Below are 67,957 nucleotides of genomic sequence, written 5' to 3' on the forward strand. Positions count from 1 at the left end.
GGTAAGTTTTCAAACTCAAGTAAACTATGTTCTTTTCCTTGCCTCCCATTCAGGACTGGGTTTTAGGGAAGTTGCCATGGTTTAGTTCTGTCTCCTGAGAAGCTTGAAGCTCTGGGAACATATTTGTCTTAGTGATGAGAGGATCTGAATATGTCAGGGCTTCCAGCTTTCACTGGCCTATGCTTGAGGCAGCACAGTCTCAGGAAAAATTCTTATCGAAAGGGTGGGGGGTATATTTGAGGGGGCAGAGGTATAGTGTCCTCTACATATGGGTTTCTTTTTCTTTTAATGGATTAAATAAGCAGCTGATCCTCAATTTTTTAAATTTAGTTTAAATGGTTATTTATTTATTTCGAGAGAGACAGAGAGAGGAGAGATAGAGAAAGAGAGACTGGGTGAGTGAGAGAGCGAGAGAGAGACAGAATCCGAAGCAGGTTGTCAGCCCAGAACCCAATGTGGGCCTTGTCCCATGAACCGTGAGATCATGGCATGAGCTGAAATGAAGAGTCTGACACATAACTGACTGAGTCACCCAGGTGCCCCTATACAGGTGAATTTTTTGTTTGTTTAAATTTTTTAAAAATGTTTTATCTATTTTTGAGACAGTGTGACAGAGAGCGAGCAGGGGAGGGGCAGAGAGAGAGGGAGACACAGAATCTGAACCAGGCTCCAGGCTCTGAGCTGACAGCACAGCACCTGACGTGGGGCTCAAACTCATGAACTGTGAAAACATGACCTGAGCCAAAGTCGATGCTTAACCGACTGAGCCACCCAGGCACCCCCAGGCGGATTTCTTATTTACAAGGTTTACGTTCAGGAAAAGGATCAGGTTGTATACTGACCATATGCAGTCTCTATGGATTGATACACTCGATACCACGATTCTATGATACACTGTTCCGACGTCATGATATTAAAGTTGGCTATCCAGACCCCATGTAAAACCTGCTTACAGCTAAGAATTATATTCTCTTTCTGCTGTTGGGGTAAGAGGTATATATGGAGTGGAGGAATGAGAAACAAACTCTCTAGTGAAATCCTAGACAAGTACTCTTTATCCCTAATAGGATCCTTTGCTCAACCTTACACTGTGGGCTTAAATGATAAATATGAACATAAAAAATATATATAAATATAAATCTAACCATAAGTATCAATACAAATTCTGCTCTCTTTTTTAATCCCTTTTCAATTTACATCCATTTGAGAGTCAGGATACATACTGGGCATGGCAGTGCTTTTCTTCTTTCCAGGTTCATAGTTTCTGGCTTTATGCCGGCTTCACCCAAATAAATGGAGTCTGATGCGTTGCAGGGCAGTGGTGGGTGAGGTGTGGAGTGTTCAAGAGGGAGAGATGACCATGGAGCACAAAGGCTTGAGTTCTGGTACTGGATGCTTTTTGACTGCTCTCTGCTAAGCTGCTTCCCAGCCTAGTCTGCAGTGCACCAAATAGATCAATGTGAACTTGCTAATGAGATATGAATTCTAAAGAGCAAAGATTTTAAAGAGAAAAGGAAAGAAAACTATAATCAAGGGTTGCATGATTCAAAACACACACACGCACACACACATTTTAGCAGTGGAAGATAAGTAGCAAGAAAATTGTTTGGGAAAACCTGGAAGGCTGTGCTCAGGAGATGGACAGGGTACTCTGGACACAGGAAGTAAATGCGGAAGGTGGAAGTTTATCAGACGAAGGTCATTTAGCCACTAAGAAATACTAAAAATGTAGGGAATGAAATGGTCGGGACATATTCATGAGGGACAGCAAGTGTCAGGCATGGCTGGAACACACACGAGCAGAAGCCTTGGCAGCAAAGGTGGTAAGCAAGACTATGGCACAGGGTTTGAGGACTTCGAAAGTCATGGTGAGTATTTCAGCCTTTGCACTTGAAAACCGCAGTAACCCTTTAATCATAAGTTAAGATTCATCATATTTTTAGAATGCCCACTTTTCCTTTTGAATTGCAGCTAGGAGGTAAAAAGAGGGGAGGATGGAGAGAGAGGAGAAGAGGGAATTTCTGAAATTGCGTCCTTTATTTCTGTTTAGAAACATAGAGGGTCCACTTAACGAACTGTAGGATTGACCATTTGCAATACTGACGTTCATGAGATACCAGTCCGATTTTGTACTATGTATGAGCTAATAATGCTCACAGTGAAAACTCACGTAGTTATCTCCCTTGACATGTTATTTTTCTTCAACAAAATGGTGTGAGACATTTTATTTAGATTTTAATGAGTATTAGACACTGTGTGAAAGGAGTTTTTATGTCCCATGTTTTGAGAATCTAAACTGATCCTGTTTTAGATCAGTGAAAATACTCTGCATGATATTACGATGATGGATGTCTGTTACTAGTATGTACTGAAACCATAGAATGTACCACACCTAAGAGTCAACCTTGGGGTAAACTTTGGACTCTGGGTGATGAGGATGTGTCACGGTAGGCTCATCAGTTCTGGGAAATGTACCGTTCTGGCGGGCGATGTTGGTAATGGCAGGGGTGATATTTGGGTGGCGGCTAGGGACCATATGGGGAATCTCTGTACCTGTGCGTTGGTGTTGCTGTGAATGTGGCACTGCTCTAAAAAAATTAAGTCTTAGCAACAAGAACAAACTAAGAAGCAACAACGACCAAAAGATCTTATTAAAGCTGAGAGGAGGCGTGTGATTTTGCTGCCTCCTCCCCACCCCCCACAGAGACAGCTGAGAGGGAGCCCATCTGCTCCTTCTCTGAGAGGGGAGGGGACAGGTCTGGAGTCACCACTGAATCATACTCGGGATGCCTGCTGGGCCAGTCTTCGTTCTGTTGGGGTTACAGTGGATCCACCTGTATGTTCTCCATTGAGTTTCTAATGCAGGGGATTCAAAGATGGATGTCTTCAGGGCAACCCTGACATCTTGAAGGGAGCAGGCACCTCATTCCAGATAAGCCCAAATCCAACTGGGCTAAATTTAGAAAAACCAGATGATTAAATTTTGATAAACAGCTGAATGATTCTGTTCTTCTGTGCTGAATAAATCTTAATAAAATCAGCTCTCATATCTTGTATATCTCCAAATCTCATACTTGACTGCAAAAATATGTTCAGGTTTCATAATGTGGCTTCCATGGCCTTTGGCAGAGAGGAAACCTTACATTTCCAAGTTTTTCTACTATGACACTAGAATCAGTCTAAACCAAAGGTTTCATATTGATCTTCTCTATTTGTCCCATCATCCCCATTAAAACGTTGGTTGGTTTCTTTCATGTCAAATGCTCTCACCCCTCTGATTTTCATGTCTTTGGACCACAAATTCTTTACAACCAAGGGCCTATTTTATTTCTACTTTCATGTCATCATGGATCACATTTAGGGAGGCTGTTTGCACTTTGTATTTGGTTTTTAGTATTTATTAGCAATATTTGGAGATGCCATTCCCAGCTTCTGATCACCATGAGCAAATTAGCAGAAACCACAGTGCCGAGATGATTTCAGTCATTCGAAGAAGGAAATTGTCAGAGGCTCTGGCTGTAAAATTCTCTTTTGTCTGGCAAGAGAGTGGGACACAGGATGAAAAACAAGAGATGGCTAATGTCTGGGAAGGACAAGAGCTCTGAATAAGTGTCTTTGCCCTCTTTTTATTAGGATGAGAAGGATTACAAACATGGCGATGGACGTGCACATAGAGAGAAAGAATTTGTCAACATTAACTTGTGGTTGTGAGGGAAAGGGGGTCCTGAAGGTATTTGGGGTTGAGGGTTTGGGTTAATACAAAACAAATCTGAGTGCAGGGCAATCAGGAGGAAGGTTGTTTACAGTGTATATGAGGCAGAACCTCTGTTTATCTTAGCTAGCCTAGGGCATGAGGCAGGTAGGGGAAATAACCTCAGAGTTAACAAGGCACCTTTTCTTTTGTTAACCCTCTCTGCTCTAGGCTGCTTTGCCTGCAGTGCAGCAGTGCAGAGTCCAATTCACCAGTTTACCTAACTTGGCTCTATCCTCCTGCAAAAGCAGCTTTTCTGATGTAGTACTAAATTGGGAATGCTTTCAACCTGAACATCTAATCTTGTTTATTTCATATACCTATGTGTTGGGCACCTTTGCGCCTGTTCCTATTTTAGGCCTTTGCCAATCCCTCTCTATGCTGGGGGTTCTGCACTGGTGTCTATTTTGGGGTGCCTTTACACCTCCCTATTCCTTCTTGGCGCCTTTTTGCCTCCTTATACACGGGGTGCCTTTGCAACCCCCTATTCTTGGGGTGTCAATCTGGCTAACTCAAACTCGGGTGTGACTGTTTTATGACTGTAATTCTCTATGCCTTGTTAACTCATCGGTGTAAGCCCAGAGGATTCCTAAGCTTATCCCCCACAGGCAATTAGTGTGAAAACAGTTGTGCAGCTGTATTAGGGGTAAATGAACAGGTAGATTAATATCTTGATAATATTAATAATCGTAATACAATATTGATGCTAATAATCTTAATGAAAGGACGATTCCAAAAGCATGTACTGCCTATCTGCATCTCTTATGCATTGTACACACTTAATTATTTAGCTTTCATAGAAACTCTAAAAGGTAGATTATTTTACTCCTCCCATTTACAGGTGAAGAAAATGAAGCCTAGCGATATATCGGGACTTGTGAAATATGGCACCATACTGTGCAGCAGTTGGGGTATGAATCCAGGTGGTTCAGCTTCAGCTTCGATGCTCTGTCACTGTGCTAACCTACCTCTCTGCTCTGCTTTAGGATGTTTGCATCTCAGGGAACCTGGTTCAGAATCTGACTTTCTTCAGTTAAAGCTGTAGTTCATCCCTTAACATAACCTGGAGTTTTTCACTGATCCGTCTGTCTCTTAGGAATTTTTACACTTCTCTCTGCAGATGGTTTCTATTCTTCTAATACCAACCATATAGTCTCTTACATAATGAATGATTTCATCTACATGTATCTTAAAACTCAAAAATCATTAAGTAGTGAGTATTTTATGTTATGTTAAAGTATCTTTCCCCAGCTAGTAAAAAGTGGAGCTGGGATTTGAACCCAAGACATCTGACTGGAGCCACTGTGTTCTTGACCAAGAAATGTAGTTATTTTCTTGATGAATAGCCATCCCAGATAAAATATCAACATTGCAAAATATGAACTGAACAAACATAAAAAAATTCTCGTAACAGCAATACTTTCATTAAAAAATGTAGTAAACTAGTAAAAAAACGTAGCAAAAATGTAACATGAGGCTGGTGATAAAAATGTGTATGTATATAACAAAATGCAATTTTTTTCTACTAACCAAATGAGAGAATAAGATCATGTCATAAAATAACCTTTTTTGTTTGTTTGCCTCTTCTGCAAAATCATGAACCTTGAAATATTGACCATATGTGTATGGTCAGCTCTTCTGAAAAATCATGAACCTTGAAATAATGACCATATGTGTATATAGTAAAAAGATGTGGAGATAAACACAAATGTAAATATACTTAGAGAATGTTTCTTAAAAGACATATAAGAAAACCAATAGTTATTTCCGAAGAGTAGGATTATAGATACAATAATTGGGAGACAGCTTTTAAATTTTCTTTCATTCTTCTGTGTACTTGGAATAATTAATGATAATCGTGAATTATTTCATAAAAAATATAGTTAATAAATGTACACAAAATATTGAAAAATGTTTCTAATAATTGTCAACAGCAATGATAATCTCTAGCATTTGGGACAGCGGCATCATACTTGGGAAATTAAGTTGTTATCTGTGTGAGTCAAAATTGGAAGCGATATAAATATCTCAAAAGACAAATGATCAAAGAGATGCCACTTAAAAAGCTTTATACAATGTCACATAATTAAATTAACAGTTAAACTAATGATAAGTATAATAACTTGGGAAGAAGTGTCATAATAATCCCAAGTCAAAAATCAGGACACAAAATGATATTATATGATGATTTCAGTGAAAACTCAACATGTTATGAACAAATACTTGAAATAGAACAATCATAACATAGTATGTTGGAATTATGGGATACTTTTCAGATGAAATTTTTAGAAGCATGCTGGTGACTTCAGGGTAAAATGAACATCTCTGAGTAACATCTCTGATGCCTATTTAGATTATAGGCATCATTAGGAATTTTATAGCATGTTGAATTCATAGGCAGAGATGCTCAATATTCTGAGTTTAGTCCCACAGTATAGTCAAGAGGGTAAACAGTTTCCTCAATTATTCCAACCACAAAGTTATCCTGACATTTGTTTTATAATGACATCAGAGAAGCTGACATTGAACATGAGAGGTGTAAGTAAAAGATTGTCAAAACAGACGTTGTAAAGCATATTACATCCAAGATACAGATGGGATCAGAGATGAAGGGGTCAGGGACCTAAATGAGTGAACTGAACAGAGAATATTTTCTTCCAGAGGGATTCTCCAACGATATGAGTGCTTAATCATGGTGGAATAGAGTTTTTTAGATTTCAAAGCACATAGATAACACCTATATGTGTATCCGTGTGCATATACAATCTTTTAATTCTTAAGGAAACTCAGGATGAGCTAAGACAAATATCTGCACTCCCTTTTTCACATGAAAGCTAAATTATGTGACAGTTAAGTCACTTGCCCAAGGAGAGTTCAAGTTCTGCAGTTTTCAATCTTGGTACGAATCAGAGGACATTTAATTTTACCTCCCCAGATGCAAAGGCTTTGTTGATCCAAGGCAGTTAGCTTCTGAATCAACAGATAGATCTGGGAGAAGCTTGGGCATCTGCAGATTTACCAAGAGTCATAGGGGATTGAAGGCAGTCAGAGGTTCATAACATGGAGCAAAAGCAAGGCATTCAGAGTTCAGCCCACCGATCTTCCCAAGCTGTCACTTCTTTTCTTCTCTTTGCAGATTCAGCCCTTGTCCTCAACTGCACCTTACTTTCAGCCAGTAGTATTGCGATGAATAGCAGTGTGACTGAATTCATTCTTCTTGGGTTGACACAGGATCCAGTAAAGCAGAAGGCAGTATTTGGGGTCTTCTTGATTCTTTACCTTGCGACACTGTTGGGGAACTTTCTCATTGTAGTGACTATTAAAACAAGCAGGACCCTTGCGAGTCCCATGTACTTCTTCCTGTTCTATCTGTCTTTTGCTGACACCTGCTTCTCCACAACCACAGCCCCCAGATTGATTGTGGATGCCCTTGCTCAGAAGAAGACCATTTCCTACAATGAGTGCATGATTCAGGTCTTTACACTCCATTTCTTTGGGTGCATGGAAATCTTGGTGCTCATCCTCATGGCTTTTGATCGCTATGTAGCCATTTGTAAGCCCTTGCAATACACTACCATCATGAGTTGGCACTTCTGCAGCGTTTTGATGATACTAGCCTGGGTGGGATCATGCATCCACTCTTCCGCACAAATTTTCCTGGCTTTGAGATTGCCTTTCTGTGGCCCCAACGTGATTGACCACTATTTCTGTGACTTGCAGCCCTTGTTGAAACTTGCCTGCATGGACACTTATGTGACAAATTTGCTACTTGTTTCTAACAGTGGAACCATATGCACGGTGAGTTTCATAATCCTGCTTACCTCCTATATTGTCATCTTGTACTCTCTGCGTAACCACAGTGCTGAAGGAAGGCGAAAAGCCCTTTCCACCTGCACCTCCCACTTTATTGTGGTTGTCTTATTTTTTGGTCCATGCATATTCATATACACACGCCCCCCAGCTACATTTCCAATTGACAAAATGGTGGCTGTGTTTTATACAATTGGGACCCCCTTTCTTAACCCTCTGATGTATACACTGAGGAATATGGAAGTGAAAAAAGCCATGAAGAAATTATGGTGTAGCAAAGTATGACTTCTTTTGATACAGGATATTCAGGGATTCTAATGTATTTTTCCTTAACAGTTTGGTTTTCCTTCATGGACAGGCAAGGTGAATTTTTCTCATTGTGAGAAAAATCCATTGGGAAATTTTAATTTCACTATTATTTTATAATTTTAATTGAATTATTATGAATAAGTACGGATAAATACACATCCCTTTTTCACAGAGGATGACATTAGAATAGGATTACTTAAAATCCATAAACATTGTAAACAACCTGGAGTGGCTCTCAGTTGAAATCTTTTGACAGCTGGCCATATTCACATGATAATTTCTCTTCCTGTACAATTTGTCTTCAGAAAAAAATATACTGACTATTGGCAGAATGATTGTGTGTATGTGTGTGTGTGTGTGTGTGCGCACTAATTCTTACAGATTTCATTCTAGTCCTTAAGAACTTGGATGTAGAGCTAATCCCTATGGAACCAGAACTTAGAAATTAAGGTTGTGGTCTTGACAATCTGGGAGTTGGAGAAGATGTTCTGAGAAAATTCTGTGGTGGAATCCTTGCCTGAGCCTGACTCACTGGGACATGGATGGACCCTCAAACTCCACGAAGAGCTGGAAACCTCAGTGAAAACCTGGACTGTTACTGGAAAACACTGTCAATGTTCAGTGAATGGTGGGAGAAGGGGAGTTTTACACTTGGCAGTGATGGGCGGTATCAGCCAGTGAACTGGTTTTTGGCAGGGTCCTTCTCTTTCATCGTCACAGATCAGGGTCAGTGAGGGGGTTTGGCAGCAGGAATATGCAGAAGGTTAAGGGGTAGAAGCATGGCTAGAAAACAATGTACATTGTAGAGAAAGCAAAGGTGAAAGGAAAGTGGTAACTGTATCCAGGTGGCATAGAAGAAGCTTTGCCTTTTTATATTGGATGATCACTTTTTGGATATCTGAACGCAGGGAAACAAATGCAGTTCCTGGGTATCTGTATAAAATTGACCTAGATTAGCTTGACTTCCTTGGCTCTTACATTCATTTGCATATCTGGAAAACACTTTATTTATTTATTTATTTATTTATTTATTTATGATTTCCAATGGTGTCTGAAAATTCAAATTTTCTATTTCTCGGGAGAACCCAGGATTGAAGCTCCACATAGTGCTTTTCAATTCTGGTCTTCTGGTTTTGTAGGAGAATGTTTAAATACATATTTTGATTTTTGAAGTTAACCAATTGAGATGTGCAATAAACACCCTACCACCATAACCACCACCACGTCCACCATCACCACATCATAATCTCATAATTAAGTACCGTCATGTGATGCTGTTTCAGTATCTGAATGTATAGTTCTCATAAAATTTGCACCAAGAAGAATTACTTTAAGTGATACAGGCTAATGAGAAAAGAATCCAATGACCTACAAAAGTATGTGAGATACCAACTGAAGAGCAAATGTTATTGTGTCACATCAAAGATGGTGAAAGCTTTTTATTTGCCTTCCTTTGGGGGGCTTTTTGTAGGCTCTCTAATTTTAGCATCCTTGATGTGGAAAGATTTCTATTTCTTGTCATCACTGATGACCCCTTCTTAGCCCTTAGAAAGCCAGTGGTTAACTTCCAAATTCTGTACTCTTCCCAGTGAACTCTTTTGGGCTGGTCCCTAAAAGATCTCTTTATGGCTTCTGTGTGGTAGTTTCTGGGAAACGTCCAGGCATCTCTGCTCCCAAAATGTTCTATTAATGAAGAAACATTTCTAACATAGGCTGATGTCAAACAGTCACCCTCATCTGATACCAACCTGTCTCTCTTCCTTCCTTGACTTTACTTACCTCAGTCTGCTCAGTGCACCCATATGGAGGGTCCCATGCTAGGTTCTCAGAGTAGGGCTCCATCACATACGCACATGCACACACACACACACACACACACACACACACACCCCTGGGGTGAGGGACAGACATATCTCTACAGTGAATTTTCTAAAGCTGTTTTCACAAATTACTCAGCCACTTTATAACCCGACCACGCTTATATCCTTTATCTAGTTGTAGGATACTTCTGTTGATCATTTCCTTGGTTTGGAAGTAGGCATAAGATGATTTAGGCACAAGTTCACATCCATTGTGTCTATTCAACATTTGAGTTTTAACACCCTGCTACATAAGAAAGGTTACATTATAAACAATTTGTATGACCACTGGACCTGAAGAGAATTTATTTTCATTTGGAAAGTGATGGTAGACAGCACTGGAGGGGCGAAGATGGTGGAGCAGCCGGGTAGTTTTTCTTTTCTCTGTCTCTTCCCTGAAATACAGTTAGATCATCACCAAACCATCTTGCACAACTAGAAAACAGATTTGAGGATTAACACAACAATCTGCACCCTGAGGCACAGAACTCAGCAGGTCCATAGTGCAGAGAGGTGAACTGGGGGAGAGAGAAGCTGTGGGTAGTGGGGAGCTGTTTTTGCTTGTGGACAGAGGACAGAGACAGGGCGAGAGTACATGAAATGCACTCCCTCTAACAGCAGCTGATGAGGAAGAGAGGGAGTAGAAAACCCACAAGGACTGAACAAGAAAGAGAGAAACAAAACTTAGAAAGAAAGTTTACGTTTACAAACTGGGGTTTTATCAAGAAAGGATGCTGAATTTTGTCAAATGGTTTCTCCATATCTATTGACAGGTTCACGTGGTTCTTCTCCTTTCTCTTACTAATGTGATGTATCACATTGATGATTTGTGGAAATTGAGTCATCCTTGCATCCCAGGTATAAATCCCACTTGATCGTGGTGAATAGTTCTTTTAGTGTATTGTTGGATCAGATTGGGTAGGATCTTGTTGAGAGATTTGCATCCATGTTCATCAGGGAAATTGGCTGTAGTTCTCCTTTTTAGTGGGGTGTTTGTCTGGTTTGGAATCAAGGTAAATGCTGGCCTCATAGAATGAGTTTGGAACTTTTCCATCTATTTCTACTTTTTGGAACACCTTCAAAAGGATAGGCGTTAACTCTACTTTCAGTGTTTGGTAGAATTCCCCAGGAAAGCCATCCAGCCCTGGACTCTGGTTTTGGGGACATTTTTGATTACAGATTCAGTTTCTTTACTGGTTATGGGCTGTTCAAATCTTCTATTTCTTCCTATTTCAACTTTTGTAGTTTATATGTCTCTAGGAATTTGTCCATTTCTTCGAGATTGCCCAATTTATTGGCATATAACTGCTCATAATACTGTTTAATATTGTTTGTATTTCTGCAGTGTTGGTTGTGATCTCTCCTCTTTCTTTCTCGATTTGATTTATTCAGGTCCTTTCCTTTTTTTCTTGATCAAACTTGTTATAGGTTTACCAATTTTGTTAATACTTTCAAAGAACCAACTCCTGGTCTCATTGATCTCTTCTACTTTTTTTTTTCAATTTTGATACACTTGATTTCCACTCTAATGTTTATTATTTCCTGTCTAATGCTGATTTGGTGTTTTATTTGCTGTTCTTTTTCCGACTCTTTTAAGTATAATGCTAGGTTGTGTATCTGAGACCTTTCTTCCTTCTTTAAGAAGGTGTGCACGGCTACATACCTCCCTCTTATGACTGCTTTGGTTGTGCGCAGATTTTGTGCTATGGTGTTATCATTTTCTTTGGCCCATATACTTTTTATGTACCTCTTTAACTTCTTGGTTAACTTATTCATTCTTTGGTAGGATGCTCCTTAGTATCCAAGTATTTGTTGACTTTCCAAATATTTTCTTGTGGTTGATTTTGTGTTTCAGTGTTGTGCTCTGAAAATATACAAGGTATGATCTCAATCTTTTTGTACTTATTCAAGGCTGATCTGTGTCCCAGTATGCGATATTTTCTGGAGAATGTTCCACGTGCACTGGAGAAGAATATGTATTGTGCTGCTTTAGAATGGATTGTTCTGAATATATCTGTTAAGTACATCCAGTCCAGTATATCATTAAAAGCCTTTGTTTCTTTGTTGATGTTCCATTCAGATGATCTGTCCATTGCTGTAATTTGGGTGAAGTCCCCTATTATTATCGTATTATTGTCAATTATTTCCTTTATGTTTGTGATTCATTGATTTGTAAATTTGTTGTATCAAAACTTGGGGGCTTAAATGCTTACAATTGTTAAATCTCCTTAGTAGATAGACACCTTAATTATGATCTAATGCCATTCTTCATCTCTTGTTACACTCTTTATTTTAAAATCTAGATTTTCTGATATAAGACTGGCTACCCCAGCTTTCCTTTGGTAACCATTAGCATGATAGATGGTTCTCTATCTCCTTACTTTCAATCTGAATGTGTCTTAAGTCTAAAATGAGTCTCTTGTGAACAGCTTATAGATGGATCTTGTTTTTTTTTTTTTTATCTATTCTGTTACTCTATGTTTTTGATTGCAGCATTTAGTCCGTTGACATTTAGAGTGAGTACTGAACGATATGTACTTATTGCCATTGTGTTGTGTGGAGTTGGAGTTTCTGGTGGTATTGTCTGGTCCTTTGTAGTCTTTGTTTCTTTTGATCTTTTTTGTTTTGTTTTGTCTTTTCTCCTCTCAGAGAGTTCCCCTTAAAATTTCTTGCAGGGCTTGTTTAGTGTTCACCAACTCCATCAGTTTTGTTTGTCTGGGAAACTTTTTATCTCTCCTTCTGTTTCCAATGACAACCTTGCTGGGTAACAAATTCTTGGCTGCATATTTTTCTGATTCAACACGTTGAACATATTTTGCCACTCCTTTCTGGCCTGTCAAGTTTCTGCGGATAGGTCTGCTGCGAACCTGATCTGTCTTCCCTTGTAGGTTAAGGACTTTTTTTTTTTTTCCCTTACTGCTTTCATGATTCTTTCCTTGCGTGAGCATTTTGTGAACTTGACTATGATATGCCTTTTTGATGCCCGGTTTTTGTTGAATCTAATGGGAGTTTTCTGGGCTTCGTGGATTTTGAGGTCTACTTTTCCACTATTATTTGTTCCCATGACCCTTCTACCCCTTTTCCCTCTCTTTGTCTTCTGGGACCCATATGATTTGGATGTTATTCCTTTTTAATGAGTCACTGAGTTCTCTCATTCTTATATCGTGCTCTTTGCCTTAGTTTTCCTCTTTTTTCTGCTTCATTATTCTCTATAATTTTGTCCTCTGTATCATGAATTTTCTGCTCTGCTTCATCCATCCTTGCCACCATAGCACCATTCGAGATTGAATGTCAGTAATAGCATTTTTTTTTCAACTTTTTTTTTTTTTTATTATTTTTTATTTTTGGGACAGAGAGAGACAGAGCATGAACGGGGAGGGGCAGAGAGAGAGGGAGACACAGAATCGGAAACAGGCTCCAGGCTCCGAGCCATCAGCCCAGAGCCCGACGCGGGGCTCGAACTCACGGACCACGAGATCGTGACCTGGCTGAAGTCGGACGCTTAACCGACTGCGCCACCCAGGCGCCCCAGTAATAGCATTTTTAATTTCACCTTGACTGGAGCTTACTAATTTTATTGCCACAGAAAGGGAGTCTTTGTGTTTTTTGTTTTTTTATGTTACTTTGGGTATTATTCTTATTATTGTGATTCTAAATTCGTGTTCTGTCATCTTGCTTGTAACTGTGTTGATTAAGTCCCTGGTTGTCATTTCTTCCTTTTCTTTCTTTTGAGGTGAATTCCTTCATTTCATCATTTTGAAGGAAGAAAAAGAATTAACAAAATAAAGTAAATAAATAAAAATTAAAAAATTAAAATCAACACAAAAAAATCAAATGAAGGATGCTGGTCATAGGTGTGTTTTGGTCTGGTTGTGGAATGAAGTTTGATTGAATAGAGAAAAAAAGGAAAGAAAAGAAGTGAAAAAAGGCAAACAGTTGAAAATTTAAAATAATGAATACAATAACATAGAATAAAAAGAATTGATGAAAGTGAAATCTATTTAAAAGTTCACAAAAATGGAAAAATACAGTAGTAAAAACTGAAGAAAAATCTTTTCATAAAAATGGGAACAAGTATCAATTTTTTCTCTTTATGTCTTCATGAACAAGAAAAGGAAATAAAATTACATATAGAAAACAAAAGGATGGGTGCTGGATTGGTTGTGAGTTGGTGGATGAATAAATGGGCAAAGGACATTGAGGGAGACACTTATTGTGATGAGCACTGGGTGTGAGATGTACGGGATGAATCACTGGGTTCTCCTCCTGAAATTATTAGTGAACTATATGCTCAATACCTTGGATGTAAATTAACAAATATAATTTTATGTACAATGCAGTAATAGTATTAAAATGAATGAAATATTACCATTTACAAAAACATGGATGGACTTAGAGTGTCCATAAGCTAAATAAATCAGTCAGAGGACATCAAATTGCACATGATTTCATTCATATGTGGAATTTAAGAAATAAGGCAAATGAACAAAGAAAGGAAAAAGAAAAAAAAAAACACCCAGACTCTAAAATACAGAGCAGAAAATGCTGGTTGCTGAAGGGAGGTGGGTGGCTGTGTGAAATAGTAAAGGAGATCAAGAGGAGTGAAGATACTCCACAGGTAGCCAGTCTGTGACACTTGTGATTAGCACTGAGTAATGTGTAGAATTGCTCAATAACAAAAGTGCATTTCATTGTTAAGTATAACTTGAATTGATTTAAAAATAAAAACTACTTGAAAACATCTTCATTTCCATATTTTTTCTCTTCTCTTTTTACCTACTGACTTACTGACTTCAAAATATTTAGAAATTGTAGAAATTTTAATGAGTAGTTTTCATTGTAATTTTATATTTTATGAGTATTATTAAGATTTATAATATTATATCTAAGAGTGACATTGTCTAGAATAAGAAACAGGGAGAAGTTTAGAAACCTACTTAAAGTGAGAGACACAAATAGCGAGGCATGAATTCAATTACATCACATGTGGTTCAACCTGTACATGGGTTCAGAGTTTTGTGTGGTTTTGGAAAAGATTTGCCTTAAATATCAGAGCATTTGGTAGCTTTCAAGAATCTATACCTGCTTGTTTTTTCGATAGGGCAGGGACAGGAGTGGAGCACTTGGTAACAGAAATGAAAGGTGTCCCCTAGGACATACTGGTAGGGGAGAAGGGCTCTGAGGACAGAATCTGCCCATTGACAGCCTTGTTCAGGAATCCTTGGCACTGTGGTTTGCTGTGGCCAAGGATTGACTGAGTTTATCCCTTTGGGTTGGGTGAGAAGGGGAGAGTCCTTGTCCCTCCAAAGGCTCAGCATTTGTGAACATTTATGAAATCTCTATAAATATCAGATGGAGGAGGAAGAAATGTTTAATTCGTGTGCTCTTCCAGGGAGTTGTTTTGGGGTTACAGAGTTGCTTTAAGAGACGTTTCTATAGCAGAATAGTGGGGATATTTCCTCTTTATTCTAGAAAATTATAAGAATAGAAGTGAGAAATTTTCTGCTGATATTACAGCTCTAACTCAGTCCTTTTAATAAAGACTGGCTGTCTGTGGAGTATCTCCTCTCCCCACAGACCCTGCACTGGAAAGCTGAGTAAATCTATTGGATATATGGTTCACATGTTGCACACTTACTGCACATGATTCATCTTCAAAGTAAATCCGAATTGCGAGAGCAAATCTAGGAGCTCTCTATTGGATCTCATCTCCTTTACGAGCAATAAGGTAAGTATTCAAACCCAAGTAAACTATGTTCTTTTCCTTGCCTCCCACGAAGGACTGGGTTTTAGGGCAGTTGCCATAATTTAATTCTGTCTCCTGAGACGCTTGAAACTCCAGGAACATATTTGTCTTAGTGATGAGAGGATCTGAATGTGTCAGGGCTCCCAGCTTTCACTGGCCTCTGCTTGAGGCAGGACATTCTCAGGACCAATGCTTATTGGAAAGGTGGGGGGTATATTTGAGGGGGCAGAGGTATAGTATCTTATACATATGGGTTTCTTTTTTTTAATTGATTAAATAAGCAGCTGACCCTCAATTTATTTATTTTATTTAAATGTTTTTTATTTATTTTGAGAGAGAGAGAGGAGAGAGAGAGAAAGAGAGAATGAGTAAGGGAGAGTCAGGGAGACAGAGAGAATCCCAAGCAGGCTGTCAGCGCAGAACCCTATGTGGGGCTTGATCCCACGAACCGTGAGATCATGACCTGAGCTGAAATGAAGAGTCTGACACATAACTGACTGACCCACCCAAGCACCCCTATTCGTGTGGATTTCTTATTTACAAGGCTTAAGTTCTGGAAAAGGAACAGGTTGTATACTGACCACATGCAGTCTGTATGCATTAATACTGTTGATACCTCGATCTGTGATATATTGATTGTTCTGCCAGTAATGATACTAAAGTTGGCTGTCCATACCTCCTGAAAAACCTGCTTACAGCTAAGAATTATATTCTCTTTCTGCTGTTGGGGTAAGGGGCATATATGGAGTGGAGGAATGAGAAGCAAACTCTCTATTGAAATCCGAGAGAAGTATTCTTTATCCCTAACAAGATTCTTTGCTCAACCTTACACTGTGGGTTTAAGTTATAAATATGAATATGAATATATATATAAATAAATATAAATATAAATATAAATATAAATATAAATATAAATATAAATAAATTCTGATCTTATTTTGATCCCTCTTCAAGTTTGCATCCATTTGAGAGTCAGGGTATACATACTAGGCATGGAAGTGCTTTTCTTCTTTACTGATTCATGGTTTCTGGCTTTACGCTGACTGCACCCAAATGAATGGAGTCTGCTGCTTTGCATGGCACTGGTGGGTAAGGTGTGGAGTGTTAGAGTGGGAGAGATTACCATGGAGCACAAAAATTTGAGTTCTGGTACTGGTTTCTTTTTGACTGCTCTCTGCTAAGCTACTTCCCAGCCTAGTCGGAAGTGCACAAATTAGAACAATGTGAATTTGCCTAATGAGATGTGAATTCCAATGAGAAAAGATTTTAAAGAGAAAAGGAAAGAAGACTATAATCATGGGTTGCATGATTCAAACACACACACACACACACACACACACACACACACACACATTTTAGCAGTGGAAGGCAAGTAGCAAGAAAGTTGTTTGGGAAAACCTGGAAGGCTGTGCTCAGGAGATGGACAGGGTACTCTGGACACAGGAAGCAATGGAAGGTGGAGGTTATCAGACGAAGGTCATTTAGCCACTGAGAAATACTGAAAGTGTAGGGAATGAGATGGTCGGGACATATTCATGAGGGACAGCAAGTGTCAGGCATGGTTGGAACACACACGAGCGGAAGCCCTGGGAGGAAAGGTGGTAAGCAAGACTATGGCACAGCGTTTGAGGACTTTGAAAGTCATGGTGAGTATTTCAGCCTTTGCAATTGAAAACCGCAGTAACCCTTTTATCATAAGTTATGATTCATCATATTTTTAGAACGCCCACTTTTCCTTTTCAAGTTGTAGTTAGGAGGTAAAAAGAGGGAGAGGATGGAGCGAGGAGAAGACAGAATTTCTGAAATTGTGTCCTTTCTTTCTGTATAGAAACATAGAGTGTCCACCTGAAGAATTGTAGGATTGACCATTTGTAAGACTGCTGTTTATGAGTAACTGATTTTGTACTATGTATGAGCTAATAATGCTCACAGTGAAAACTCACGTAGTTATCTCCCTCGACGTGTTATTTTCTCCAACAAGATGGCATGAGACATTTTAATTAGATTTTAATGAGTATTAGACACTGTGTGAAAGGAGTTTTTATGTCCCATGTTTTGAGAATCTAAACTGATCCTGTTTTTAGATCAGTGAAAATACTTTGTATGATATTACGATGATGGATGTATGTTACTAATATTTACCAAAACCATAGAATGTACCACACCCAAGAGTGAGCCTTGGGGTAAACTTTGGACTCTGGGTGATGAGGATGTGTCACGGTAGGCTCATCAGTTCTGGGAAATGTACCGTTCTGGTGGGCGATGTTGGTAATGGCAGGGGTGATATTTGGGTGGCTGCTAGGGACCATATGGGGAATCTCTGTACCTGCGTGTTGGTGTTGCTGTGAATGTGGCACTGCTCTAAAAAAATTAAGTCTTAGCAACGAGAACAAACTAAGAAGCAACAACGACCAAAAGATCTTATTAAAGCTGAGAGGAGGCGTGTGATTTTGCTGCCTCCTCCCCGCCCCCCACAGAGACAGCTGAGAGGGAGCCCATCTGCTCCTCCTCTGAGAGGGGAAGGGACACGTCTGGAGTCACCACTGAATCATACTCGGGATGCCTGCTGGGTCAATCTTCATTCTGTTGGGGCCACAGTGAATTCCCCTGTATGCTCTCCATTGAGTTTCTAAGTGCAGGATGTACAAAGACTGATATCTTCAGGGCAACCCTGACATCTTGAAGGGAGCAGGCACCTCAGTCCAGATAAACTCAAATCCAACTGGACTATGTTTAGAAAACTAGATGACTAAATTTTGATAAACAGCTGAATGAGTTTGTCCTTCTGCACTGAATATATCTTAATAAAATCAGCTGTCATATCTTGTATATCTCCAAATCTCATACTTGACTGCAAAAATATGTTCAAATTTCATAACCAGGCTTCCATGGCTTTTGGCAGAGACAAAACCTTGCTTTTCCAAGTTTTTCTGCTGACACTAGAGTCCGTCTAAACCAGCGGTTTCATATTGATCTTCTCTATTTGTCCCATCACCCCCATTAAAACGTTGGTTGGTTTCTTTCATGTCAAATGCTCTCACCCCTCTGATTTTTGTATCTTTGCATCACAAACTCTTTACAAACCAGGGTATATTTTATTTCTACTTTCATGTCATCATGGGTCACATATAGGGAAGCTGTTTGCACTTTGTATTTGTTTTTTAGTATGTATTAACGATATTTGGAGTTGCCATTACCAGCTTCTGATCACCATGAGCAAATTAGTGCCAAGATGATTTCAGTCACTCGGGGGAAGGAAATTAGTGTGAAAAAGCATTGTGCAGATGCAATATGGGTAAATGAACAGGTAGATTAATATCTTGGTAATATTAATAATCATAATGGAATATTGATACTAGTAATCATAATGAAAGAACCATTCCAATCACAGTTACTAAATACCTGCATCTCTTCTGCGTCGTACATACTGAATTATTTAGCCTTCATAGAAACACTAAAAAGTAGATTCTTTTACAGGTGAAGAAAATGAAGCACAGAGGTATGTAAGGACTTCTGCCACATGACACCATACTGCGCAGTGGGTGGGGTATGAATCCAGCTTTTCCGCTTCAGCCTCGATGCTCTCACTGTGCTAACTTACCTCTCTGCTCTGCTTTAGGATGTTTGCATCTCAGGGGACCTGGTTCAGATTCTGACTTTCTTCAGTCAAACTATAGTTCATCTCTTAACAGAATCTGGAGTTTTTCACTGACCATCTGTCTGTTAGGAATTTTTACTCTTCTCTCTGCAGATGGATTTTCTAATACCAACCACATAGTCCCTTACATAATTAATGATTTCATCTACATGTATCTTAAAACTCAAAAATCATTAACAAGAAGTGAGTATTTTGCCCATTTTTGCCATAAGTCCAGGTAATTGTGATTTGATATTTAAAATCAAAGATGATTATGGAATTCTGAGAGAAGGGAACAGGCAGTACAATTTTAAAATGTTTTGAAACAAACACTAAATTAGAATGTGGAAATGGACAGCTTGTAATAAAAGAAAAGGAAAAAAAGTCATAGAAAAAGGGAAAAAGTAAAATCATAATAGGGAAAGTAGCAGAGGCGGGGACTTACATAGCTCTCGCTTATTATAAGCTGGATCTTTTTCTCATTTTATCTGCAGTGCGGTGTAACCATGTTATGTGTAAAGTAGCTTTCCCCAGATAATAAAGAGTGGAGCTGGGATCTGAACCCAAGACATCTGACTACAGCAACTGTGTTCTTGACCAAGAAATGTAGTTAGTTATTTTCTTGATGACTAGCCATCCCAGATAAAATATCAAGATTGCAAAATATGAACTGAACAAATACAAAAAATTCTCAAGAGAACAACATTTTCATTAAAAATGCAGTAACAGTGTAAAATGTGGTTGCTGATAAAAATGTGTATGTATATAACAAAATTCAATTGTTTTCTACTAACCAAATGAGAGAATAAGATCGTCATAAAATAACCTTTTTTGTTTGTTTGCATGTTCATCAGCTTTTCTGCAAAATCATCAACCTTGAAATATTGACCATATGTGTATATAGTAAAAGGATGTAGAGATACATTCATATGTAAATATACTTAGAGAATGTTTCTTAAAAGATATTTCTAAAAGAAAACCAAAAGTAGTTATTTCTGAGAGTGCGTTTATAAATTCAATAATTTGGAGACAGCTTTAAATTTTCTTTCATTTTTCTATGTACTTTGAAATATTAATGATAAACATGAATTATTTCATCATAAATATAGTTAATAAATGGACATACCATATTGAAAAACATTTTTACTAATTATCCACAGCAATGATAATCTCTAGCATTTGGGACAGCAGCAAATTACTTGGGAAACTACTCTAAGTTGCTATTTATATGAGTCAAAATTGGAAGCAATATAAATATCTCAAAGGACAAACAGTCAAAGAGATTCCATTTAAGACACTTAATACAATATCACATAATTAAATTAACAGTGAAACTAACGATAAGTATGATAAAATGGGAAGAAGGGCTATAATAATTCCAAGTCAAAATCAGGACACAAAATGATATTATATTAAGATTTCAATGACAAACTCAATATGTTATGAACAAAAACTTGATGTAGAATAATCATGACATAGTATGTTAGAATTATGGGATATGTTTCAGATGAAGTTTTTAAAAGTATGCTGGTGAAATCAGGGTAAAATGAATATCTCTGGGTTACAAAACTATTTAGATTATAGGCATCATTAGGAATTTTATGGCATGTTGAATTCAGAGGCAGAGACGCTCAATATTCTGAGATTAGTCCCAGAGTACAGTCAAGAGGGTAAACAGTTTTCCTCGATTATTCCAACCTCAAAGTTGCCTTGACCTTTGTTATATAATGACATCAGGGAAGCGGACATTGAACAGGAAAGGCGTAAGTAAAAGATGGTCAAAATAGATTTACGTAAAGCATATTGCATCCAAGAAACTGATGGGTTCAGAGACGAAGGGGTCAGAGACCCAAAAATAAGCGAACTGAACTGAGAGTATTTTCTTCCAGAGGGATTCTCTGACAATATGAGTGCTTAATCTTAGTGGAATAGTCTTTTTTAGATGTCAAAGCATATAGATAAAACGCAAAACACATGAGATATATGTGTGTATCTGTGTGCATAAACAATCTTTTAATTCTTAAGAAAACTCAGGATCAGGTAAGGTAAATATTTGCACTCCGTTTTTCATATGAAAGCTAAATTTTGAGATAGTTAAGGCACTTGCCAAAGGAGAAGTGAAGTTCTGCAGTTTTCAATCTTGGTAGAAATCATAATTTTTAAAGGATATTTAATTTTATCTCCCCAGATGCGAAGGCTTTGTTGATCCAATTCAGTTAGCTTCTGAATCAGCAGATAGATCTGGGAGAGGCTTGGGCATCTGCAGATTTACCAAGAGTCATAGGGGATTGAAGACAGTCAGAGGTAACATAACATGGAGCAAAAGCAAGGCATTCACAGTTCAGCCCACCGATCTTCCCAAGCTGTCACTTCTTTTCTTCTCTTTGCAGATTCACCCCTTGTCCTCCACTGCACCTTACTTTCAGCCAGTAGAATTGTGATGAATAGCAGTGTGACTGAATTCATTCTCCTTGGGCTGACACAGGATCCAGTAAAGCAGAAGGCAGTATTCGGGGTCTTCTTGATCTTTTACCTTGCGACACTGTTGGGGAACTTTCTCATTGTAGTGACTATCAAAACAAGCAGGACCCTTGCGAGTCCTATGTACTTCTTCCTGTTCTATCTGTCTTTTGCTGACACCTGCTTCTCTACAACCACAGCCCCCAGATTGATTGTGGATGCCCTTGCTCAGAAGAAGACCATTTCCTACAATGAGTGCATGATTCAGGTCTTTACACTCCATTTCTTTGGGTGCATGGAAATCTTGGTGCTCATCCTCATGGCTTTTGATCGCTATGTAGCCATTTGTAAGCCCTTGCGATACACAACCATCATGAGCCGGCACGTGTGCAGTGTTTTGGTGATTCTAGCCTGGGTGGCATCTTGTATCCACTCTTCGGCACAAATTTTCCTGGCTTTGAGATTGCCTTTCTGTGGCCCCAACGTGATTGACCACTATTTCTGTGACTTGCAGCCCTTGTTGAAACTTGCCTGCATGGACACTTATGTGATAAATTTGCTAGTTGTTTCCAACAGTGGGACCATATGCACGGTGAGTTTCATAATCCTGCTTATGTCCTATGTTGTCATCTTGTACTCTCTGCGTAACCACAGTGCTGAAGGAAGGCGAAAAGCCCTTTCCACCTGCACCTCCCACTTTATTGTGGTTGTCTTATTTTTTGGTCCATGCATATTCATATACACACGCCCCCCAGCTACATTTCCAAATGACAAAATAGTGGCTGTGTTTTATACAATTGGGACGCCCCTGCTGAACCCTCTGATCTATACACTGAGGAATATGGAAGTGAAAAAAGCCATGAAAAAATTATGGTGTAGCAAAGTATGACTTCTTTTGATACACGATATTCAGGGATTTCAATGTATTTTTCGTTAACAGCTTGGTTTTCCTTCATGGACAGGCAAGGTGAATTTTTCTCATTTTGGGAAAAATCCATTGGGAAATTTTAATTTCACTATTATTTTATATATTTAATTGAATTATTATGAGTAAGTACGAATATATACACAACCCTTATTCAGTGAGAATGGCATTAGAATAGGATTACTTAATATCCATAAACATTGTGAACAACCTGGGCTGGCTCTCAGCTGAATTCTTTTGATACCTGGCTATATTCACATGATAATTTCTCTTCCTGTACGATTTGTCTTCAGAAAATAATGTACTGATTATTGACAGAATGATTGTGTGTGTGTGTGTGTGTGTGTGTGTGTGCGCGCACACACTAATTCTCTACAGATTTTATTCTAGTCTTTAAGAACTTGGACATAGAGCTAATCCCTATGGAACCAGAACTTAGAAATGAAGGTTGTGGTCTTGACAACCTGGGAGTTGGAGAAGATGTTCTGAGAAAATTCTGTGGTGGAATCCTTGCCTGAGCCTGACTCACTGGGACATGGATGGACCCTCAAACTCCACAAAGAGCTGGAAACCTCAGTGAAAACCTGGACTGTCACTGTAAAACACTCTCAGTGTTCAGTGAATGGTGGGAGAAGGAGAGTTTTACACTTGGCAGTGATGGGCGGTATCAGCCAGTGAACTGCTTTTGGGCAGGGTCCTTCTCTTTCATCGTCACAGATCAGGGTCAGTGAGGGGGTTTGACAGCAGGAATATGCAGAAGGTTAAGGGGTAGAAGGGCACTAGAAAATAATGTACAGTGTAGAGAAAGCAAAGGTGAAAGGAAAGTGGTAACTGTCTCCAGGTGGGATAGAAGAAGCTTTGCCTTTTTATATTGGAGAATCACTCATTGGGTATCTGAACGTTTGCAGGGAAACAAATGCAGTTTCTGGGTATCTCTATAAAATTGACCTAGATTAGCTTGACTTCCTTGGCTCTTACATTCATTTGCATATCAGGAAAACACTTTATTTATTTATTTATTTATTTATTTATTTATGGTTCCCAATGGTGTCTGAAAATTCAAATTTCCTATTCCTTGGGAGAACCCAGGATTGAAGGTCCACATTACTGCTTTTTGATTATGGTCTTCTGGTTTTGAGAGGAATGTTTAAATACTTATTTTAATTTTTGAAGTTAAACTAATTGATATCTGTAATAAACACCCTACCACCATAACCACCACCATGTCCGCCTCCACTACATCATAATCCCATAATTAAGTACTGTCATGTGATGCTGTTTCAGTATCTGAATGTATAGTTCCCATCAAATTTGCACCAAGAAGAATTATTTTATGTGATATAGGCTAATGAGAAAAGAATCCAATGACCTTCCCAAGTATGAGATCATTTCTAGCAACTGAAGACCAAATGTTATCATGTCTCATCTAAGATACCCAAGACTCCTACATAGAAAGAGGTGGCAGAATAAATAGTTAAATCCCAAAGAGAACATTTGTCAGAGCTCTCAGTGCCATATTTACAAGAGGCAATTATGTTTTATGTTCTAAGTGAAGACTCCTGATCTTCCTAGTTTTGTGTCTTGCAGTTTCATTTCTGAAGCATGAATCTGGTCATGTGAAGTTTATATTTAGAATAATCGATTCTTAAGTGACCAAGACATAATAAAAATAAACATTTAATTCTTATCATTTGTTGGTTTTTAAAATTTAATATAGTGGGAGAAAGAAAATATTCATTAGTATTCAGAAAGCTGTGGGAATTTTCTTCTCATGTTTAGATCATTTAGATCCAGCTTCCCTTAGATTTTAGATAAAGTCAGTTCATAGGGGTGGAAGAAGTGGTCAGGGGACTAAAAAGTCTTACTTGACCTGGTACCTTAACAAACTCACTCACCCAGTCTGCTTCTGGCAAATGGTGAAAGATTTTTCTTTGCCTTCCTTTTGGGGGATTTTTGTAGGCTCTCTAATTTTAGTATCCTGGGTGTGGGAAGAAGATTTCTGTTTCTTATGATCACTGATGACCCCTTGTTAGCCCTCAGAAAGCCAGTGGTTTCCTTCCAAATTCTGTACCCTTCCCAGTGATCTCTTTTGAGCTAGTCCCTAGAAGTTCTCCTTATGGCTTCTCTGTGGGAGTGTGTGGGGAAACATCCAGGCATATCTGCTCCCAAAGAGTTATATTTATATGGAAAACTTCTAACATAGGCTAATGTCAACCAGTCACCCTCACCTGATACCAACCAGTCTCTCTTCCTTCCTTGACTTTTCTTATCTCATTCTGCTCTGAGTACCCATATAGAGGGCCCCCATGCTAGGTTCTCCAAGTAGTGCTCCAGCACTCAAACACACACACACACACAAGCCTGTGCACACGCACACACACACACACACACACACAGAGACACATGTGAATTCTGGGGTGAGGGACTGACATATGCCTACAGTGATTTACTTAAGGATTTTTTTCATAATTCTCTTGGCCACTTTATAACCTGACCATGTCTATATCCTTTTTCTAGTAGGATACTTTCCTTCATCTTTTCCTTTTGTTTGGAAATCGGCATAAGGTGATTTAGACACACATGTCACATCCATTGTGTCTATACAACATTTCAGTTTTAACACCTTGCTACATAAGAAAAGTTACATTATAATTTGTATGAACACTGGGCTTCAACAGGATTTATTTTAATTTAGAAAGTGATGGGAGACAGCACTGGAGGGGCCAAGATGGTGGAGCAGCAGGGAAGTCTTTTTTTTCCCGTTCTCGTCCCTGAAACACAGCTAGATCAACACAAAACCACCTGCACACCTAGAGAAGAGATTTGAGGATCAACACAACAATCTGCCACTTGAGGCACAGAACTCAGCAGGTACATGGTGCAGAGAGGTAAACTGGGGGAGAGAGAAGCTGTGGATAGTAGGGAGCTGTTTTTGCTTGTGGACAGAGGACAGAGACAGGGCGAGAGTACAGGAAATGCACTCCCCCTAAAAGAGGCTAGTGAACAAGAAAAAAAAGCGGAAACACCCACAAGAAAGGGAGGAAGAGAACTTAGAAAAGAGAGGGTTTAATTATGTCTCCATAAACAGGGGTGGGCAGAAGCTGAAACTCCACAGCTCAGTACCCGGTGAAGCTCTGTTTGGAAGGGTGAATTCCTCAGCAGCAGTGAGGTCCAAGGGGGTGCTAGGGCCACACGGGGAGAGGAAGTTTCCCTTCCAGGATAACATTTGGTAAACGCTGGGTGGCCTCCCCACAGGCATAGGTCCCAGCAGACCCTGGGTAACAGGCACGTTCACTGGAGTTGCCACGAGGATGTTAAGGGTGAAGCCTGGTGCCATATCTGTGTTGTGATTTACCGTAATTCATAATCCCTGAATCACTGCTGCTACACGACTGCATGAACTTTTTCTAGCACAGGCTGGAGCCAGGCTTCACTCTCTGGGTATCTGCAACATCGCAGTCATGTGAACCTTCCTGGGGGCAGGCAGGCACCGGCCATTGCTCTTGAGACCTTCCCCCAGAGCATCTCGGTGGGTCATAGCTGTGAGGCCCTCAGAAATGAGGGGTTTGGATACACGGCCCCATCTGAGATAAAACATGGGGGGAAGGTGCTGCCTGGTGCACTGATGTCTTGGTCACAGGCAGTGTAGTTGTGGGGAGTGGACAGAAGCCTGAGACAAAGGAGGAGTGCTTGATTGCTGGTGGGGGAGTTCACAGAGTTCTGATACTAGAGACTGGGTAGCTTGGTGTTTCCATTTTCAGCCCTCCTGAGCATGTGATTACACACCCATGCTGGCCACAACCGTCCACTCTAGCACACTAAGCAGCGCCATCTTGTGGAGGATCAAGCCATTACACCAAGACCCTTCCAAGTGGGCCAATGGTGCTCTAGAGGAATGCCACAAGTGTCGGCCTGCTTAGTTTACAACCATAAAGTGCTTGATAGTTTGACTCCTGGGGGAAACTGGATTTCTTTCAACCATATCTCATTCTGTTCACTGGTCCGTCTATTCCATTTTTTTTCTTTTTCTTTTCTTTTTTTTTCTCATTCTTGAAAAGACAAAGAGAAAAACATATTTATTTTCCAGTTTTATAAAAAGATTTCTCTTTAGGTTTTCTACTTTACTTTTTACTTTTTTGTAAATTTTTAAATCCTATTTCACTTTAATCATTTCATTTTATTCTATCTTATTGTATTTGTTATTATAAATTTTCAAATGATTTTCTTTTTGTCCCCCTTTTTTCACTTGTTTTATTTCCTTTGTTCTCTATTCTATCAAGCTTCTTTCAACAACCAGACCAAAACACACCTACAATCCAGCATTCTTTATTTGATATTTTTTGTGTTGTTTTAAATTTTTATTTTTTTCTTTTACTTTATTAATTCTTTTTCATCCCTCAAAATGATGAGACAAAAGAATTCACCTGAAAAGAAAGAAGAGGAAGTGACAACCAGAGACTTAATCAACTCAGTTATAAGCAAGATGTCACAACCAGAATTTAGAATCGCAATATTAAGAATACTACTCAGCTTAAAACATACACACACACACACACACACACAAAATCGCTTTCCGTGGCAATAAAAGAAGTAAACTCTTGTCAGAGTGAAATTAAAAAAGTTATAACTGACATTCAATCTCAAATGGTGCCATAGTGGCAAGGATGGATGAAGCAGAGCAGCAAGTCAATGACATAGAGGACAAAATTATGGAGAATAATAAAGTTGAGAAAAACAGGAAAACTAAGGCAAAAGAGCATGAGATAAGAATGAGAGAACTCAGCGACTCATTAAAAGGGAATAATATCCAAATCATAGGGGTCCCAGAAGATGAAGAGAGAGAAAAAGGGTTAGAAGGGTCATGTGAGCAAATAAGAGTGGAAAAGTAGACCTCAAAATCCAGGAAGCCCAGAAAACTGCCATTAGAGCCAACAAAAACAGAGCATCAAAGAAGCATATCATATTCCAATTCACAAAATACTCAGGCAAGGAAAGAGTCATGAAAGCAGCAAGGGGAAAAAAAAACCTTAACCTACAAGGGAAGACAGATCATGTTCACAGCACACCTATCCGCAGAAACTTGGCAGGCCAGAAAGGAGTGGCAAGATATGTTCAATGTGTTGGATCAGAAAAGTATGCAGCCAAGAATTCATTATCCAGCAAAGTTGTCATTGAAAATAGAAGGAGAGATAAAAAGTTTCCCAAACAAACCGGATGGAGTTGATGAACCCTAACCCAGCCCTGCAAGAAATTTTAAGGGGAACTCCATGGGAGGAAAAAAGATGAAACAAAACAAAAAAGATCTAAAGCAACAAAAACTAGAAAGGACCAGAGAATACCACCGGAAACTTCAACTCCATAACAATACAATGGCAATAAGTTCATATCTTTTAGGACTCATTCTAAATGTCAAAGGACTAAATGCTGCAATCAAAGACATTCGGTAACAGAATGGAAAAGAAAACAAGATCCATCTATATGCTGTTTACAAGGGACTCATTTTAGACATCAAGACTCCTTCAGTGTTTATTTATTTTTGAGAGACAGAGAGAGATAGCATGAGCAGGAGAGGGCAGAGAGAGAGAGGGAGACACAGAATATGAAGCAGGCTCCAGGTTCCCAGCTGTCAGCCCAGAGCCCGATGCAGGGCTAGAACTCACAGACCGCGAGATCATGACCTGAGCTGAAGTCGGACGCTCAACCGACTGAGCCACCCAGGCGCCCCGACATCAAGAATCCTTCAGATTGAAAGTAGAGATGGAGAACCACCTAACAGGCTCCCAGTTGCCAAAAGAGAGCTGGAGTAGCCAGTCTTATAACAGACAATGTAGATTTTAAAATAAAGTCTGTCACAAGAGATTAAGAAGGGCATTAGATCATTATTAAGGGGTTTATATACCTAGGATATCTAACAGTTGTAAACATTTATGCTGCAATGTGAAATAACCCAAATTTATAAATCAATTAATGACAAATATAAAGGAAATCATTGACAATAATACGATAATAGTAAGGGACTTCAACACCCAAATTATAGCAAAGGACAGATCATGTGAGTGGAAAATCAACATAGAAGCAAAGGCTTTGAATGACACACTGGACTGGATGTACTTAACAGATATATTCAGAACATTTCATTCTAAAGCAGCACAATACATATTCTTCTCCAGTGCATGTGGAATATTCTCCAGAATAGATCACATACTGGGACACAAATCAGCCCTTAATAAGTACAAAAGGATTGAGATCATACCTTGCATATTTTCAGACCACAACACAGTGAAACGTGAAATCTCAAGAAAAAATTTGGGCAGGCAACAAATAGTTGGAGACTAAAGAATATCCTACTAACAAATGAATAGGTTAACCAAGAAGTTAAAGTGGTACATAAAAGTATATGGGCCAATGAAAATGATAATACCACAGATAAAAACCTCTGGGACACAGCCAAGGCAGTCATAAGAGGGAAGTATGTTGCAATGCACACCTTCCTAAAGAAGGAAGAAAGGTCATAGATACACAACCTAACTTTACACTTAAAAGAGCTGGGAAAAGAAGAGCGAATCAGCAGAAGACAGGAAATAATAAAGATTAGAGCAGAAATCAATTCTGTCGAAATTGGAAAAAAAAAAAAGAAACAGTAGAACAGATCAATGAAACCAGGAGTTGGTTCTTTGAAAGAATTAATAAAATTGATAAACCTTTAACAAGTTTGATCAAAAAAGCAAAAGGATAGGGCCCAAATAAATCAAATCAAGAATGAAAGAGGGGAAATCATAGCCAACGCTGCAGAAATGCAAACAATATTAAGACAATATTATGAACAATTATATGCCAATAAATTGGGCGATCTGGAAGAAACGGACAAATTCCTAGAGACATATAAACTACAAAAACTGAAATAGGAAGAAATAGAAGATTTGAACAGCCCCATAACCAGTAAAGAAATTGAATCAAAAATCTCTCCAGAACCAGAGTCCAGGACTGGATGGCTTTCCAGGGGAATTCTACCAAACACTGAAACAAGAGTTAACACTTATTCTGTTCGAAAACATAGAAAAGGAAGGAAAAGTTCCAAACACATTCTATGAGGCCAGCATTACCTTGATTCCAAAACCATATAAACACCCCACTGAAAGGAACTACAGACCAATTTTCCTGATGAACATGGACGTAAAAGTTCTCAACAAGACCCTAGCCAACACTAAAAGAATTATTCACCATGATCAAGTGGGATTTATACCTGGGATGCAAGACTGACTCAATTTCCATAAACCAATCAATGTCATACATCTTGCTTAGAAAAGAAAGGAGAAGAACCACATGAACCTGTCAATAGATGTGGACAAAGCATTTGACAAAATTCAGCATCCTTTCTTGATGAAACCCCTCAAAGAGTAGTGATAAAAGGATCATACCTCAAGATCATAAAAGCTATATATGAGAGATCCACCACGAATATCATCCTTGGTGGGGAAAAAACTGAGAGCTTTCCCACAAGGTCACGAAAATGACGAGGATGTCCACTCTCTCCACTGTTATTCAACATAGTATTGAAAGTCCTAGCCTCAGTAATCACACAACACAAAGGAACAAAATGCATCCAATTGGCAAGGAGGAAGTCAAACTTTCACTCTTTGCAGATGACATGATACATTATATGGGAAACCCAAAGGTTCTGCCAAAAAGCTGCCAGAACTGATCCGTGAATTCAGCAATGTCGCAGGATATAAATTCAATGCATAAAATCGGATGCATTTCTATATACCAATAATGAAGCAACAGAAAGATACATCGAGGAATCGATCCCATTGGCAAGTGCACCAAGAACCATAAGACACCTAGGAATAAACCTAAACAAAGAGGTGAGAAATCTATACACTGAAAACAATAGGAAGCTACTGAAAGAAATGGAAGAAGACACACAACAAGATGGAAAAATATTCCCTGGTCATGGATTAGAAGAACAAATATTGCTAAAATGTCAATACTACCCAAGGAAATCTATGTATGTAATGCAATCTGTATGAAAATAAGACCAACATGCTTCACAGAGCTAAAACAAACAATCCTAAAGTTTGTGTTGAACCAGAAAATACCCTGAAGAGCCAAAGCAATCCTGAAAAAGAAAACCAAAGCTCGAGCATCACATTCTGGACTTCAAGGTGGATTCCAAGGCTGTAATCATCAGGACAGTATGGTACTGCCACAAAAACAGACACTTAGATCAAGGGAACAGAATATAGAGCCCAGAAATGGACCCACAAACATATGGGCAACTAATCTTTCACAAAGCAGGAAAGAAAATAGAATGGAATAAAGACACTCTTCAGCAAATGGTAATGGGAAAACTGGACAGTGACATGCCGAAGAATGAACCTGGAACACTTTCTTACACCGTACACAAAAACAAACTCCAAATGGATGAAAGACCTAAGTGTAAGGCAGGAAGCTCTCAAAATCCTAGAAGAGAAAACAGGCAAAAGCCTCTTTGACCTCGGCTGCAGCAACTTCTTGCTCAACATGTCTCTGGATTCAAGGGAAGAAAGCAAAAATGAACTATTGGGACCTCATCAAGATAAAAAGCTTTTGCGTGGTGAAAGAAACAATCAGCAAAAACAAAAGGCAAATGATGGAATGGGAGAAGATGTGTTCAAATTACATATCAGATAAAGGGTTCGTATCCAAAGCCTATAAAGAATTTGTCAGACTCAACACCTGAGAAAGAAATAACCCAGTGAGGAAATGGACAGAAGACCTGAACAGACACTTTTCAAAAGAAGACATCCAGATGGCTGACAGACACATGGAAACATGCTCAACATCGCTCATCACCAGGGAAATACAAATCTAAACCACAGGGAGATACCACCTCACAGCTGTCAGAATGGCACACATTAGCAACTCAGGCAACCATAGATGTTGGCGAGGATGCGGAGGAAGGGGAACCCTTTTGCACTCCTGGTGGCAATGCAAGCTGGTGCAGCCACTCGGGAAGACAGTATGGAGGTTCCTCAAAAAATTAACAATAGAACTACCCTATGAGCCAGCAATTGCACAACTACATATTTATCCAAAGGATACAGGTATGCTGTTTTGAAGGGACAGGTGCACTCCATTGTTTATAGCAGCGCTAATGACAAAAGCCAAAGTATGGAAAGAGACCAAACGTCCATTGACAGATGAATGGATAAAGAGGATGTGGTACACACACACACACACACACACACACACACACACACACTAGAGTATTCCTTGGCAATCAAAAAGAATGAAATCTTGCCATTTGCATCAATGTGGATGGAACTAGAGTATTGTGCTGAGGGAAATTAGTCAGAGAAGACAAATATCATATGACTTCACTCATATGTGGAATTTAAGATACAAAACAGATGACCATAGGGCAAAGGAAGCGAAAATAGTGTAAAAACAGGGAAGGGGACAATGCGTGAAACTCTTAAATGTAGAGAACAAACTGATGGGTTCCGGAGGGGTTGTGAGTGGGTGGGTGGATAAATGGGCAACGGACATTGAGGAAGACACTTGTTGGGATGAGCCCTGGATGTCAGATGTAGGGGATGAGTCACTGGATTCTACTCCTGAAATCATTAGTGAACTATATGCTCACTAACTTGCATGTAAATTAAAAAAAATGATGTGGTACGTACATGCAGAAACACTTAGCCTTATTATGAATGAAATCTTGCCATTTGCAACAACGTGGATGGACTTAGAGTGCCCATAAGCTAAATAAATCAGAGAGAGGAAGTCAAATAGCATATGATTTCACTCATATGTGGAATTTAAGAAATATGGCAAATGAGCAAAGAAAGAAGAGAACAAAAACCCAGACTCTAAAATACAGAGAATAAAATGCTGGTTGCCGAAGGGAGGTGGGCGGCTGGGTGAAATAGTAAAGGAGATCAAAAGGAGAGAAGATACTCCAGAGGTAGCCAGTCTGTGACACTTGTCATGAACGCTGAGTAATGTGTAGCATTGCTCAATAACAAAAGTGCAGTTCATTGTTAAGTATAACTTGAGTTGATTTAAAAATAAAAACTACTTAAAAACATCTTCATTTCCATATTTTTTCTCTTCTCTCTTTACCTGCCAACTAACTGACTTCAAAATATATAGAAATTGTAGGAATTTTAATGACTAGTTTCATTATAATTTTATATTTTATGAGTATCATTAAGATTTATAATATTATATCTGAGAGTGACATTTTCTAGAATAAGAAATAGGGAGAAGTTTAGAAACTTGCTTAAAGTGACAGACATATAAATAGTGAAGCTAGAATTCAATTTCATCACATGTGGTTCAACCTGTACATGGGCTCCGAGTTTCGTGTGGGGTTAGAAAAGATTTGGCTTAAAGAGCAGAGCATTTGGGAACTTTCAGTGATCTATACCTGCTTGCTTTTTCCGTACGGCAGGGACAGGAGTGGAGCACTTGGTAACTGAAATGAGAGGTGTCCCATAGGACAGACTGGAGGGGGAGAAGGGCTCTGAGGACAGAATCTGCCCATTGATGGCCTTGTTCAGGAATCCTTGCCACTGAGGTGGCTGTGGTCAAGGATTGACTGAGTTTATCCCTTGGGGTTGGGTGGGAAGGGCAGAGTCCTTATCCCTCCAAAGGCTCAGCATTTGTGAACGTCTATGAAATCTCTATAAATATCTGATGGAGGAGGAAGAAATGTTAATTCATGTGTTCTTCCAGGGTTTTTTGGGGGGGGTTACAGAGCTGCTTTTAGAGATGTTCCTATGATAGAATAGTGGGGATGTTTCATTTTAATTCTTGAAAGTTCTAAGAATAGAAGTGAGAAATTTATGCTGATATTACAGCTCTAACTCAGGCCTTCTAGGAAAGACTGGTGATCTGTGGAGTATCTCCTCTCCCCACAGACCTTGCACTGGAAAGCTGAGTAAATCTATTGGATGTACGGTTCACATGTTGCACACTTACTGCACATGATTCATCTTCAAAGTAAATCTGAATTGCGAGAGCAAATCTAGGAGCTCTCTATTGGATCTCATCTCCTTTACGAGCAATAAGGTAAGTTTTCAAACCCAAGTAAACTATGTTCTTTTCCTTGCCTCCCATGAAGGACTGGGTTTTAGGGAAGTTGCTATGATTAAGTTCTGTCTCCTGAGAAGCTTGAAGCTCTGGGAACATATTTGTCTTAGTGATGAGAGGATCTGAATGTGTCAGGGCTCCCAGCTTTCACTGGCCTCTGCTTGAGGCAGCACAGTCTCAGGAAAAATTCTTATCGAAAGGGTGGGAGGTATATTTGAGGGGGCAGAGGTATAGTGTCCTCTACATATGGGTTTCTTTTTCTTTTAATGGATTAAATAAGCAGCTGATCCTCAATTTTTTAAATTTAGTTTAAATGGTTATTTATTTATTTCGAGAGAGACAGAGAGAGGAGAGATAGAGAAAGAGAGACTGGGTGAGTGAGAGAGCGAGAGAGAGACAGAATCCGAAGCAGGTTGTCAGCCCAGAACCCAATTTGGGCCTTGTCCCATGAACCGTGAGATCATGGCATGAGCTGAAATGAAGAGTCTGACACATAACTGACTGAGTCACCCAGGTGCCCCTATACAGGTGAATTTTTTGTTAGTTTAAATTTTTTAAAAATGTTTTATCTATTTTTGAGACAGTGTGACAGAGAGCGAGCAGGGGAGGGGCAGAGAGAGAGGGAGACACAGAATCTGAACCAGGCTCCAGGCTCTGAGCTGACAGCACAGCACCTGACGTGGGGCTCAAACTCATGAACTGTGAAAACATGACCTGAGCCAAAGTCGATGCTTAACCGACTGAGCCACCCAGGCACCCCCAGGTGGATTTCTTATTTACAAGGTTTACGTTCAGGAAAAGGATCAGGTTGTATACTGACCATATGCAGTCTCTATGGATTGATACATTCGATACCACGATTCTATGATACACTGACTGTTCCGACGTCATGATATTAAAGTTGGCTATCCAGACCCCATGAAAAATCTGCTTACAGCTAAGAATTATATTCTCTTTCTGATGTTGGGGTAAGAGGTATATATGGAGTGGAGGAATGAGAAACAAACTCTCTAGTGAAATCTTAGACAAGTACTCTTTATCCCTAATAGGATCCTTTGCTCAACCTTACACTGTGGGCTTAAATGATAAATATGAACATAAAAAATATATATAAATATAAATCTAATCATAAATATTGATACAAATTCTGCTCTCTTTTTTAATCCCTTTTCATTGCATCCATATGAGAGTCAGGATACATACTGGACATGGCAGTGCTTTTCTTCTTTCCAGGTTCATGGTTTCTGGCTTTATGCCAGCTTCACCCAAATAAATGGAGTCTGATGCTTTGCAGGGCAGTGGTGGGTGAGGTGTGGAGTGTTCAAGATGGAGAGATGACCATGGAGCACAAAGGCTTGAGTTCTGGTACTGGTTGCTTTTTGACTGCTCTCTGCTAAGCTGCTTCCCAGCCTAGTCTGCAGTGCACCAAATAGATCAATGTGAACTTGCTAATGAGATATGAATTCTAATGAGCAAAGATTTTAAAGAGAAAAGGAAAGAAAACTATAATCAAGGGTTGCATGATTCAAAACACACACACGCACACACACATTTTAGCAGTGGAAGATAAGTAGCAAGAAAATTGTTTGGGAAAACCTGGAAGGCTGTGCTCAGGAGATGGACAGGGTACTCTGGACACAGGAAGCAATGGAAGGTGGAGGTTATCAGACGAAGGTCATTTAGCCACTAAGAAATACTAAAAATGTAGGGAATGAAATGGTCGGGACATATTCATGAGGGACAGCAAGTGTCAGGCATGGCTGGAACACACACGAGCAGAAGCCTTGGCAGCAAAGGTGGTAAGCAAGACTATGGCACAGGGTTTGAGGACTTCGAAAGTCATGGTGAGTATTTCAGCCTTTGCACTTGAAAACCGCAGTAACCCTTTAATCATAAGTTAAGATTCATCATATTTTTAGAATGCCCACTTTTCCTTTTGAATTGCAGCTAGGAGGTAAAAAGAGGGGAGGATGGAGAGAGAGGAGAAGAGGGAATTTCTGAAATTGCGTCCTTTATTTCTGTTTAGAAACATAGAGGGTCCACTTAACGAACTGTAGGATTGACCATTTGCAATACTGACGTTCATGAGATACCAGTCCGATTTTGTACTATGTATGAGCTAATAATGCTCACAGTGAAAACTCACGTAGTTATCTCCCTTGACATGTTATTTTTCTTCAACAAAATGGTGTGAGACATTTTATTTAGATTTTAATTTAGATTTAATTTAGATTTTAACAGTATTAGACACTGTGTGAAAGGAGTTTTTATGTCCCATGTTTTGAGAATCTAAACTGATCCTGTTTTAGATCAGTGAAAATACTCTGCATGATATTACGATGATGGATGTCTGTTACTAGTATGTACTGAAACCATAGAATGTACCACACCTAAGAGTCAACCTTGGGGTAAACTTTGGACTCTGGGTGATGAGGATGTGTCACGGTAGGCTCATCAGTTCTGGGAAATGTACCGTTCTGGCGGGCGATGTTGGTAATGGCAGGGGTGATATTTGGGTGGCGGCTAGGGACCATATGGGGAATCTCTGTACCTGTGTGTTGGTGTTGCTGTGAATGTGGCACTGCTCTAAAAAAATTAAGTCTTAGCAACAAGAACAAACTAAGAAGCAACAACGACCAAAAGATGTTATTAAAGCTGAGAGGAGGCGTGTGATTTTGCTGCCTCCTCCCCGCCCCCCGCAGAGACAGCTGAGAGGGAGCCCATCTGCTCCTTCTCTGAGAGGAGAAGGGACAGGTCTGGAGTCACCACTGAATCATACTCGGGATGCCTGCTGGGTCAATCTTCATTCTGTTGGGGCCACAGTGGATCCACCTGTATGCTGTCCATTGAGTTTCTAATGCAGGGGATTCAAAGATGCATGTCTTCAGGGCAACCCTGACATCTTGAAGGGAGCAGGCACTCATTCCAGGTAAGCCCAAATCCAACTGGGCTAAATTTAGAAAAACCAGATGATTAAATTTTGATAAACAGCTGAATGATTCTGTTCTTCTGTGCTGAATAAATCTTAATAAAATCAGCTCTCATATCTTGTATATCTCCAAATCTCATACTTGACTGCAAAAATATGTTCAAATTTCATAACGTGGCTTCCATGGCTTTGGCAGAGAGGGAACCTTACCTTTCCAAGTTTTTCTACTATGACACTAGAATCAGTCTAAACCAAAGGTTTCATATTGATCTTCTCTATTTGTCCCATCATCCCCATTAAAACGTTGGTTGGTTTCTTTCATGTCAAATGCTCTCACCCCTCTGATTTTCATGTCTTTGGACCACAAACTCTTTACAACCAAGGGCCTATTTTATTTCTACTTTCATGTCATCATGGATCACATTTAGGGAGGCTGTTTGCACCTTGTTGTTGGTTTTTAGTATTTATTAGCAATATTTGGAGATGCCATTCCCAGCTTCTGATCACCATGAGCAAATTAGCAGAAACCACAGTGCCGAGATGATTTCAGTCATTCGAAGAAGGAAATTGTCAGAGGCTCTGGCTGTAAAATTCTCTTTTGTCTGGCAAGAGAGTGGGACACAGGATGAAAAACGAGAGATGGCTAATGTCTGGGAAGGACAAGAGATCTGAATAAGTGTCTTTGCCCTGTTTTTATTAGGATGAGAAGGATTACAAACATAGCGATGGACGTGCACAAAGAGAGAATGAATTTGTCAACATTAACTTGTGGTTGTGAGGAAAAGGGGGTCCTGAAGGTATTTGGGGTTAGGGGTTTGGGTTAATACAAAACAAATCTGGGTGCAGGGCAATCAGGAGGAAGGTTGTTTACAGTGTATATGAGGCAGAACCTCTGTTTATCTTAGCTAGCCTAGGGCATGAGGCAGGTAGGGGAAATAACCTCAGAGTTAACAAGGCACCTTTTCTTTTGTTAACCCTCTCTGCTCTGGGCTGCTTTGCCTGCAGTGCAGCAGTCCACAGTCCAATTCACCAATTTACCTAACTTGGCCCTATGCTCCTGCAAAAGCAGCTTTTCTGATGTAGTACTAAATTGGGAATGCTTTCAACCTGAACATCTAATCTTGTTTATTTCATATACCTCTGTGTTGGGCACCTTTGCGCCTGTTCCTATTTTAGGCCTTTGCCAATCCCTCTCTATGCTGGGGGTTCTGCACTGGTGTCTATTTTGGGGTGCCTTTACACCTCCCTATTCCTTCTTGGCGCCTTTTTGCCTCCTTATACTCGGGGTGCCTTTGCAACCCCCTATTCTTGGGGTGTCAATCTGGCTAACTCAAACTTGGGTATGACTGTTTTATGACTGTAATTCTCTATGCCTTGTTAACCCATCGGTGTAAGCCCAGAGGATTCCTAAGCTTATCCCCCACAGGCAATTAGTGTGAAAACAGTTGTGCAGCTGTATTAGGGGTAAATGAACAGGTAGATTAATATCTTGATAATATTAATAATCGTAATACAATATTGATGCTAATAATCTTAATGAAAGGACCATTCCAAAAGCATGTACTGCCTATCTGCATCTCTTATGCATTGTACATACTTAATTATTTAGCTTTCATAGAAACTCTAAAAGGTAGATTATTTTACTCCTCCCATTTACAGGTGAAGAAAATGAAGCCCAGCGATATATCGGGACTTGTGAAATATGGCACCATACTGTGCAGCAGTTGGGGTATGAATCCAGGCGGTTCAGCTTCAGCTTCGATGCTCTGTCACTGTGCTAACCTACCTCTCTGCTCTGCTTTAGGATGTTTGCATCTCAGGGAACCTGGTTCAGAATCTGACTTTCTTCAGTTAAAGCTGTAGTTCATCCCTTAACATAACCTGGAGTTTTTCACTGATCCGTCTGTCTCTTAGGAATTTTTACACTTCTCTCTGCAGATGGTTTCTATTCTTCTAATACCAACCATATAGTCTCTTACATAATGAATGATTTCATCTACATGTATCTTAAAACTCAAAAATCATTAAGAAGTGAGTATTTTATGTTATGTTAAAGTATCTTTCCCCAGCTAGTAAAAAGTGGAGCTGGGATTTGAACCCAAGACATCTGACTGGAGCCACTGTGTTCTTGACCAAGAAATGTAGTTATTTTCTTGATGAATAGCCATCCCAGATAAAATATCAACATTGCAAAATATGAACTGAACAAACATAAAAAAATTCTCGTAACAGCAATATTTTCATTAAAAATGTAGTAAACATGTAAAAAAACGTAGTAAAAATGTAACATGTGGCTGGTGATAAAAATGTGTATGTATATAACAAAATGCAATTTTTTTCTACTAACCAAATGAGAGAATAAGATCATGTCATAAAATAACCTTTTTTGTTTTTTTGCATCTTCTGCAAAATCATGAACCTTGAAATATTGACCATATGTGTATATATTAAAAAGATGTGGAGATAATCACAAATGTAAATATACTTAGAGAATGTTTCTTAAAAGACATATAAGAAAACCAATAGTTATTTCCAAAGAGTAGGATTATAGATACAATAATTGGGAGACAGCTTTTAAATTTTCTTTCATTCTTCTATGTACTTGGAATAATTAATGATAATCGTGAATTATTTCATCAAAAATATAGTTAATAAATGTACACAAAATATTGAAAAACGTTTTTAATAATTGTAAACAGCAATGGTAATCTCTAGCATTTGGGACAGGGGCGTCATACTTGGGAAATTAAGTTGTTATCTGTGTGAATCAAAATTGGAAGCGATATAAATATCTCAAAAGACAAATGATCAAAGAGATGACACTTAAAAAGCTTTACACAATGTCACATAATTAAATTAACAGTTAAACTAATGATAAACATAATAACATGGGAAGAAGTGTTATAATAGTCCCAAGTCAAAAATCAGGACACAAAATGATATTATATGATGATTTCAGTGAAAACTCAACATGTTATGAACAAATATTTGAAATAGAACAATCATAACACAGTATGTTGGAATTATGGGATACTTTTCAGATGAAATTTTTAGACGCATGCTGGTGACTTCAGGGTAAAATGAACATCTCTGAGTAACATCTCTGATGCCTATTTAGATTATAGGCATCATTAGGAATTTTATAGCATGTTGAATTCATAGGCAGAGATGCTCAATATTCTGAGTTTAGTCCCACAATACAGTCAAGAGGGTAAACAGTTTCCTCAATTATTCCAACCACAAAGTTGTCCTGACATTTGTTTTATAATGACATCAGAGAAGCTGACATTGAACATGAGAGGTGTAAGTAAAAGATTGTCAAAACAGACTTTTGTAAAGCATATTACATCCAAGATACAGATGGGATCAGAGATGAAGGGGTCAGGGACCTAAATGAGTTAACTGAACAGAGAATATTTTCTTCCAGAGGGATTCTCCAATGATATGAGTGCTTAATCATGGTGGAATCGAGTTTTTTTAGATTTCAAAGCACATAGATAACACCTATATTTGTATCTGTGTGCATATACAATCTTTTAATTCTTAAGGAAACTCAGGATGAGCTAAGGCAAATGTTTGCACTCCCTTTTTCACATGAAAGCTAAATTATGAGATAGTTAAGGCATTTGCCCAAGGACAGTTCAAGTTCTGCAGTTTTCAGTCTTGGTGGGAATCAGAATTTTTTAAGGACATTTAATTTTACCTCCCCAAATGCAAAGGCTTTGTTGATCCAAGGCAGTTAGCTTCTGAATCAACAGATAGATCTGGGAGAGGCTTGGGCATCTGCATATTTACCAAGAGTCATAGAGGATTGAAGGCAGTCAGAGGTAACATAACATGGAGCAAAAGCAAGGCATTCAGAGTTCAGCCCACCGATCTTCCCAAGCTGTCACTTCTTTTCTTCTCTTTGCAGATTCAGCCCTTGTCCTGCACTGCACCTTACTTTCAGCCAGTAGAATTGCGATCAATAGCAGTGTGACTGAATTCATTCTTCTTGGGTTGACACAGGATGCAGGAAAGCAGAAGGCAGTATTTGGGGTCTTCTTGATTCTTTACCTTGCGACACTGTTGGGGAACTTTCTCATTGTAGTGACTATCAAAACAAGCAGGACCCTTGGGACTCCCATGTACTTTTTCCTGTTCTATCTGTCTTTTGCTGACACTTGCTTCTCTACAACCACAGCCCCCAGATTGATTGTGGATGCCCTTTCTCACAAGAAGACCATTTCCTACAATGAGTGCATGATTCAGGTCTTTACATTCCATTTGTTTGGGTGCATGGAAATCTTGGTGCTCATCCTCATGGCTTTAGATCGCTATGTAGCCATTTGTAAGCCCTTGAAATACACTACCATCATGAGCTGGCACTTCTGTAGCGTTTTGGTGATACTAGCCTGGATGGGATCATGTATCCACTCTTTGGCACAAATTTTCCTGGCTTTGAGATTGCCTTTCTGTGGCCCCAACGTGATTGACCACTATTTCTGTGACTTGCAGCCCTTGTTGAAACTTGCCTGCATGGACACTTATGTGACAAATTTGCTACTTGTTTCTAACAGTGGAACCATATGCACGGTGAGTTTCATAATCCTGCTTACCTCCTATGTTGTCATCTTGTACTCTCTGCGTAACCACAGTGCTGAAGGAAGGCGAAAAGCCCTTTCCACCTGCACCTCCCACTTTATTGTGGTTGTCTTATTTTTTGGTCCATGCATATTCATATACACACGCCCCCCAGCTACATTTCCAATAGACAAAATGGTGGCTGTGTTTTATACAATTGGGACCCCCTTGCTCAACCCTCTGATGTATACACTGAGGAATATGGAAGTGAAAAAAGCCATGAAGAAATTATGGTGTAGCAAAGTATGACTTCTTTTGATACAGGATATTCAGGGATTCTAATGTATTTTTCCTTAACAGTTTGGTTTTCCTTCATGGACAGGCAAGGTGAATTTTTCTCATTGTGAGAAAAATCCATTGGGAAATTTTAATTTCACTATTATTTTATAATTTTAATTGAATTATTATGAATAAGTACGGATAAATACACATCCCTTTTTCACAGAGGATGACATTAGAATAGGATTACTTAAAATCCATAAACATTGTAAACAACCTGGAGTGGCTCTCAGTTGAAATCTTTTGACAGCTGGCCATATTCACATGATAATTTCTCTTCCTGTACAATTTGTCTTCAGAAAAAAATATACTGACTATTGGCAGAATGATTGTGTGTATGTGTGTGTGTGTGTGTGTGCGCACTAATTCTTACAGATTTCATTCTAGTCCTTAAGAACTTGGATGTAGAGCTAATCCCTATGGAACCAGAACTTAGAAATGAAGGTTGTGGTCTTGACAACCTGGGAGTTGGAGAAGATGTTCTGAGAAAATTCTGTGTTGGAATGTGTGCCTGAGGCTGACTCACTGGGACATGAATGGACCCTCAAACTCCATGAAGAGCTGGAAACCTGAATGAAAACCTGGACTGTCTCTGGAAAACACTCTCAGTGTTCAGTGAATGGTGGGAGAAGGAGAGTTTTACACTTGGCAGTGATGGGGAGTATCAGCCAGTGAACTGGTTTTTGGCAGGGTCCTTCTCTTTCATCTTCACAGATCAGGGTCAGTGAGGGAGTTTGGCAGCAGGAATATGCAGAAGGTTAAGGGGTAGAAGCGCACTAGAAAATAATGTACAGTGTAGAGAAAGCAAAGGTGAAAGGAAAGTGGTAACTGTATCCAGGTGGCATAGAAGAAGCTTTGCCTTTTTATATTGGATGATCACTTTTTGGATATCTGAACGTTTGCAGGGAAACAAATGCAGTTCCTGGGTATCTGTATAAAATTGACCTAGATTAGCTTGACTTCCTTGGCTCTTACATTCATTTGCATATCGGGAAAACACTTTATTTATTTATTTATTTATTTATTTATTTATTTATTTATGATTTCCAATGGTGTCTGAAAATTCAAATTTTCTATTTCTCGGGAGAACCCAGGATTGAAGCTCCACACATAGTGCTTTTCAATTCTGGTCTTCTGGTTTTGTAGGAGAATGTTTAAATACATATTTTGATTTTTGAAGTTAACCAATTGAGATGTGCAATAAACACCCTACCACCATAACCACCACCACGTCCACCATCACCACATCATAATCTCATAATTAAGTACCGTCATGTGATGCTGTTTCAGTATCTGAATGTATAGTTCTCATAAAATTTGCACCAAGAAGAATTACTTTAAGTGATACAGGCTAATGAGAAAAGAATCCAATGACCTACATAAGTATGTGAGATACCAACTGAAGAGCAAATGTTATTGTGTCACATCAAAGATGGTGAAAGCTTTTTATTTGCCTTCCTTTGGGGGGCTATTTGTACGCTCTCTAATTTTAGCATCCTTGATGTGGAAAGATTTCTATTTCTTGTCATCACTGATGACCCCTTCTTAGCCCTTAGAAAGCCAGTGGTTAACTTCCAAATTCTGTACTCTTCCCAGTGAACTCTTTTGGGCTGGTCCCTAAAAGATTTCTTTATGGTTTCTGTGTGGTAGTTTCTGGGAAACGTCCAGGCATCTCTGCTCCCAAAATGTTCTATTAATGAAGAAACATTTCTAACATAGGCTGATGTCAAACAGTCACCCTCATCTGATACCAACCTGTCTCTCTTCCTTCCTTGACTTTACTTACCTCAGTCTGCTCAGTGCACCCATATGGAGGGTCCCATGCTAGGTTCTCAGAGTAGGGCTCCATCACACACGCACATGCACACACACACACACACACACACACACACACACACACACAAACACACACACCCCTGGGGTGAGGGACAGACATATCTCTACAGTGAATTCTCTAAAGCTGTTTTCACAAATTACTCAGCCACTTTATAACCCAACCACGCTTATATCCTTTATCTAGTTGTAGGATACTTCTGCTGATCATTTCCTTGGTTTGGAAGTAGGCATAAGATGATTTAGGCACAAGTTCATATCCATTGTGTCTATTCAACATTTGAGTTTTAACACCTTGCTACATAAGAAAGGTTACATTATAAACAATTTGTATGACCACTGGACCTGAAGAGAATTTATTTTCATTTGGAAAGTGATGGTAGACAGCACTGGAGGGGCCAAGATGGTGGAGCAGCAGGGTAGTTTTTTCTTTTCTCTGTCTCTTCCCTGAAATACAGTTAGATCATCACCAAACCATCTTGCACAACTAGAAAACAGATTTGAGGATTAACACAACAATCTGCACCCTGAGGCACAGAACTCAGCAGGTCCATGGTGCAGAGAGGTGAACTGGGGGAGAGAGAAGCTGTGGATAGTGGGGAGCTGTTTTTGCTTGTGGACAGAGGACAGAGACAGGGCGAGAGTACAGGAAATGCACTCCCCCTAACAGCAGCTGATGAGGAAGAGATAGAGTAGAAAACCCACAAGGACTGAACAAGAAAGAGAGAAACAAAACTTAGAAAGAAAGTTTACGTTTACAAACTGGGGTTTTATCAAGAAAGGAGGCTTAATTTTGTCAAATGGTTTCTCCATATCTATTGGCAGGTTCATGTCGTTCTTCTCCTTTCTCTTACTAATGTGATGTATCACATTGATTGATTTGTGGAAATTGAGTCATCCTTGCATCCCAGGTATAAATCCCACTTGATCGTGGTGAATAGTTCTTTTAGTGTATTGTTGGATCAGATTGGGTAGGATCTTGTTGAGAGATTTGCATCCATGTTCATCAGGGAAATTGGCTGTATTCTCCTTTTTAGTGGGGTGTTTGTCTGGTTTGGAATCAAGGTAAATGCTGGCCTCATAGAATGAGTTTGGAACTTTTCCATCTATTTCTACTTTTTTGGAACACCTTCAAATGGATAGGCGTTAACTCTACTTTCAGTGTTTGGTAGAATTCCCCAGGAAAGCCATCCAGCCCTGGACTCTGGTTTTGGGGAGATTTTTGATTACAGATTCAGTTTCTTTACTGGTAATGGGCTGTTCAAATCTTCTATTTCTTCCTATTTCAGCTTTTGTAGTTTATATATCTCTAGGAATTTGTCCATTTCTTCGAGATTGCCCAATTTATTGGCATATAACTGCTCATAATACTGTTTAATATTGTTTGTGTTTCTGCAGTGTTGGTTGTGATCTCTCCTCTTTCTTTCTCAATTTGATTTATTCGGGTCCTTTCCTTTTCTTCTTGATCAAACTTGTTATAGGTTTACCAATTTTGTTAATACTTTCAAAGAACCAACTCCTGGTTTCATTGATCTGTTCTACTTTTTTCTTTTCAATTTTGATACAATTGATTTCCACTCTAATGTTTATTATTTCCTGTCTAACGCTGATTTGGGGTTTTATTTGCTGTTCTTTTTCCGACTCTTTTAAGTATAATGCTAGGTTGTGTATCTGAGACCTTTCTTCCTTCCTTAAGAAGGCGTGCATGGTTACATACCTCCCTCTTATGACTGCCTTGGTTGTGCGCAGATTTTGTGCTATGGTGTTATCATTTTCTTTGGCCCGTATACTTTTTATGTACCTCTTTAACTTCTTGGTTAACTTATTCATTCTTTGGTAGGATGCTCCTTAGTATCCAAGTATTTGTTGACTTTCCAAATATTTTCTTGTGGTTGATTTTGTGTTTCAGTGTTGTGCTCTGAAAATATACAAGGTATGATCTCAATCTTTTTGTACTTATTCAGGGCTTATCTGTGTCCCAGTATGCGATATTTTCTGGAGAATGTTCCACGTGCACTGGAGAAGAATATGTATTGTGCTGCTTTAGAATGGATTGTTCTGAATATATCTGTTAAGTATATCCAGTCCAGTATATCATTAAAAGCCTTTGTTTCTTTGTTGATGTTCCATTTAGATGATCTGTCCATTGCTGTAATTTGGGTGAAGTCCCCTATTATTATCGTATTATTGTCAATTATTTCCTTTATGTTTGTGATTCATTGATTTGTAAATTTGTTGTATCAAAACTTGGGGGCATAAATGATTACAATTGTTAAATCTCCTTAGTAGATAGACACCTTAATTATGATCTAATGCCATTCTTCATCTCTTGTTACACTCTTTATTTTAAAATCTAGATTTTGTGATATAAGACTGGCTACCCCAGCTTTCCTTTGGTAACCATTAGCATGATAGATGGCTCTCTATCTCCTTACTTTCAATCTGAATGTGTCTTAAGTCTAAAATGAGACTCTTGTGAACAGCTTATAGATGGATCTTGTTTTTTCTTTTTTATCTATTCTGTTACTCTATGTCTTTGATTGCAGCATTTAGTCCGTTGACATTTAGAGTGAGTACTGAACGATATGTACTTATTGCCATTGTGTTGTGTGGAGTTGGAGTTTCTGGTGGTATTGTCTGGTCCTTTGTAGTCTTTGTTTCTTTTGATCTTTTTTGTTTTGTTTTGTCTTTTCTCCTCTCAGGGAGTTCCCCTTAAAATTTCTTGCAGGGCTTGTTTAGTGTTCACCAACTCCATCAGTTTTGTTTGTCTGGGAAACTTTTTATCTCTCCTTCTGTTTTCAATGACAACCTTGCTGGGTAACGAATTCTTGGCTGCATATTTTTCTGATTCAACATGTTGAACATATCTTGCCACTCCTTTCTGGCCTGTCAAGTTTCTGAGGATAAGTCTGCTGCAAACCTGATCTGTCTTCCCTTGTAGGTTAAGGACTTTTTTTTCCCTTACTGCCTCATGATTCTTTCCTTGCCTGAGTATTTTATGAACTTGACTATGATATGCCTTTTTGATGCCTGTTTTTGTTGAATCTAATGGGAGTTTTCTGGGCTTTGTGGATTTTGAGGTCTACTTTTCCACTATTATTTGCTCCCATGACTTCTACCCCTTTTCCCTCTCTTTGTCTTCTGGGACCCATATGATTTGGATGTTACTCCTTTTTAATGAGTCACTGAGTTCTCTCATTCTTATATCGTGCTCTTTGCCTTTGTTTTCCTCTTTTTTTTCTGCTTCATTATTCTCTATAATTTTGTCCTCTGTATCATGAATTTGCTGCTCTGCTTCATCCATCCTTGCCACCATAGCACCATTCGAGATTGAATGTCAGTAATAGCATTTTTAATTTCACCTTGACTGGAGCTTACTTATTTTATTGCCACAGAAAGGGATTCTTTGTGTTTTTTGTTTTTTATGTTACTTTGGGTATTATTCTTATTATAGTGATTCTAAATTCGTGTTCTGTCATCTTGCTTGTAACTGTGTTGATTAAGTCCCTGGTTGTCATTTCTTCCTTTTCTTTCTTTTGAGGTGAATTCCTTCATTTCATCATTTTGAAGGAAGAAAAAGAATTAACAAAATAAAGTAAATAAATAAAAATTAAAAAATTAAAATCAACACAAAAAAATCAAATGAAGGATGCTGGTCATAGGTGTGTTTTGGTCTGGTTGTGGAAAGAAGTTTGATTGAATAGAGAAAAAAAGGAAAGAAAAGAAGTGAAAAAAGGCAAACAGTTGAAAATTTAAAATAATGAATACAATAACATAGAATAAAAAGAAATGATGAAAGTGAAATCGATTTAAAAGTTCACAAAAATGGAAAAATACAGTAGAAAAAACTGAAGAAAAATCTTTTCATAAAAATGGGAATAAGTATCAATTTTTTCTCTTTATCTCTTCATGAACAAGAAAAGGAAATAAAATTACATATATAAAACAAAAGGATGGGTGCTGGATTGATTGTGAGTTGGTGGATGAATAAATGGGCAAAGGACATTGAGGGAGACACTTATTGTGATGAGCACTGGGTGTGAGATGTAGGGGATGAATCACTGGGTTCTACTCCTGAAATTATTAGTGAACTATATGCTCAATATCTTGGATGTAAATTAACAAATATAATTTGGTATGTACAATGCAGTAATAGCATTAAATGAAATATTACCCTTGCAAAAACATGGATGGACTTAGAGTGTCCATTAGCTAAATAAATCAGTCAGAGGACGTCAAATAGCACATGATTTCACTCATATGTGGAATTTAAGAGATAAGGCAAATGAACAAAGAAAGGAAAAAGAAAAAAAAAAACACCCAGACTCTAAAATAAAGAGCAGAAAATGCTGTTTGCTGAAGGGAGGTGGGCGGCTGTGTGAAATAGTAAAGGAGATCAAGAGGAGCGAAGATACTCCACAGGTAGCCAGTCTGTGACACTTGTGATTAGCACTGAGTAATGTGTAGAATTGCTCAATAACAAAAGTGCATTTCATTGTTAAGTATAACTTGAATTGATTTAAAAATAAAAACTACTTGAAAACATCTTCATTTCCATATATTTTCCCTTCTCTCTTTACCTGACAACTTACTGACTTCAAAATATTTAGAAAGTGTAGAAATTTTAATGAGTAGTTTTCATTGTAATTTTATAATTTATGAGTATTTTTAACATTTATAATATTATATCTAAGAGTGACATTTTCTAGAATAAGACACAGGGAGAAGTTTAGAAACTTACTTAAAGTGAGAGACACAAATAGCGAGGCATGAATTCAATTACATCACATGTGGTTCAACCTGTACATGGGCTCTGAGTTTTGTGTGGTGTTGGAAAAGATTTGCCTTAAATATCAGAGCATTTGGTAGCTTTCAGGAATCTATACCTGCTTGCTTTTTCCATAGGGCAGGGACAGGAGTGGAGCACTTGGTAACTGAAATGAAAGGTGTCCCTTAGGACAGACTGGTAGGGGAGAAGGGCTCTGAGGACAGAATCTGCCCATTGACAGCCTTGTTCAGGAATCCTTGGCACTGTGGTTTGCTGTGGCCAAGGATTGACTGAGTTTATCCCTTTGGGTTGGGTGAGAAGGGGAGAGTCCTTGTCCCTCCAAAGGCTCAGCATTTGTGAACATTTATGGAATCTCCATAAATATCAGATGGAGGAGGAAGAAATGTTTAATTTGTGTGCTCTTCCGGGGAGTTGTTTTGGGGTTACAGAATTGCTTTAAGAGACGTTTCTATAGCAGAATAGTGGGGATATTTCCTCTTTATTCTAGAAAATTATAAGAATAGAAGTGAGAAATTTTCTGCTGATATTACAGCTCTAACTCAGTCCTTTTAATAAAGACTGGCTGTCTGTGGAGTATCTCCTCTCCCCACAGACCCTGCACTGGAAAGCTGAGTAAATCTATTGGATATATGGTTCACATGTTGCACACTTACTGCACATGATTCATCTTCAAAGTAAATCCGAATTGCGAGAGCAAATCTAGGAGCTCTCTATTGGATCTCATCTCCTTTACGAGCAATAAGGTAAATATTCAAACCCAAGTAAACTATGTTCTTTTCCTTGCCTCCCACGAAGGACTGGGTTTTAGGGCAGTTGCCATGATTTAATTCTGTCTCCTGAGACGCTTGAAACTCCAGGAACATATTTGTCTTAGTGATGAGAGGATCTGAATGTGTCAGGGCTCCCAGCTTTCACTGGCCTCTGCTTGAGGCAGGACATTCTCAGGACCAATGCTTATTGGAAAGGTGGGGGGTATATTTGAGGGGGCAGAGGTATAGTATCCTATACATATGGGTTTCTTTTTTTTAATTGATTAAATAAGCAGCTGACCCTCAATTTATTTATTTTATTTAAATGTTTTTTATTTATTTTGAGAGAGAGAGAGGAGAGAGAGAGAAAGAGAGAATGAGTAAGGGAGAGTCAGGGAGACAGAGAGAATCCCAAGCAGGCTGTCAGCGCAGAACCCTATGTGGGGCTTGATCCCACGAACCGTGAGATCATGACCTGAGCTGAAATGAAGAGTCTGACACATAACTGACTGACCCACCCAAGCACCCCTATTCATGTGGATTTCTTATTTACAAGGCTTAAGTCTGGAAAAGGAACAGGTTGTATACTGACCACATGCAGTCTGTATGCATTAATACTGTTGATACCTCGATCTGTGATATATTGATTGTTCTGCCAGTAATGATACTAAAGTTGGCTGTCCATACCTCCTGAAAAACCTGCTTACAGCTAAGAATTATATTCTCTTTCTGCTGTTGGGGTAAGGGGCATATATGGAGTGGAGGAATGAGAAGCAAACTCTCTATTGAAATCCGAGAGAAGTATTCTTTATCCCTAACAAGATTCTTTGCTCAACCTTACACTGTGGGTTTAAGTTATAAATATGAATATGAATATATATATAAATAAATATAAATATAAATATAAATATAAATATAAATATAAATATAAATATAAATAAATTCTGATCTTATTTTGATCCCTCTTCAAGTTTGCATCCATTTGAGAGTCAGGGTATACATACTAGGCATGGAAGTGCTTTTCTTCTTTACTGATTCATGGTTTCTGGCTTTACGCTGACTCCACCCAAATGAATGGAGTCTGCTGCTTTGCATGGCACTGGTGGGTAAGGTGTGGAGTGTTAGAGTGGGAGAGATTACCATGGAGCACAAAAATTTGAGTTCTGGTACTGGTTGCTTTTTGATTGCTCTCTGCTAAGCTACTTCCCAGCCTAGTCGGAAGTGCACAAATTAGAACAATGTGAATTTGCCTAATGAGATGTGAATTCCAATGAGAAAAGATTTTAAAGAGAAAAGGAAAGAAGACTATAATCATGGGTTGCATGATTCAAACACACACACACACACACACACACACACACACACACACACACACATTTTAGCAGTGGAAGGCAAGTAGCAAGAAAGTTGTTTGGGAAAACCTGGAAGGCTGTGCTCAGGAGATGGACAGGGTACTCTGGACACAGGAAGCAATGGAAGGTGGAGGTTATCAGACGAAGGTCATTTAGCCACTGAGAAATACTGAAAGTGTAGGGAATGAGATGGTCGGGACATATTCATGAGGGACAGCAAGTGTCAGGCATGGCTGGAACACACACGAGCAGAAGCCCTGGGAGGAAAGGTGGTAAGCAAGACTATGGCACAGCGTTTGAGGACTTTGAAAGTCATGGTGAGTATTTCAGCCTTTGCACTTGAAAACCGCAGTAACCCTTTAATCATAAGTTAAGATTCATCATATTTTTAGAATACCCACTTTTCCTTTTCAAGTTGTAGTTAGGAGGTAAAAAGAGGGAGAGGATGGAGTGAGGAGAAGACGGAATTTCTGAAATTGTGTCCTTTCTTTCTGTATAGAAACATAGAGTGTCCACCTGAAGAATTGTAGGATTGACCATTTGTAAGACTGCTGTTTATGAGTAACTGATTTTGTACTATGTATGAGCTAATAATGCTCACAGTGAAAACTCACGTAGTTATCTCCCTCAACATGTTATTTTCTCCAACAAGATGGCATGAGACATTTTATTTAGATTTTAATGAGTATTAGACACTGTGTGAAAGGAGTTTTTATGCCCCATGTTTTGAGAATCTAAACTGATCCTGTTTTTAGATCAGTGAAAATACTTTGTATGATATTACGATGATGGATGTATGTTACTAATATTTACCAAAACCATAGAATGTACCACACCCAAGAGTGACCCTTGGGGTAAACTTTGGACTCTGGGTGATGAGGATGTGTCACGGTAGGCTCATCAGTTCTGGGAAATGTACCGTTCTGGTGGGCGATGTTGGTAATGGCAGGGGTGATATTTGGGTGGCTGCTAGGGACCATATGGGGAATCTTTGTACCTGTGTGTTGGTGTTGCTGTGAATGTGGCACTGCTCTAAAAAAATTAAGTCTTAGCAACGAGAACAAACTAAGAAGCAACAACGACCAAAAGATCTTATTAAAGCTGAGAGGAGGCGTGTGATTTTGCTGCCTCCTCCCCGCCCCCCACAGAGACAGCTGAGAGGGAGCCCATCTGCTCCTCCTCTGACAGGGGAAGGGACACGTCTGGAGTCACCACTGAATCATACTCGGGATGCCTGCTGGGTCAATCTTCATTCTGTTGGGGCCACAGTGAATTCCCCTGTATGCTCTCCATTGAGTTTCTAAGTGCAGGATGTACAAAGACTGTTATCTTCAGGGCAACCCTGACATCTTGAAGGGAGCAGGCACCTCAGTCCAGATAAGCTCAAATCCAACTGGACTATGTTTAGAAAACTAGATGACTAAATTTTGATAAACAGCTGAATGAGTTTGTCCTTCTGCGCTGAATATATCTTAATAAAATCAGCTCTCATATCTTGTATATCTCCAAATCTCATACTTGACTGCAAAAATATGTTCAAATTTCATAACCAGGCTTCCATGGCTTTTGGCAGAGACAAAACCTTGCTTTTCCAAGTTTTTCTGCTGACACTAGAGTCCGTCTAAACCAGCGGTTTCATATTGATCTTCTCTATTTGTCCCATCACCCCCATTAAAACGTTGGTTGGTTTCTTTCATGTCAAATGCTCTCACCCCTCTGATTTTTGTATCTTTGCATCACAAACTCTTTACAAACCAGGGTATATTTTATTTCTACTTTCATGTCATCATGGGTCACATATAGGGAAGCTGTTTGCACTTTGTATTTGTTTTTTAGTATGTATTAACGATATTTGGAGTTGCCATTACCAGCTTCTGATCACCATGAGCAAATTAGTGCCAAGATGATTTCAGTCACTCGGGGGAAGGAAATTAGTGTGAAAAAGCATTGTGCAGATGCAGTATGGGTAAATGAACAGGTAGATTAATATCTTGGTAATATTAATAATCATAGTGGAATGTTGATACTAGTAATCATAATGAAAGAACCATTCCAATCACAGTTACTAAATACCTGCATCTCTTCTGCGTCGTACATACTGAATTATTTAGCCTTCATAGAAACACTAAAAAGTAGATTCTTTTACAGGTGAAGAAAATGAAGCACAGAGGTATGTAAGGACTTGTGCCACATGGCACCATACCACGCAGTGGGTGGGGTATGAATCCAGCTGTTCCGCTTCAGCCTCGATGCTCTCACTGTGCTAACTTACCTCTCTGCTCTGCTTTAGGATGTTTGCATCTCAGGGAACCTGGTTCACATTCTGACTTTCTTCAGTCAAACTATAGTTCATCTCTTAACAGAATCTGGAGTTTTTCACTGACCATCTGTCCTTTAGTAATTTTAACTCTTCTCTCTGCAGATTGTTTCTATACTTGTAATACCAACCACATAGTCCCTTACATAATTAATGTATTCATCTGCATGTATCTTAAAACTCAAAAATCATTAACAAGAAGTGAATATTTTGCCCATTTTTGCCATAAGTCCAGGTAATTGTGATTTGATATTTAAAATCAAAGATGATTATGGAAGTATGAGAGAAGGGGATGGCAGTACCATTATAAAATATTTTGCAAAAAGACTAAATTAGAATGGGAAAATGGACAGCTTGTAATATAAGAAAAGGAAAAAAGGTCACAGGAAAAGGGAAAAAGTAAAATCATAATAGGGAAAGTAGCAGAGGCGGGGACTTACATCGCTCTCGCTTATTATAAGCTGGATCTTTTTCTCATTTTATCTGCAGTATAACCATGTTATGTGTAAAGTAGCTTTCCCCAGCTAGTAAAGAGTGGAGCTGGGATTTGAACCCAAGACATCTGACAGCAGCAACTGCGCTCTTGACCAAGAAATGTAGTTATTTTCTTGATGAATAGCCATCCCAGGTAAAATATCAAGATTGCAAAATATGAACTGAACAAATACAAAAAATTCTCAAGAGAACAACATTTTCATTAAAAATGCAGTAACAATGTAAAATGTGGTTGCTGATAAAAATGTGTATGTATATAACAAAATTCAATTGTTTTCTACTAACCAAATGAGAGAATAAGATCGTCATAAAATAACCTTTTTTGTTTGTTTGCATGTTCATCAGCTTTTCTGCAAAATCATCAACCTTGAAATATTGACCATATGTGTATATAGTAAAAGGATGTAGAGATACATTCATATGTAAATATACTTAGAGAATGTTTCTTAAAAGATATTTCTAAAAGAAAACCAAAAGTAGTTATTTCTGAGAGTGCGTTTATAAATTCAATAATTTGGAGACAGCTTTAAATTTTCTTTCATTTTTCTATGTACTTTGAAATATTAATGATAAACATGAATTATTTCATCATAAATATAGTTAATAAATGGACATACCATATTGAAAAACATTTTTACTAATTATCCACAGCAATGATAATCTCTAGCATTTGGGACAGCAGCATATTACTTGGGAAACTACTCTAAGTTGCTATTTATGTGAGTCAAAATTGGAAGCAATATAAATATCTCAAAGGACAAACAGTCAAAGAGATTCCATTTAAGACACTTAATACAATATCACATAATTAAATTAACAGTGAAACTAACGATAAGTATGATAAAATGGGAAGAAGGGCTATAATAATTCCAAGTCAAAATCAGGACACAAAATGATATTATATTAAGATTTCAATGACAAACTCAATATGTTATGAACAAAAACTTGATGTAGAATAATCATAACATAGTATGTTAGAATTATGGGATATGTTTCAGATGAAGTTTTTAGAAGTATGCTGGTGAAATCAGGGTAAAATGAATATCTCTGGGTTACAAAACTATTTAGATTATAGGCATCATTAGGAATTTTATGGCATGTCGAATTCAGAGGCAGAGACGCTCAATATTCTGAGTTTAGTCCCAGAGTACAGTCAAGAGGGTAAACAGTTTTCCTCGATTATTCCAACCTCAAAGTTGCCTTGACCTTTGTTATATAATGACATCAGGGAAGCGGACATTGAACAGGAAAGGCGTAAGTAAAAGATGGTCAAAATAGATTTACGTAAAGCATATTGCATCCAAGAAACTGATGGGTTCAGAGACGAAGGGGTCAGAGACCCAAAAATAATCGAACTGAACTGAGAGTATTTTCTTCCAGAGGGATTCTCCGACAATATGAGTGCTTAATCTTAGTGGAATAGTCTTTTTTAGATGTCAAAGCATATAGATAAAACGCAAAACACATGAGATATATGTGTGTATCTGTGTGCATAAACAATCTTTTAATTCTTAAGAAAACTCAGGATCAGGTAAGGCAAATATTTGCACTCTGTTTTTCATATGAAAGCTAAATTTTGAGATAGTTAAGGCACTTGCCAAAGGAGAAGTGAAGTTCTGCAGTTTTCAATCTTGGTAGAAATCATAATTTTTAAAGGATATTTAATTTTATCTCCCCAGATGCGAAGGCTTTGTTGATCCAATTCAGTTAGCTTCTGAATCAGTAGATAGATCTGGGAGAGGCTTGGGCATCTGCATATTAACCAAGAGTCATAGGGGATTGAAGGCAGTCAGACGTAACATAACATGGAGCAAAAGCAAGGCATTCAGAGTTCAGCCCACCGATCTTCCCAAGCTGTCACTTCTTTTCTTCTCTTTGCAGATTCAGCCCTTGTCCTCCACTGCACCTTACTTTCAGCCGGTAGAATTGCAATGAATAGCAGTGTGACTGAATTCATTCTCCTTGGGCTGACACAGGATCCAGGAAAGCAGAGGGCAGTATTTGGGGTCTTCCTGATCTTTTACCTTGCAACACTGTTGGGGAACTTTCTCATTGTAGTGACTATTAAAACAAGCAGGAGCCTTGCAAGTCCCATGTACTTCTTCCTATTCTATCTGTCTTTTGCTGACACTTGCTTCTCTACAACCACAGCCCCCAGATTGATTGCGGATGCCCTTGCTCAGAAGAAGACCATTTCCTACAATGAGTGCATGATTCAGGTCTTTACATTCCATTTCTTTGGGTGCATGGAAATCTTGGTGCTCATCCTCATGGCTTTTGATCGCTATGTAGCCATTTGTAAGCCCTTGCGATACACAACCATCATGAGCCGGCACGTGTGCAGCGTTTTGGTGATTCTAGCCTGGGTGGGATCTTGTATCCACTCTTCGGCACAAATTTTCCTGGCTTTGAGATTGCCTTTCTGTGGCCCCAATGTGATTGACCACTATTTCTGTGACTTGCAGCCCTTGTTGAAACTTGCCTGCATGGACACTTATGTGATAAATTTGCTAGTTGTTTCCAACAGTGGGGCCATATGCACGGTGAGTTTCATAATCCTGCTTACCTCCTATGTTGTCATCTTGTACTCTCTGCGTAACCACAGTGCTGAAGGAAGGCGAAAAGCCCTTTCCACCTGCACCTCCCACTTTATTGTGGTTGTCTTATTTTTTGGTCCATGCATATTCATATACACACGTCCCCCAGCTACATTTCCAATTGACAAAATAGTGGCTGTGTTTTATACAATTGGGACGCCCCTGCTGAACCCTCTGATCTATACACTGAGGAATATGGAAGTGAAAAAAGCCATGAAGAAATTATGGTGTAGCAAAGTATGACTTCTTTGGATACACGATATTCAGGGATTTCAATGTATTTTTCCTTAACAGCTTGGTTTTCCTTCATGGACAGGCAAGGTGAATTATTCTCATTGTGGGAAAAATGCATTGGAAATTTTAATTTCACTATTATTTTATATATTTAATTTAATTATTATGAATAAGTACGAATATATACACAACCCTTATTCAGAGAGAATGGCATTAGAATAGGATTACTTAATATCCATAAACATTGTGAACAACCTGGGTTGGCTCTCAGCTGAATTCTTTTGATACCTGGCTATATTTACATGATAATTTCTCTTCCTGTACGATTTGTCTTCAGAAAATAATGTATTGATTATTGACAGAATGATTGTGTGTGTGTGTGTGTGCGCGCACACACTAATTCTCTACAGATTTTATTCTAGTCTTTAAGAACTTGGACATAGAGCTAATCCCTATGGAACCAGAACTTAGAAATGAAGGTTGTGGTCTTGACAACCTGGGAGTTGGAGAAGATGTTCTGAGAAAATTCTGTGGTGGAATCCTTGCCTGAGCCTGACTCACTGGGACATGGATGGACCCTCAAACTCCACGAAGAGCTGGAAACCTCAGTGAAAACCTGGACTGTCACTGGATAACACTCTCAGTGTTCAGTGAATGGTGGGAGAAGGAGAGTTTTACACTTGGCAGTGATGGGCGGTATCAGCCAGTGAACTGGTTTTTGGCAGGGTCCTTCTCTTTCATCGTCACAGATCAGGGTCAGTGAGGGGGTTTGACAGCAGGAATATGCAGAAGGTTAAGGGGTAGAAGGGCACTAGAAAATAATGTACAGTGTAGAGAAAGCAAAGGTGAAAGGAAAGTGGTAACTGTATCCAGGTGGGATAGAAGAAGCTTTGCCTTTTTATATTGGAGAATCACTCATTGGGTATCTGAACGTTTGCAGGGAAACAAATGCAGTTTCTGGGTATCTCTATAAAATTGACCTAGATTAGCTTGACTTCCTTGGCTCTTACATTCATTTGCATATCAGGAAAACACTTTATTTATTTATTTATTTATTTATTTATGGTTCCCAATGGTGTCTGAAAATTCAAATTTCATATTCCTTGGGAGAACCCAGGATTGAAGGTCCACATTACTGCTTTTTGATTATGGTCTTCTGGTTTTGAGAGGAATGTTTAAATACTTATTTTAATTTTTGAAGTTAAACTAATTGATATCTGTAATAAACACCCTACCACCATAACCACCACCACCTCCGCCACCACCACATCGTAATCTCATAATTAAGTACCGTCATGTGATGCTGTTTCAGTGTCTGAACTTACAATTCACACCAAATTGGCACCAAGAAGAATTACTTTATGTGATATAGGCTAATGAGAAAAGAATCCAATGACCTTCCTAAGTATGAGATCATTTCTAGCAACTGAAGACCAAATGTTATCATGTCTCATCTAAGATACCCAAGACTCCTACATAGAAAGAAGTGGCAGAATAAATAGTTAAATCCCAAAGAGAACATTTGTCAGAGCTCTCAGTGCCATATTTACAAGAGGCAATTATGTTTTATGTTCTAAGTGAAGACTCCTGATCTTCCTAGTTTTGTGTCTTGCAGTTTCATTTCTGAAGCATGAATCTGGTCATGTGAAGTTTATATTTAGAATAATCGATTCTTAAGTGACCAAGACATAATAAAAATAAACGTTTAATTCTTATCATTTGTTGATTTTTAAAATTTAATATAGTGGGAGAAAGAAAATATTCATTAGTATTCAGAAAGCTGTGGGAATTTTCTTCTCATGCTTAGATCATTTAGATCCAGCTTCCCTTAGATTTTAGATAAAGTCAGTTCATAGGGGTGGAAGAAGTGGTCAGGGGACCAAAAAGTCTTACTTGACCTGGTACCTTAACAAACTCACTCACCGTGTCTGCTTCTGGCAAATAGTGAAAGATTTTTCTTTGACTTCCTTTTGGGGGATTTTTGTAGGCTCTCTAATTTTAGTATCCTGGGTGTGGGAAGAAGATTTCTGTTTCTTATGATCACTGATGACCCCTTGTTAGCCCTCAGAAAGCCAGTGGTTTCCTTCCAAATTCTGTACCCTTCCCAGTGATCTCTTTTGAGCTAGTCACTAGAAGTTCTCCTTATGGCTTCTCTGTGGGAGTGTGTGGGGAAACATCCAGGCATATCTGCTCCCAAAGAGTTATATTTATATGGAAAACTTCTAACATAGGCTAATGTCAACCAGTCACCCTCACCTGATACCAACCAGTCTCTCTTCCTTCCTTGACTTTTCTTATCTCATTCTGCTCTGAGTACCTATATGGAGGGCCCCATGCTAGGTTCTCCAAGTAGTGCTCCAGCACGCAAACACACACACGCACACAAGCCTGTGCACACGCACACACACACACACACACACACACACAGAGACACATGTGAATTCTGGGGTGAGGGACTGACATATGTCTACAGTGATTTACTTAAGGATTTTTTTCATAATTCTCTTGGCCACTTTATAACCTGACCACGTCTATATCCTTTTTCTAGTAGGATACTTTCCTTCATCTTTTCCTTTTGTTTGGAAATCAGCATAAGGTGATTTAGACACACAGTTCACATCCATTGTGTCTATACAACATTTCAGTTTTAACACCTTGCTACATAAGAAAAGTTACATTATAATTTGTATGAACACTGGGCTTCAAGGGAATTTATTTTAATTTAGAAAGTGATGGGAGACAGCACTGGAGGGGCCAAGATGGTGGAGCAGCAGGGAACTCTTTTTTTCCTGTTCTCGTCGCTGAAACACAGCTAGATCAACACAAAACCACCTGCACACCTAGAGAAGAGATTTGAGGATTAACACAACAATCTGCCACTTGAGGCACAGAACTCAGCAGGTACATGGTGCAGAGAGGTAAACTGGGGGAGAGAGAAGCTGTGGATAGTAGGGAGCTGTTTTTGCTTGTGGACAGAGGACAGAGACAGGGCGAGAGTACAGGAAATGCACTCCCCCTAAAAGAGGCTAGTGAACAAGAAAAAAAAGCAGAAACACCCACAAGAAAGGGAGGAAGAGAACTTAGAAAAGAGAGGGTTTAATTATGTCTCCATAAACAGGGGTGGGCAGAAGCTGAAACTCCACAGCTCAGTACCCGGTGAAGCTCTGTTTGGAAGGGTGAATTCCTCAGTAGCAGTGAGGTCCGAGGGGGTGCTAGGGCCACACGGGGAGAGGAAGTTTCCCTTCCAGGATAACATTTGGTAAACGCTGGGTGGCCTCCCCACAGGCATAGGTCCCAGCAGACCCTGGGTAACAGGCACGTTCACTGGAGTTGCCACGAGGATGTTAAGGGTGAAGCCTGGTGCCATATCTGTGTTGTGATTTACCGTAATTCATAATCCCTGAATCACTGCCGCTACATGATTACATGAACTTTTTCTGGCACAGGCTGGAACCAGGCTTCACTCTCTGGGTATCTGCAACATCGCAGTCATGTGAACCTTCCTGGGGGCAGGCAGGCACCGGCCATTGCTCTTGAGACCTTCCCCCAGAGCATCTCAGTGGGTCATAGCTGCGAGGCCCTCAGAAATGAGGGGTTTGGATATAAGGCCCCATCTGAGATACAACATGGGGGGAAGGTGCTGCCTGGTGGACTGATGTCTTGGTCACAGGCAGTGTAGTTGTGGGGAGTGGACAGAAGCCTGAGACAAAGGAGGAGTGCTTGATTGCTGGTGGGGGAGTTCACAGAGTTCTGATACTAGAGACTGGGTAGCTTGGTGTTTCCATTTTCAGCCGTCCTGAGCATGTGAATACACACCCATGCTGGCCACAACCTTCCACTCTAGCACACTAAGCAGCGCCATCTTGTGGAGGATCGAGCCATTACACCAAGACCCTTCCAAGTGGGCCAATGGTGCTCTAGAGGAATGCCACAAGTGTCTGCCTGCTTAGTTTACAACCATAAAGTGCTTGATAGTTTGATTCCTGGGGGAAACTGGATTTCTTTCAACCATATCTCATTCTGTTCACTGGTCCGTCTATTCCATTTTTTTTCTTTTTCTTTTCTTTTCTTTTCTCATTCTTGAAAAGACAAAGAGAAAAACATATTTATTTTCCAGTTTTATAAAAAGATTTCTCTTTAGGTTTTCTACTTTACTTTTTACTTTTTTGTAAATTTTTAAATCCTATTTCACTTTAATCATTTCATTTTATTCTATCTTATTGTATTTGTTAATTTAAATTTTCAAATGATTTTCTTTTTGTCCCCCTCTTTTCACTTGTTTTATTTCCTTTGTTCTCTATTCTATCAAGCTTCTTTCAACAACCAGACCAAAACACACCTACAATCCAGCATTCTTTATTTGATATTTTTTGTGTTGTTTTAAATTTTTATTTTTTTCTATTACTTTATTAATTCTTTTTCATCCCTCAAAATGATGAGACAAAAGAATTCACCCGAAAAGAAAGAAGAGGAAGTGACAACCAGAGACTTAATCAACTCAGTTATAAGCAAGATGTCACAACCAGAATTTAGAATCACAATATTAAGAATACTACTCAGCTTAAAACACACACACACACACACACACACACACACACAAACACACACAAAATCGCTTTCCGTGGCAATAAAAGAAGTAAACTCTTGTCAGAGTGAAATTAAAAAAGTTATAACTGACATTCAATCTCAAATGGTGCCATAGTGGCAAGGATGGATGAAGCAGAGCAGCAAGTCAATGACATAGAGGACAAAATTATGGAGAATAATAAAGTTGAGAAAAACAGGAAAACTAAGGCAAAAGAGCATGAGATAAGAATGAGAGAACTCAGCGACTCATTAAAAGGGAATAATATCCAAATCGTAGGGGTCCCAGAAGATGAAGAGAGAGAAAAAGGGTTAGAAGGGTCATGTGAGCAAATAAGAGTGGAAAAGTAGACCTCAAAATCCAGGAAGCCCAGAAAACTGCCATTAGAGCCAACAAAAACAGAGCATCAAAGAAGCATATCATATTCCAATTCACAAAATACTCAGGCAAGGAAAGAGTCATGAAAGCAGCAAGGGGAAAAAAAAAACCTTAACCTACAAGGGAAGACAGATCATGTTCACAGCACACCTATCCGCAGAAACTTGGCAGGCCAGAAAGGAGTGGCAAGATATGTTCAATGTGTTGGATCAGAAAAGTATGCAGCCAAGAATTCATTATCCAGCAAAGTTGTCATTGAAAATAGAAGGAGAGATAAAAAGTTTCCCAAACAAACCAGATGGAGTTGGTGAACCCTAACCCAGCCCTGCAAGAAATTTTAAGGGGAACTCACTGGGAGGAAAAAAGACGAAACAAAACAAAAAAGATCTAAAGCAACAAAAACTAGAAAGGACCAGAGAATACCACCGGAAACTTCAACTCCATAACAATACAATGGCAATAAGTTCATATCTTTTAGGACTCATTCTAAATGTCAAAGGACTAAATGCTGCAATCAAAGACATTCGGTAACAGAATGGAAAAGAAAACAAGATCCATCTATATGCTGTTTACAAGGGACTCATTTTAAACATCAAGACACCTTCAGTGCTTATTTATTTTTGAGAGACAGAGAGAGATAGCATGAGCAGGAGAGGGCAGAGAGAGAGAGGGAGACCCAGAATATGAAGCAGGCTCCAGGCTCTGAGCTGTCAGCCCAGAGCCCGATGCGGGCCTTGAACTCACAGACCGCGAGATCATGACCTGAGCTGAAGTCGGACGCTCAACCGACTGAGCCACCCAGGCGCCCCGACATCAAGACTCCTTCAGATTGAAAGTAGAGATGGAGAACCACCTAACAGGCTCCCAGTTGCCAAAAGAGAGCTGGAGTAGCCAGTCTTATAACAGACAATGTAGATTTTAAAATAAAGTCTGTCACAAGAGATTAAGAAGGGCATTAGATCATTATTAAGGGGTTTATATACCTAGGATATCTAACAGTTGTAAACATTTATGCCCCAATGTGAAATAACCCAAATTTATAAATCAATTAATGACAAATATAAAGGAAATCATTGACAATAATACGATAATAGTAAGGGACCTCAACACCCAAATTATAGCAATGGACAGATCATGTGAGTGGAAAATCAACATAGAAGCAAAGGCTTTGAATGACACACTGGACTGGATGTACTTAACAGATATATTCAGAACATTTCATCCTAAAGCAGCACAATACATATTCTTCTCCAGTGCACGTAGAACATTCTCCAGAATAGATCACATACTGGGACACAAATCAGCCCTTAATAAGTACAAAAGGATTGAGATCATACCTTGCATATTTTCAGACCACAACACAGTGAAACGCGAAATCTCAAGAAAAAATTTGGACAGGCAACAAATACTTGGAGACTAAAGAATATCCTACTAACAAATGAATAGGTTAACCAAGAAGTTAAAGTGGTACATAAAAGTATATGGGCCATTGAAAATGATAATACCACAGATAAAAACCTCTGGGACACAGCCAAGGCAGTCATAAGAGGGAAGTATGTTGCAATGCACACCTTCCTAAAGAAGGAAGAAAGGTCATAGATACACAACCTAACTTTACACTTAAAAGAGCTGGGAAAAGAAGAGTGAATCAGCAGAAGACAGGAAATAATAAAGATTAGAGCAGAAATCAATTCTGTCGAAATTGGAAAAAAAAAAAAAAAAACAGTAGAACAGATCAATGAAACCAGGAGGTTGTTCTTTGAAAGAATTAATAAAATTGATAAACCTTTAACAAGTTTGATCAAAAAAGCAAAAGGATAGGGCCCAAATAAATCAAATCAAGAATGAAAGAGGGGAAATCATAGCCAACGCTGCAGAAATGCAAACAATATTAAGACAATATTACGAACAATTATATGCCAATAAATTGGGCGATCTGGAAGAAACGGACAAATTCCTAGAGACATATAAACTACAAAAACTGAAATAGGAAGAAATAGAAAATTTGAACAGCCCCATAACCAGTAAAGAAATTGAATCAAAAATCTCCCCAGAACCCAAGTCCAGGACTGGATGGCTTTCCAGGGGAATTCTACCAAACACTGAAACAAGAGTTAACACCTATTCTGTTCGAAAAAATAGAAAAGGAAGGAAAAGTTCCAAACACATTCTATGAGGCCAGCATTACCTTGATTCCAAAACCAGACAAACACCCCACTAAAAAGAACTACAGACCAATTTCCCTGATGAACATGGACGTAAAAGCTCTCAACAAGACCCTAGCCAACACTAAAAGAATTATTCACCATGATCAAGTGGGATTTATACCTGGGATGCAAGACTGACTCAATTTCCATAAACCAATCAATGTCATACATCTTGCTTAGAAAAGAAAGGAGAAGAACCACATGAACCTGTCAATAGATGTGGACAAAGCATTTGACAAAATTCAGCATCCTTTCTTGATGAAACCCCTCAAAGAGTAGTGATAAAAGGATCATACCTCAAGATCATAAAAGCTATATATGAGAGATCCACCACTAATATCATCCTTGGTGGGGAAAAAACTGAGAGCTTTCCCACAAGGTCACGAAAACGACGAGGATGTCCACTCTCTCCACTGTTATTCAACATAGTATTGAAAGTCCTAGCCTCAGTAATCACACAACACAAAGGAATAAAATGCATCCAGTTGGCAAATAGGAAGTCAAACTTCCACTCTTTGCAGATGACATGATACACTATATGGAAAACTCAAAGGTTCTGCCAAAAAGCTGCCAGAACTGATCCATGAATTCAGCAATGTCGCAGGATATAAAATCAATGCACAAAATCAGATGCATTTCTATATACCAATAATGAAGCAACAGAAAGATACATCGAAAAATTGATCCCATTGACAATTGCACCAAGAACCATAAGACACCTAGGAATAAACCTAAGCAAAGAGGTGAGAAATCTATACACTGAAAACAATAGGAAGCTACTGAAAGAAATGGAAGAAGACACACAACAAGATGGAAAAATATTCCCTGGTCATGGATTAGAAGAACAAATATTGCTAAAATGTCAATACTACCCAAGGAAATCTATGTATGTAATGCAATCTGTATGAAAATGAGACCAACATGCTTCACAGAGCTAGAACAAACAATCCTAAAGTTTGTGTTGAACCAGAAAATACCCTGAAGAGCCAAAGCAATCCTGAAAAAGAAAACCAAAGCTCGAGCATCACATTCTGGACTTCAAGGTGGATTCCAAGGCTGTAATCATCAGGACAGTATGGTACTGCCACAAAAACAGACACTTAGATCAAGGGAACAGAATATAGAGCCCAGAAATGGACCCACAAACATATGGGCAACTAATCTTTCACAAAACAGGAAAGAAAATAGAATGGAATAAAGACACTCTTCAGCAAATGGTATTGGGAAAACTGGACAGTGACATGCCGAAGAATGAACCTGGAACACTTTCTTACACCGTACACAAAAACAAACTCAAAATGGATGAAAGACCTAAGTGTAAGGCAGGAAGCTCTCAAAATCCTAGAAGAGAAAACAGGCAAAAACCTCTTTGACCTCGGCTGCAGCAAACTTCTTGCTCAACATGTCTCTGGATTCAAGGGAAGAAAGCAAAAATGAACTATTGGGACCTCATCAAGATAAAAAGCTTTTGCGTGGTGAAAGAAACAATCAGCAAAAACAAAAGGCAAATGATGGAATGGGAGAAGATGTGTTCAAATTACATATCAGATAAAGGGTTCGTATCCAAAGCCTATAAAGAATTTGTCAAACTCAACACCTGAGAAAGAAATAACCCAGTGAGGAAATGGACAGAAGACCTGAACAGACACTTTTCAAAAGAAGACATCCAGATGGCTGACAGACACATGGAAACATGTTCAGCATCGCTCATCACCAGGGAAATACAAATCTAAACCACAGGGAGATACCACCTCACAGCTGTCAGAATGGCACACATTAGCAACTCAGGCAACCATAGATGTTGGCGAGGATGCGGAGGAAGGGGAACCCTTTTGCACTCCTGGTGGCAATGCAAGCTGGTGCAGCCACTCGGGAAGACAGTATGGAGGTTCCTCAAAAAATTAACAATAGAACTACCCTATGAGCCAGCAATTGCACAACTACATATTTATCCGAAGGATACAGGTATGCTGTTTTGAAAGGACACGTGCACTCCATTGTTTATAGCAGCGCTAATGACAAAAGCCAAAGTATGGAAAGAGACCAAACGTCCATTGACAGATGAATGGATAAAGAGGATGTGGTACACACACACACACACACACACACACACACACACACACTGGAGTATTCCTTGGCAATCAAAAAGAATGAAATCTTGCCATTTGCATCAATGTGGATGGAACTAGAGTATTGTGCTGAGGGAAATTAGTCAGAGAAGACAAATATATGACTTCACTCATATGTGGAATTTAAGATACAAAACAGATGACCATAGGGCAAAGGAAGAGAAAATAGTGTAAAAACAGGGAAGGGGACAATGCGTGAAACTCTTAAATGTAGAGAACAAACTGATGGGTTCCGGAGGGGTTGTGAGTGGGTGGGTGGATAAATGGGCAACGGACATTGAGGAAGACACTTGTTGGGATGAGCCCTGGATGTCAGATGTAGGGGATGAGTCACTGGATTCTACTCCTGAAATCATTAGTGAACTATATGCTCACTAACTTGCATGTAAATTTAAAAAAATGATGTGGTACGTACATGCAGAAACACTTAGCCTTATTATGAATGAAATCTTGCCATTTGCAACAACGCGGATGGACTTAGAGTGCCCATAAGCTAAATAAATCAGACAGAGGAAGTCAAATAGCGAATGATTTCACTCATATGTGGAATTTAAGAAATAAGGCAAATGAGCAAAGAAAGGAGGAAGAGAAAAAACACCCAGACTCTAAAATACAGAGAATAAAATGCTGGTTGCCGAAGGGAGGTGGGCGGCTGGGTGAAATAGTAAAGGAGATCAAGAGGTGCGAAGTTACTCCAGAGGTAGCCAGTCTGTGACACTTGTGATGAACGCTGAGAAATGTGTAGAATTGCTCAATAACAAAAGTGCATTTCATCGTTAAGTATAACTTGAGTTGATTTAAAAATAAAAACTACTTAAAAACATCTTCATTTCCATATTTTTTCTCTTCTCTTTTACCTGCCTACTTACTACTTCAAAATATATAGAAATTGTAGGAATTTTAATGAGTAGTTTCACTGTAATTTTATATTTTATGAGTATCATTAAAATTTATAATATTATATCTAAGAGTGACATTTTCTAGAATGAGAAAGGGGGAGAAGTTTAAAACCTTGCTTAAAATGACAGAGACAAAAATACTGAAGCTAGAATTCAATTATATCACATGTGTTTCAAACTCTACATGGCCTCTGAGTTTCGTATGGGGTTACAAAAGATTTGGCTTAAAGAGCAGAATATTTGGGAACTTTCAGTGATCTATACCTGCTTGCTTTTTCCGTACGGCAGGGACAGGAGTGGAGCACTTGGTAACTGAAATGAGAGGTGTCCCTTAGGACAGACTGGTAGGGGAGAAGGGCTCTGAGGACAGAATCTGCCCATTGATGGCCTTGTTCAGGAATCCATGGCACTGAGGTGGCTGTGGTCAAGGATTGACTGAGTTTATCCCTTGGGGTTGGGTGGGAAGGGCAGAGTCCTTGTCCCTTCAAAGGCTCAGCATTTGTGAACATCTATGACATCTCTATAAATATATGATGGAGGAGGAAGAAATGTTGATTCATGTGTTCTTCCAGGGTTTTTTTGGGCGGGTGGTTACAGAGCTGCTTTTAGAGATGTTCCTATCATAGAATAGTGGGGATGTTTCCTTTTAATTCTTGAAAGTTCTAAGACTGGAAGTGAGAAATTTTATGCTGATATTACAGCTCTAACTCAGGCCTTCTAGGAAAGACTGGTGATCTGTGGAGTATCTCCTCTCCCCACAGATCTTGCACTGGAAAGCTGAGTAAATCTATTGGATGTACGGTTCACAAATTGCACACTTACTGCACATGATTCATCTTCAAAGTAAATCTGAATTGCGAGAGCAAATCTAGGAGCTCTCTCTTGGACCTCATCTCTTTTATGAGAAATAAGGTAAGTTTTCAAACTCAAGTAAACTATGTTCTTTTCCTTGCCTCCCATGCAGGACTGTGTTTTAGGGAAGTTGCCATGGTTTAGTTCTGTCTCCTGAGAAGCTTGAAGCTCTGGGAACATATTTGTCTTAGTGATGAGAGGATCTGAATGTGTCAGGGCTTCCAGCTTTCACTGGCCTCTGCTTGAGGCAGCACAGTCTCAGGAAAAATTCTTATTGAAAGGGTGGGAGGTATATTTGAGGGGGCAGAGGTTTAGTATCCTATACATATGGGTTTTTTTTCTTTTAATGGATTAAATAAGCAGCTGATCCTCAGGAAGCAATGGAAGGTGGACGTTTATCAGACGAAGGTCATTTAGCCACTAGGAAATACTGAAAATGTAGTGAATGATATGGTTGGGACATATTCATGAGGGACAGCAAGTGTCAAGCATGGCTGGAACACACATGAGCAGAAGCCCTGGGAGGAAAGGTGGTAAGCAAGACTATGGCACAGCGTTTGAGGACTTTGAAAGTCATGGTGAGTATTTCAGCCTTTGCACTTGAAAACCACAGCAACCCTTTAATCATAAGTTATGATTCATCATATTTTTAGAACGCCCACTTTTCCTTTTCAAGTTGTAGCTAGGAGGTAAAAAGAGGGAGAGGATAGAGTGAGGAGAAGAGGGAATTTCTGAAATTGTGTCCTTTTTTTCTGTTTAGAAACATAGAGGGTCCACTTAAAGAACTGTAGGATTGACCATTTGTAATACTGACGTTCATGAGATACCAGCCCGATTTTGTACTATGTATGAGCTAATAATGCTCACAGTGAAAACTCATGTAGTTATCTCCTTTGACATGTTATTTCTCTTCAACAATTGGTGTGAGACATTTTATTTAGAATTTGATGAGTATTAGACACTGTGTGAAAGGAGTTTTTATGTCCCATGTTTTGAGAATCTAAACTGATCCTGTTTTTAGATCAGTGAAAATACGCTCTATGATGATGTTATTAACGTTTATCCAAACCATTGAATGTACTACACCAGCAGTGAACCCTGGGAAAAACTGTGTACTCTGGGTGATGAGGATGC

At 39.0% G+C, this 67,957-nt stretch overlaps 4 protein-coding genes across 4 annotated transcripts; all 4 read left to right on the forward strand.

Annotated features, from left to right (window-relative positions):
- Positions 1–6,934: 6,934 nt before the first annotated feature.
- On the forward strand, positions 6,935–7,846 carry LOC122200178 (olfactory receptor 4C11-like). Its single transcript, XM_042905658.1, has one exon. The coding sequence runs from the start codon at positions 6,938–6,940 to the stop codon at positions 7,844–7,846; it is 909 nt and encodes a 302-aa protein (XP_042761592.1). The 5' UTR covers positions 6,935–6,937.
- Positions 7,847–21,552: 13,706 nt separating this feature from the next.
- LOC122199999 (olfactory receptor 4C11-like) lies at positions 21,553–22,461 on the forward strand. Its single transcript, XM_042905403.1, has one exon. It carries the CDS (start codon positions 21,553–21,555, stop codon positions 22,459–22,461), a length of 909 nt encoding a protein of 302 aa, XP_042761337.1.
- Positions 22,462–37,230: 14,769 nt separating this feature from the next.
- LOC122201301 (olfactory receptor 4C11-like) lies at positions 37,231–41,377 on the forward strand. Its single transcript, XM_042907186.1, has 3 exons — positions 37,231–37,302; positions 38,165–38,234; positions 40,419–41,377. The coding sequence occupies exons 1-3, from the start codon at positions 37,231–37,233 to the stop codon at positions 41,375–41,377; spliced, it is 1,101 nt and encodes a 366-aa protein (XP_042763120.1).
- A 13,496-nt stretch (positions 41,378–54,873) lies between these two features.
- Positions 54,874–55,782, forward strand: LOC122199920 (olfactory receptor 4C11-like). The gene has a single exon (XM_042905307.1). The coding sequence runs from the start codon at positions 54,874–54,876 to the stop codon at positions 55,780–55,782; it is 909 nt and encodes a 302-aa protein (XP_042761241.1).
- The last annotated feature ends 12,175 nt before the right edge of the window (positions 55,783–67,957 follow it).

This window comes from Panthera leo, chromosome D1 (genome assembly GCF_018350215.1).
Source record: "Panthera leo isolate Ple1 chromosome D1, P.leo_Ple1_pat1.1, whole genome shotgun sequence".
Taxonomy (NCBI): Eukaryota; Metazoa; Chordata; class Mammalia; order Carnivora; family Felidae; genus Panthera; species Panthera leo.

Coding starts and splice junctions, on each gene's coding strand:
- LOC122200178 (XM_042905658.1), top strand. CDS start 6,938: ATGAATAGCAGTGTGACTGAATTCATTCTTCTTGGGTTGACACAGGAT.
- LOC122199999 (XM_042905403.1), top strand. CDS start 21,553: ATGAATAGCAGTGTGACTGAATTCATTCTCCTTGGGCTGACACAGGAT.
- LOC122201301 (XM_042907186.1), top strand. CDS start 37,231: ATGGACGTGCACAAAGAGAGAATGAATTTGTCAACATTAACTTGTGGT. Junction 37,303..38,164: donor AGGAAAAGGGGGTCCTGAAG/GTATTTGGGGTT, acceptor TCCCATTTACAG/GTGAAGAAAATGAAGCCCAG. Junction 38,235..40,418: donor CATACTGTGCAGCAGTTGGG/GTATGAATCCAG, acceptor TTCTCTTTGCAG/ATTCAGCCCTTGTCCTGCAC.
- LOC122199920 (XM_042905307.1), top strand. CDS start 54,874: ATGAATAGCAGTGTGACTGAATTCATTCTCCTTGGGCTGACACAGGAT.